Below are 72,089 nucleotides of genomic sequence, written 5' to 3'. Positions count from 1 at the left end.
TCTACTGGACAATAAGCCTCACACAAAATATGAACATGTTATATTACTTAAAGTAAAATAAAATTTGGAAAGGAGATCTAAAAAAACATTTTCACGCAATTAAATATTCCGTAACTTTGCAGTTACTATATTTGGTAGATCACAAAGCATCTTGTTACTCTGCAGCAACAGCCAGATAATCTGCTTTGAATTCTGCCGACATTTGTTTTTCTTTCAAGGTAAATGAAAGATTCACTCTTAATGTGTAAGCGCTCTGTTAATCCACTGCTGGATGAAGCCAACCCCCCCCCAACCCCCCACGATGCTGCAAGGACTGGCTCAGAAATCACTCACCACCGATGAAAATTTTCATCATGGTCAGGAATCGTGATTATACTTTGTGCCAGTGCAGCTTTGCTTTTGCTCATAAGCCAATCAGAGTCGTTGCATAGATGTATGTCTGTCCTGAAAACTCGCCTCTTTAAATTGACATTCACTCACTAGTTCTGGCCGTCTGTCATGGTTCTGTTTATGTCCTGCTTTACACACGTGGCGCATTGGGAGTTGCAGATGAAATGCGCCTTAGAAATGTAAATTATTATTATTATGAGTGGGCTCATCCCACAGTTTTCTAACCGATGCAAAAATCCTCCTAAAGTTTACAGTTTGCAGCTTATACATTTGGAATGTTAAACGTGTCGACTATGCTCGATGCCTTGAGCCTCTTCTGCATTGAATTCCTGACTTTGAAAAAACATCACTCCTTTACCCTTTTCATTAGCTCATCGGTCCAACTGCACGTTTAAAGATATTATCACCAATGTAAGCCACCACCTGCACTATTTGCCTAATCAAAAGCATTGTGCATGCGACACCGCAAAATATTACTTTCAACTTTACGGTATATAGATATCATAACAGTTTATACTTACGATTTTGTAGTCAAATTCAGGTTTCCTAGCAGCAAGCGTACACTCTGTTCGTGTTAAATAGAATGGGATCAATATAAAATGTTATCGTCCACATCGTGTGAAATTTCTGCGTTCACCTTTTGTTGTGTCGATGCAGTGGCTTCAGATGAAACCAGCGCATTGAAATACAAAACAGCATTGAAATACAAAACAGCATCTCAGGGTGCTTCACGACCCCAGCAGTAAATAGGAAATGGGGAAAAATCTGGATAGCATTAAGGGACAACCATGAATCAAAAGACATTTGAATTCAGGACAATTCAGTATTGAATACCGAAACAACAATGAACCCGCACACACACACAAAACGTTACACAATAGCCGCCAAAGTCCATAGTAATAGTAATAATTATGCAATCATCACTGATGATACAAGTGCGATAAGAAGTACCTCTTAAGGGGGTGGCTTACATAATGAATAAAACAATATAGGTTGCTCATAAAAGCATAGCAACCTTTCAATACGTTCAGTCTAGCCTTAATTTACAACAAAATAAATGACCAGTTCATGGCATTGTTAGTGAAAAACAAAAACAAGATGTTTCATACATTATCTATATATATAAAAGGGAAATTTGTGAATATGTGTCTGTTCGAAGTGTTTAGCATACTTCCCGACATGCAACAAACTTGAAATTTGGCATGTGGGTAGTTTCCAGACTGTACACCATGTATCAAAATAGACTTTATTTTATTTGGGGGGGGGGGGGGAGCGCAATAATGGATATATTTTGCACTGCAAGTGAGCTGTGACGTCACATCTGTAATGTCACCCGCATGCGGAAGCGTTACGCAGTGTGCTCACGGCCACCACCGGTGACGATTACAGGTAGTCCCCGACTTACGATGTTCCGACTTACGATATTTCGATCTTACGATGGCGATAGCGATACGACAAAATTGTAAAATATTTTATATTTCGCGCGGCAGGCAAGCGCAGCAGCGTACGAGGTATGATATTGTACGTTGGGACGCTGCCGGGATGTTCTGTACGCATCTGCTGCCTTGTGTGATGCCTCTCACTCTGACCAGCGGTCGACGGAGTTAAGTTGTCACGGTGTTAGTGCGTGTATTTGTTTCTGTGTATTTTGTGTTTCAAAGCCCAATTTTAGTAAAAAAAGCATGTCTTCCAAACGCTTTATCATCACCATCCTCCTCTTCCGACAACTAAGTTAATGTGGCCATCAACAACCTAACATCGTTCAAGTATGCAGTACACTATGATACGATACGTTCAATGCATGTATGATACGTAGCTTTAGCGAATTCATTTTAGAATTACCACGATACGATACATACGTTCAATGCATGTTAAACGTTTTTATAACAGATAGGATTGTTTCCTGAAAAAACTTTCTATGAAATTGCAGTTCATATAGGTAGGCTAAGAATTTACCTTGTTTTTTTACTTTACATGTTACTGTGCAATACAGTATTGTAATTAATACATACCTACAGTATATCGTTAATACAGCACGGTACTGTAAATTGCTCTGTTTTGCTAAATTATCACAATTTTTTAAGACGCCTGGGTAGGTTAGGCCATCTTCGACTTACGATATTTTCAACTTACGATGGGGTCGTCGTAACGCATCTCCATCGTAAGTCGGGGACTACCTGTATTTGAAACGGTCCTGTGCCTCCCCTAGGTCGACTCAACCTCAAACGAGTAACTAGTGTGGTGTGAACATCGCCACTGGGGAGACAAAGGCGGCCGGCGTGGTGAATCTAAGTCCCGGGCGAAGCCAGGTAGTAAAGCTAGTATGTCTATAAAACGAGCATTTATTCCAAGAAAATAATTCAGCAATGAATCACAAAATTACTTAAAAAACCCCCATCATGATTCAATCCACATTCTGTTAACATAAGTAATGTTTTTGGCTCATTGGCATAATATGTTTAAAAATATGAGTGAGCAAACAGGAGGAGCACACATAACGAGTGGAAATTGCAATGACAAAGTGAAGAACATTTTATGGGCTTCTATTCAGAAGTCCCATTCCAAAGTGCTACCTTTGAAACAAAAGTGCTAAACGTGGTGCCAGCGAGTACATTAAGCTCATTCGCCTTCCAAACAACCAATCAATCCGCTATGGAATGTCAACTCTGTCCATGGCTTCACTTGGCACTTTCATCATCAGCAGCAGCAGCAGCAGGCATCCCGCGTATTGCTTATCGGTGAGTAGGCTCAGAATAATTAACATGACCCACTAAACAGTAGATTACGCCTTAACTACAACAGGTATTATTTCTAATGCGTGTTTTTTTTACGCACTTGCGCTATGAAACTGACAACCTGAGTTTGGTTTCCCTGACATGGCTGGATGACATCAGTGGTGCGTGATGATGCTATTTGAACCAGTTCTGCTGCACTGGACAGCATGGTGAAATATGGTAAAAACAACCCCCGTGGCATCCAACAATGGATCGACAAAACGATTGTACATTTAGTACCATTATTGTTTTAGTTGCAAAGGAGTATGTTCCACGTTCTTAAAAAAAACGGGAACAAAGGTGAATGAACGCGTGCTTATTAATGGCATGAATGCGTTGGAAAGAAAAGGTGAAATATCTGGGAATGTAATTGCACTCACTGAATCATTATATGCTATAGTCTAAAATGAATTAAAAAAAAAACTTAAATAACCAAAAATTCCACTTTTGTCTCATCTCATCACTGGCAGGAAATGAATGCTTTGATGTTTCAGTCAAATGGCCACCTTCGTGAAGTTTCAAATATTTGGCCTTCAGGAAGACTTCAATCCGTGCTGGGGTTTGGAACAGAATGTCCCTTTGCGATCAGTGCCAGTAGGCGCAGACGACCGTGAGAAGAGAGCACATTGTGCAAAATCTGACCGTACTACCATTCCTCTCAGGCTGCAGAGAACGCTTGTCACTAGACATTGTCAGCATACAATGGTGCTGTTATCATCCATGGGGGGGGGAAGGGTGAGAAAATCGATGTAGGTTATGCCCCAATGGTCCCAAAACGCAGTGGAAATCACTCCGCCGGCCTAAAGCGGTACCCCTAAACGGACACTTACGCACATTTCCACCGCAATGGCTTCATTCCGATGACAAACAGCAACACAATATCTGCACAATGACACCCAGCCATATTTGCACTATGTTACCCTATTTGCATTTTTGTAATTTTATATTGTATATTATAGCTATTGTATATTTTAGATTTTATTTTATTCAATTTTTACATACTTTAGCTCCTTAGTATTAGTTAGACTTGTACCTTTAGTATAGTTAGACTTGTAAACCACTTATTTAAGATTTAAGATTCCTATATGTTGAATGTATGCACCTTGCGGCCAAAGTAAATTTCTTGTTTGTGCGAACTTTCCTGGCGAATAAAACCCTTTCTGATATGCAGTGTCACACTTTACTACATTTAGCCGGAAAGTAAATGAATACATACATAGTTATAAATATATTGGTTTCAGAAATAAATACATCTAACAAAGAGTCAATGGAATGTATTGCCAAGTCACAATTGAGGATATGCCTCGGTTTGAGATCGAGTGACTTTATACAACTGATCTTTTCAGGTGCTTTTCAAAACTCGAAGGCCTGCACGGTGGAATATTTCCACAGAGCTGACACTTAGCGTTTTCAATCTCACCACACAGCCAATGCGCTAGCCTTCCAAAATCATCCCCTTCGCATGGCGCATGTTGCATTCCGTCGCGGGTGTGTCACCCGCCATCTCGTGGCGTGCATCGTTGCACACACCTCGCCCGCCTCTCTCTCGAATTGACTGGACCGTTCAAAGCACAATTGAATGCGACAAACAGCAATCGCAGAAAAAAAAACCACGCCCGCAACCGTTCATAAATGTCACAGGCGTTAGTCGATTTCTTTGAACGTAAAAAAAATGTACCAATGTATGTCCGTACGTACGTATGTTGTGCCGAACTTTTTTCGCGCCATACGTGGCCAAGCGTGCTAACCGGGAGGTGCGAAAATGCACATCACAAGATGGTATTTCAATTTAGCACGTGCTTATTGTTTGTTTGACACGTTGTTGAGCACAGGCCCTTAGGTAAAAAAAAACCAAGTGGCCAGTAACAAACGGCACCATCAAAGCCGTTACGCCGTCCTTGTTGATTTTTCGCAACGTGATATTAGTTTGGAGAAAAGGAACGACGGGAGGGAATTCCAAAGTGCAGCAGCGCGAGGGAAGGATCAGAGAACGGAGAAGCGCTGCGACATGCAGCTGAACACAGCGTGGATGGGATGAAAGAGTCGGTGTTGGTAGTCATCACGTGTGTGGAGGGTTCGTCGGATGAAGTTAACAGGAACAGTTAACGTGGTTATATAGCAATGATAAGGAGGCAACTGGTGGCAGGTTTAGCAGTGAATGGACTCGATTCATGAGTTCTGGATCAACAATAAAACCTGGCCGCTTTGCTTTAAACTATATCAAGTATGGCCGGTTCGTTTCATCCATGAGCGGATGGAGAAACACAACATGCTGTGAATATTGGAGAGTGGCTTTATAATGTGGTACGTTAAAAACAATTTAATTGGATTTGCTCATCCATAATATAGTTTTTTGGGGGGTTAGATCGCGTAAGTATATAAATGTGTCGTTAAAACCCGCCACCACCCGACACAGCCAACTAGTAAGGGTTCTCACGTAAACAGAACGTGCCAATTCGTCACTAGTACAGCACTAACCGGTGTGTTGGAGAGCCAAGCCACAACATTTACAATTTGAGTACGACGTTTCGCCAGTAATGACAACTAGCTTCATCAGGCTACAGCCAGATTCGTGGAGAAGTCTAACTGTTTCGTTTCTCATATGAAACCCTCTATTATGGGTGATATTGGTCGCGAAAGCCTCCGTGTTAAACTGGATTTGCTCAACAAGGCAACTTTTTTTGCGCTCTCCATTTACCGGGGACTTTGAATTCATACTTTTTTGGCATAATGTTTTGAAAAAAACAAAGCAGTGGACTGCTATGTACCATGAATTGTAAATGAAGAGAATCCACCGGGCTTAAAGATGATATCTGGCTACAGATAATCCTGCACCCACCAAGCAGACCACTCGGGTCCACGAATCAAGCGCACGTTGACCACGTAGGAGCCGAAAATGTGTTGAACAAACTGATGTCACCCTTTTCTGTTGATGCTTTTAAACTCACTGATGCACTACACTCGACACTTGTTCAGCTCTTCCAACTTTGCTCTTTTATTCCGAGTACCGCAAGCAATTGTTCGTACAAAAATGCACATGCTGGTACCTCTGCGAGCGTCAAGGACTTACTCAGAATCACCGTTCCCTCTCATCCGTGCTGCTGTGCTTCACCACACTAGGGCTGCCAACATTTCACCTTTACCTTATTGTGTTGCACGGCTCAACCGCATGTCGTCTTTCTCATTTCGCAACTTCTTGTACCATGCAAACTGCAAATATACAGCGGGTGTCAGGGTCGGGATCGAACCCACGACCTCCTGTATATCAGGCGAGGGAGTTAACATCTCCTAGCCACCACGGCACCCCAGGATAGGCACCTCGATGCCAATAGAAAGAGTCTTCCATAGCAATCGTGCGATCTACCGACCCTCGCCCTCACAGTGCTGGATTACAAATGTGTGGCACCGCCTTGGTCCTGCAAACTTGCTCAATTAAAGAAAGGGAAAATGTCAAAACTGGGTGGTTTTTAACTTTTGCCGACAAAACTGGATCCCAAATGTCAAAACTGGGTGGTCTTGGAAAACGACAGGCAAAACAGGGTGGTGCTTTTTTATATGACAAAACTGGGTGATGTTCAATGTGGACAAATGTCAAAACTGGGTGAAGAAGGTGTACGATTTAATGTATCATTTTGTACACGTTTAGGTCCTTGCGTTATTCATCCATATGTCGCCACAGATTTAGAGCGTTCCAAATGATGTTTCTCGTGGCTCATGTTCCATACCTTGCACCACAACTTCCCGTTTGCATACTGGCACAGTGTGCCAGCTCGCTACTACAGTAACACTTACTTGCCATATGTATACTGGCACAGTGTGCCAGCTTGCAACTACAGTAACACTTTCAGCTCGCGAACATACACGTACTTGCCATTTGTATACTGGCACAGTGTGCCAGCTCGCTTACTTGCCGTTTGTATACTGGCACAGTGTGCCAGCTCGCTACTACAGTAACACTTACTTGCCATATGTATACTGGCACAGTGTGCCAGCTTGCAACTACAGTAACACTTACAGCTCGCGAACATACCCTAACTTGCCATTTGTATACTGGCACAGTGTGCCAGCTCGCTTACTTGCCGTTTGTATACTGGCACAGTGTGCCAGCTCGCTACTACAGTAACACTTACTTGCCATATGTATACTGGCACAGTGTGCCAGTATACAAATACCAAGTGTTTGGATGAATGGGGTGCTGGCACACTGTGCTAGTATACAATTATCAAGTGTATTTGACAAATGTTAAAACTGGGTGCACCCTGAGTGTCCAAAACTCAAGTTTTTGGCCACCCAGGGTGCACCCAGTTTTGACATTTGGGATCCAGTTTTGTCGGCAAAAGTTAAAAACCACCCAGTTTTGACATTTTCCCATTAAAGAAATGTGTTTAATTCGTATAACTACTATAAGACCTAGATTTCGATTTAAAGCTTTCGTGACTTGCAGGGATTCATCTTCTTGGTTCTTTCGGTAAAGTCAAGTAGAATGGAAATAATAAAATAAAAATAAACAAAATAATTCTCACGACGTTTCGGCCACAACGCAAGCAACCGTCCTCAGGTGGAGAAGAGGTCTGTCGAGAAGACAGAGTCTGAATGACACACCCCAGGCTTGGAGCGTCTATTTAAGCTGGGATGGAAGGGGGAAGAGCGCCTTGACAAATGAATTTGCATACTATAAGACCATTAGCACCAAGCGTTGTTGGGGTAATGGTATATGGGCCTTTGGACTACGATGAGTGTGAAAACGGTGATCTACACTGCTCGCTCTCATCCTTGTGCTGCACAGCGAAATCAATGCTGTGGAAATGCCCAGACCTCGGATTGCCACCTCTCATGGGGGTGTTTCTCCCTTTCCAGCACCGTCTCTCTTGTGGAGGAGCTGTCTTGGGAAATCCATAAAAATGCAGCACTCAAGGCAACGCATTTACATGGAGTCGTCTCCTCTTCGGGTATAGTGAGATATTCTTCTTTCCATGATACGTCCCGGTTTTTTTTGTTGCCGAGGAGTTAGCGCAACCCTTACCCAGATCACACCCCCCAGCTCCAGCCTGTCTGCTCATTGATGCGCAGCCTGGCACTATTTATCCCCACCTCAAGCAGCGATTTTTTTGACATTTGCTCAAAACACTCTCACCTAAAACCCTCAGTGACTGCAAATCTCATCCGTGCTCAGCACAAGCCCTTCGTGCTTGCAACGCAGCAGCAATATTTCACGAGAATAATGCAAACGATGTATTCATGAAAGCCCCACTGAGCCTCAAGAGACTTTTTCACGAGGGTCCTGCATTGGACTATTTTACCAAAACCATGATCGAGTAGTATTTGACATATCGGAGAAAACCCTCACGTATACGAGAGGGTTGACAATCGGCACTGTCGTATGCTAGTCACCTCGCAGATCCACACCTACAACACCTGGCAGAGCCCTGGTGGTCAACCCATCCGAGTATTGGCCGGGCTCCAAGCTGCTTAGCTTCCGAGATCCGATGAGATCGGGCACATTCAGGGTGATGTGGTCAAGCACGGGTGCATGCGTTTGCAGAGACTGGTACCAGGTGTTGGCCAAACAGGCTAGGCAGACTCCAGTTCATTGGCAGATGCAGTGAACAGACGAATAGGTCAGTGATCAAATGTGCAAGAAGCAAGCGAGTTCGAGACAAAGGAGTGAATATCAATCGCGGCAGACACGAGCCAATGTTTATACAGCAATGTAATTTACTGCACAATGTTAATATCGAACTTAATGTTTGATTTTTTTTATAATTGAAATAAGTATAAGAGAAAGTGACAACAATATCGATTTTCTTTAATATGGCAAGATAATCAAAGATTAAAAATCTCGTGAAAACAAACGGAATAAGTTACAGTACAAATGTAATGTCAACAGGCCGTTTTGAACTCAAGTTATATAAATGTGTATGTATGTTGAACTTCTTTTGCACCATACGTAGCCAACTATGCTAATCGGAGGAGTGGGAAATGTGTGTAATCCAGGAGTTATCCAAATGTGCGGAAGCATTCACCGGTGTGATATGTGAGTGTGTGGGTAGGAGTATTGTCATCCGCTGCAGAAATGGCATGCTATAATGTATCAACTAGGAGGCTGTCAAGGTTAGGGGAGGACACTCTATAACGTTTAAGGAGCAATAAAAACCTGCTATTTGACACAGAATATAAATGCTGTGGCAAATGAAAAAATAAACGCTGTTGAATTGGCATTCATTGTGAAACTTAAGAAATGTTGGTTGTTGTTGTTTTTACCCTTGTTGCTGCTGCTGCTCCTGCGATCAATACTTTTCTCTGATAGAGAACGACATTAAATGATGAGTTGTATCTTTTAGAGACTCGTAGTGAATCACACCCATCACAGACGGAGCACAGCTTGATCAATACATTGTCGCCTGCGCTCAAATTGAAACAATAGATTTAAATTAAATTATAAGTAAATCACGTGAATACAAAAAAATATTATAAATAAGGCATCTGTGTGAAACTGATTACGAAGTGAGAAACACTCTTGGCATAAACTGCAACTCAATAATAGTCGTGAAACAAGAAATGTCAAGTGCAAATTGTATGTGAAGCTAATATAGTTCATGGAGAAGTTGACATTACAATGGTGAGATTGTTATGGTTATTATTATTTATATTTGATTATTTTAACGAAGTAAAACTAAAAAGAGCTTCACATGTGAATACCAGCGTAAGGATAATTCTGCAAATATAGTGTATCAATAAAAAGCTGTCAAATTGACTCTATTATTTAGAAGATAAATGAGTCTGTTTCCATTGAGGCTTCTCTCTTCTCTGGTAGACTATTCCAGCAGAGAACTGCTGGTTACATAGTGCAGCGTTCAGTCTCGTGAAATTGAAGAACTTTTGACCAAATGGTTGGCCAACTTGCGGATTATTTTCTTTTATTGTCTTCCAATGTCACTTTCCATTAACTTGCTCGATCGAGAATGATTTACCGGACATGTTTGGCCAATTGCTTCACTGCATACTCCTCCTTGCTATAAAGCATTGTTGGAGTTCATCAAGTTGCATCCAACTGGCAAAAATTAGATGTGTTGAATATTTGTTTTAATGCCATAATCTGGCACCACAGATTGGGGCTCCTTTAACAAGGTGGGGAGGGCGAGCATGGCAGCCACAGGTTTATCCGATGGAGGAGACCATCCAGAGTGCACTATGGCATGCAAGCAGCTGCATGGAAAGTTGCTCACTACGTTGAGTCAGCTTGACAGGTCCTAAGATCTTCCGACTCACATACATAATGTACGAGGGTATGTGCACATGTAGCATTTCCCAGTCAGTTCTTAGCAACGCCAGAATTACTTTTTTGCTGCATTATTGTTTTTTTTTGTTATAGACATTTGTAATAAAATTTACACAGATAATTTGATAATATAGCGGGCTTCATTTGTCACCAGGATAAATGTAAGGTTTGATTGCAGCAAATGTAAAATGCACACTAACAAACACATACACGTAAACATGGAAAAATCTCACGTTAACATACAGCAGCATTTGACTTCCCCAAAATTACGCATATTATTACTGAAATGGCCAAAATAAATGTAGCCAACAAACAAATCAACTCTCATGTCATATTTAATGTACGTGGAAATAAGCATTTACATGCAAATATAATCATTATATTTTGCTTACAATAAATAGTGAATTACTGCTTAAAAACATTGCAGAAATATTTTGTAATTAGCCAAACTAAGACAAAAAAACGTGCACTCCAAACGGGTGTAATAAATCAATCTGACAATGTACCACTCTCCGAAATTAAAATTATTAAAAGCCAGATATTGCTAGCGGAGTTTGCTAGCAAGACAATTACCTACAACGGTGAAAAATTGTCTCCGGACTTGAACTTAATTAAAAGCTGGCCTTTGCATCATGTTTCAGCTCACTAAATAACTGGTGCCTTTCCCAACAGCAGGGCTCTGGGGACAAGCCACAGTTACGGAGCCCCCCAGCTGCGCACACAACAAAGATGTTCGGGCAAAAACCTATTTGAATGGGATTTGGTTCAGTGCTCCCGCGATGCTGTGTGTGTGTGTGTTGCTCAGATGCTCCTGCCCTCCTTTTATGAAAACGCTGAGACTTTCTTGAAAGCATTTGCGCACACGAATCATCCCACTGTTTCATGTAACAGTTTTCGATGCAACATAGTGGCCCATTAGGCATAACATGACACAACATCTTACCGTTTTCTTTATTTGTACACTGCCCCATCTCAGTAGATGTAATGGCGGCAATGCGCAACACTTTACGCATATTTTTCAAAATTGCTTTGCGTGATTATATTAGTGGTCGGTGGTTAATAATAGTAATTTACAGCCCCCTTTTTCAATCCACTTATGGGTGAAGGCTCGTCCATACTTCACTGCGCTAATCAGTGCACGTTGGTGTAGGGCGGGGGATATTGCCCAGAGATGGTTGTACGTGTGTACGCTTGTTGAATTTCTTTGGCATCATTCGCGATTAGCCAACCGTGCTCATCGGCGGTGGCTCACATAAAGCTTTCCACTTATGACAGCTGTGCCCTGGAATCGAACTCGGGTGGCCAGATTCATAGCATGGTGTACTGACAACTACACCACTGCACCACTGGTTACTGGTTAAAGCCCGGCATTGGCAGTATCTATGTAAATACTAATGTCTCGATATATTATGTATGCAAAGCACAAGAATATGCTTATAATGCCTGCAATATAGATGCAATTCGTGTAGGTGTGTTTCTGGAAATATCTGGGTACTAAAGTGCAGGTGGGACATTCCCAGGGGGGCTTTGGACTCACTTATACATGAGTATGACACATGGCCATATAAAAATGCTGATTCAACGAAGCACACCATTTCTGAAAATTGCAACTCTCTAAACATAAATGTTATATTTCCCAAAAGCGTGTAAATTTTATTTATTTATATATATGAAAGGTACACAAACTGAAACGCATTTCATTAATCCACATGGCAATTACCCTAAAATGCGTACATTAAGAAACATGTTTTAGAATTAAGCCACACACGATTCCTCGAGGCAATGAATAAACATGGGACTTCCACCTTGCCGTTTTATGCATTTCTCGTATTCGTGTTGAATCCATAGAGCTCCTTGCAGGTCCATTTAACCCACTTTGCTTCCATTCAAAATCATCAATTCAACCCATCCGGCATGCATACTCTCTCCCTCCATGATTCCATCCAATAACCCATAGGTCCACCACCTCCTCCTTCCCCCAGTGCCATCCCTCCACGTCTATTCAAAACCCCATTTGTGTCCATACATCCTACAGCCAGCATTAATTCTACTAGTTTCTTCTACTTCCATCCCATCTCAACCCCCTTCCCTCATCATCCATCCAGGACCCACCCCCTCTAACTGTCCCCATATCCGACCCACCACTGTGTCAATCCCAAACACTGCCGGGTCCATTTCAGGTCACGCAGATCCATCCACTCGCCCATAACTGACCACATTCATCCACTGCCCTCCCGCCCTCCTACTAACATCCATCCACCCATTTCTCCTCTTCCTCATCCTCATCTCTCCATCACCTAACCAAAGCCAGCCCCACACACTTCTGACCTCCTCCCCTACCATTCATCCACGCAATGGCTCCACCCACCGTGATATCCATCCACCCTGCCACCACCCTACCTTCTGCTCAGAACCATCAGAACGCGAGGCATTCCACTAGGCCGCTCAAATCCATCCACCTTCACTGCCCGTCCACCCACCCACCCACACACCATATATACACGTCCCAAAGCGCCCATCTGTCAGCCATCTCGCCCCTCTCACACCAACGCCCCCTTCACGAATCTTGTACTACATAGCATGTAGCATGATGCAGCTCTCACTTCCTTCATTGAGCTCATCCCGTGATTTTAAGGTGGCAACCACAGGGGAGGGCAGAGAGTAGTGTGGGGGAGGGGTGGGCTATCGTTCCCTCCCGTGGCAGACCTCTGTGGAGGTGAGCAAACAACCCTGTATCGGTGACCTTGCTTAAAGGGGAGTATATAAACCCTCAGGTGGGTGTTATGATAGTCACTGAAGAACAACTCTCAAACAAATGTTCAACGCTAAACAGGACAGCTAACAACACCGTCCGCTTTGTCTACCGGGCATGCTGCTGTATTCATACGACTGATGCCACGATGCCCATCGCTTATATTAAGAATTTTGTCCAGCAACCCACTCTCCAGCTATTGCTGGGCTTGTTGACGAACGGGAGCGACCAACAACAGGGCTGGTGGTGGTGAACACAATTAGCTTCCTGGATTTTTGTTTCAGATTTACCTGGGGAAGGTACAGCAGGGTCCGGTCAGATGGAGTTGTGTGGTGATTGAACGCGAGGCGCAGAGCGTAATGGAACAACGCCAACGAGCGAGTCGGGGCATCAAACACAGCGGGGATGAAAGTTTGTGTTGTTGTTATTTTTAAAAGTGAAAGAAATGTAGTATATTCATGTGTACTTTTTAAAGTAAAAAAACTAGACAGAGAATTGCGCTTTAACATGTAATGTTAGTAGAGATTAATGTCACAATCTTGCCGCAGACTTGAGACGTCAGGGGGCAATGCTTGACATTTGAAGGACGCGATTAAAAACGCGATTTTGTAACCGATGCTCATTCCACGTAAATAAGCAGCATTTATGAGACGTGAAACATATCTGTTTAGGCCTCATGTATTCACATGAAAAGGCGCCCATGCCCTGCACATGTTAAGCCCAGTATCCCATCAGTTAGAACCCTATATTTTTCTCACTCGAAGTTTACGGGATGGTCACCATGCTGCCTCAACCGCACACTGAAACTGTCAGCTAGCCACCCACTTGTAAAATGCTGGCAGTTGCCTACGACTATGCGCTTCTGAATATGGATGCACATCTTGAGAAAAATTCGAGGCCAAGGTCATCGTTAAATATTTATTTAAATATCAATACAGGTTCCTTCTCTCCGGCCGTCTGGAACGTCTGGAACGTTCTTCCTTACGATATCTGGAAGCTATCGGCGCTATGCACTTTTAAATCTGGATAAAAAACTCGTTTATTCAGAATTGATTTTTGTGTTCAGTTTGTTGCCCTAACCCCACCCCACCCCCCGTGCCTCCGATTAGCACGGTTGGCTATGTACGGTGCAAAAGAAGTTCAACATCTGAAGCCAAATCATTTTAGTTTTTATTTTAGTTTTTTATGTAATTTTTTTTCTTTCTCTGTGGGCCCCAGGGGTTCTTCAATGTCTGCCAGAGATTTAATTTGCAACCACAATGCGAGTGCTTTTTCATAGCTGTATTCTATTTTGCCAGCAAGGTGGGCGGCACTGCACTTGCTTTAATTTTGTTTTGTCAGGTTGTGGTTTTTGTTGTCGTCTTGTGCTGTCAAGTTTCGGCTATTTGAGCCCAAGACGTATTAGGGAACTGGGAAAGAAGGGAAAATCGGCCACCGCTGATGGCATCACTTTCGGCATCAACTCACCTGACAGAAATAGTTTCATGACGGTAATCTTTAAGCTATCAAATCACTGGAACGTATTGATCATTCGATGTCCAACGTTTTGACAATTTCCTGCGTTTAGTGTCAAGTTGAAATATTTAGACTTTAACAAAAAAAATTGTATCTGTGAAACTTCAAACTTTTATTCCAAAATATACATCCATTCATGTCACTATATAACGGGGATATCCTGTTAATCGAATCTAGCAGCGATCCACCGAAAGTGACTTCTTAATGTATTGCACTGCGTTATGCACACTTGAAGGGTTTTTAAAAAAAGCTTGTGACGTCTCAAACGAATTGTATGGATTGCAGAGAGTGCATGTAAATGTATTCATCCAATGCTTTGGCAATGCTAATGAATTTCACAATTATCTCGTAAAATAACTGTATCTGCCAATTCTAAGCACAGGTAAAAAAACTATTGTACCTCAAAATTCAGACTATGCATACCGGATTGCTAAACGGTCTGACGTGAAATGTGTCAACATGCACCAGCCAATAGATATATGTCCTTATTCAATTTAAATAATGTAAATTAAATAATTTAAATTGACATTTGAAGGACGCGATTAAAAACGCGATTTTGAATAAGGACTTCAAAGTAATGTGATCCGTTGTACTTACGTTAAATAAGGATTTTATAAAATATATATATATATATAAAACGGCATATCTTTTTACCAATCGACATATATTTGGAAACTTAGCGAATACATTTAATCAGTTATGACATCTTGGAAATTGCACAGTTCCTGGCACAGCATTAACCACTTAGGACTGTATCCACAAACAAAGAATAAATATCTCCCATATAACCTTCACAGCCTGTTGAAGCAAGTGCTGTTAGCAAGCACCTATTAAGGCCAGCATGGAACAAGAGGGGGTGGGTGACCAGCATAACGCCTGGCTGCCTTTCTCTCCCCGGTAGCGATGTTTACACATCGCACCAAGGTACTCATTTGAAATTGAGTTGACCTAGGGGAGGCCCATTTCAGACAATCGCCACTGGTGTTGGTGGCTATGAGCGAGAATCGGACTCTGGTCACCGGGTTTGTCCCAGAGCGTTTAAACCACTACACTACCACTCCCCGTGCAGATCCACACACACACGCAGGCACACGCTCAAATGCCAGTGCAACACACGCACGCAAACACTTCTCAAGCGCGAGAACACTCAATGTCCTTGGAACTTAAATTCATGGTTGTCTCCAACATTCATTGCAGGTTTGCAACAACAACAAAAACACACGAAACTTTACTTACAGTTGTCGTACGTATGATGTATGTTTGTTGAACTTATTTCGCACCGTACGAAGCCAACTTTGCTCAAATCCGTAGTTGTCACTACATATTTGCCAGCAATTGTAAAGAAGCGGTAGGGAAGGGGGAGAAGAAAATGCCTCACTTAAAGACGAGTTCACTTTCAATGAGCCCCTTGCCTCACTGCTCAATACCGCAGGCATGCAGGAAGAGACAGCGCAGGTTTAATCGGCCAAACGGTGAATGTTTCCACGCGCAAGGAAACTGGAGTGCCTCGGGAAACAAACAAACACACACACGTGCGAGGGGGTAACACTCGATCCCATGCCGATGGAACAAGTGGAGTCCATATTTGCCGCCTGCCAAGGCATGGCACCTCGACACCCTGCGAGAAGGGCACTTTCCACAGCGTTTGTGAGATCCACCAACACTGACTGCATGTGCGTGCCCACCACTTGTACAGCTTAAGTGATACATAAACAAGAAAGGAAAGAATCAAGTGCGCGCCTGGACTTTGTAACGATTTCCTATGCAAGTGTTGACCTCGCACACTACCTCGCTGTGACATACAGCGAGGTAGTGTGGGGGCCTGTAGCATATGTTATAAAGGAGCCTTAAATTAACAAAAAGCACGTAAATAATAAAGCACAAATGTTTCACTTACATAGTAAAGTTATTGTATTTTTTCATTTGCTATAGAGCCAGATAATACAAAAAAATCGCTAACCTTAAACACCCAGTCGTTAATAAAAGTTGAAGGTAGTATAGTACTATAGTAATAGAGCAAGTGCAGAATCACTGAACCGGAATTGATAGCTTCAAAGCGTTTAACGCGGGGCCCTTTAAAGTGCGGGGCCCGTAGCATTTGTAGCTACTTTTGCTACTAGGATAATCCGGCACTGGTGACATACGGACGGTAAACATGAACGTTCACGACAACGGTGAAAGAAAGACAAGCCGCACCTTATCATAATAAAGGCTCAGTCCTTTGTTATGTAGACTAGCCGTAGTCTCAAGCCGCACCTTACCATAATAATAAAAAAGTGTGCCGTTCCTGGCCCATCCCCCCCCTCAACCAGTATATATACAGGTAGTATCTCTTGTAATCTCTCATTTACTTGATACAGCTATCGTGCTGTGACGGTTCCACCTGAAGACGGAAGCTTGTGTTTGCGTCCGAAACGTCGTGATTTCTATTTTATTTTACTTTTATTAATTTTAACTTTTTACCTACGTGACTATACCAAAAACCTAAGAATATGAATACTTGCAGTCACGAAAGCTTCAAATCTAGAAAGAAAGACAACTTCAGAGTGTGCAAACAAGCGCGTAGAGGTGTACGCCGACTTATTTTGAGAGACAGAAAGTGAAACGAGTGGATTAGAAAACATACTCAAGTTATAAATAACATCCGGAATGCTTAGCAAAGTAAGTGGGCTTTGGCAGGATATGTCTCAAGAAGGATGATAATGGCCTTGGCTGCCACTTGCGTACCGACAGTGGCAGCCAAGGGAAGCAAATGTCCCCCAGAGAGGACAAACAAGCCACGGACACGGAGCGATGCACTCAGCTCGGAGGCATCTGCTGGGTGGATTGTTACGTTACGGTCGCAGCTTTGGGTGTGGGAAGCTTCCCTTTCAGCAGTCGAACAGTCGTCGCCGGTGATGAATAACATTCGTTTGTGAGACGGATAACGAGATGGCATTGCACGCCACGTGATGTTGCAAGATGACGCCACGTGCAAAAACGTTAACGAACGCATTGGCGTGCAATCTCATCACATTGACACAAGAAGGCTTTACCCGTTATCACTGTCGGCAAGTTTTGGGTGAGAACTTTGCTTATTCTCGCTAAGTTTTCACCACGGTAAGTTTCTAATAGCAACACAACCTCTAATCTTAAATTCCATTCATATAGGATCATCGTTACGAGCGTTATCGTAACCCCCGTGTTGTCGACAGACAGACAAAGCTAATCCATTCGTGCTTTAGGAGAAAAGCATCAAAACAATAGTTCTAACCAACAACCAAACTATCTTGACATTAGCTTCGTTGTACATTCAGAATCTAAATTTCGATTTAAAGCTTTCGTGACTGCAGGGATTCATCTTCTTGGTTCTTTCGGTAAAGTCACGTAGAATGGAAATAATAAAATAATAAAAATAAAACATAATAAAATAATTCTCACGACGTTTCGGCCACAACGCAAGCAGCCGTCCTCAGGTGGAGAAGACAGAGTCTTCTCGACAGAGTCTTCTCGACAGACCTCTTCTCCACCTGAGGACGGCTGCTTGCGTTGTGGCCGAAACGTTGTGAAAATTATTTTATTATGTTTTATTTTTATTCTTTTATTATTTCCATTCTACGTGACTTTACCGAAAGAACCAAGAAGATTCAGAATCTACTTTCATTCTTCCCAAAAAAGCTGTCAAATAAAACGCAATAAACCTGGCCCATCAAGTGGAACAAATAGTTCAAACGAGCGTCAACCATGATCTCTCTCCGTTGCTGCGTGAAGGCCTCCACATGTTATTGTAATCCCGCGTCGTCCTGCAATGCCACGATTAATGTAATCCCTGCGTATAAGCCGAGCTCATCGCTCCACCTTGACAATGGCTGTCCCCTTCTGGAGTGTCGCCTCCTTGGGTTACCATCTCTCCACCCAGTCTCACCCATCGGCTGTCTCAAACCCTTCCTGCAATGTATGTCTTGCCCAGACCCACTTGCTTTTACTCTTTGTTTTTTTCGGTAAAGTCACGTAGGTAAAAAAATAAAATACGTACAAATGAAAACAAATTAAATCACGACGTTTCGGAAGCAACACAAGCAACCATCATCAGGTGTTGAATGCTCCAGCAAAAAATACTGGGGCGTAAAAATTACAGGGGCGTAATTTTGCTGGAGCAGTCAACAGTTGCTGACGGTTGCTTTTGTTGCTTTCGAAACGTCGTGATTTAATTTATTTGTTTTCATTTGAATTCATAAATTTTTTTACCTACGCGACTTTACCGAAACAAAACCAAAGAGTATGGATCCTTGCAGCACGAAAACTTCAAATCTAGAACCACTTGCTTTTCTTCGCAGTCAACAAGATGCCTCTTCACTCGTGTTTGTCCTCTGAGCAATTTCCCTCCTCGCCCCGCCTCTCATTGTAATCCACAACATGGGTCGAATCCACAGGTAACGTGAAATGTGGATTGTCTGTAATTATATGGTGTGTTGCGTTTCACTTTAAAAATTTCAAAAGGCACTCCATCCTGCTCCCACGTGACTTGTACGTCATTGCTTTGTTGCTGGTCCACCTTCAGTAATTGGCCCATACACGCATATTGTTGTGGATTTTCTATTCGCTTTTGTGCCTTTCCCCTACTTTCGATGTTCTTACATTATTTAAAGCAGTGATGTACATTTAATTAACTTCTCGAGACGTGTATGTTATTGCTCCGAGTTAGTTGAAATGCTGCTACCCCATGACCTCGATTTGTTTCTAGTTAACAATATTGTTTCTGCTCGTAATTGGTTTGGCCTTCTCTTTTGCCGACGCTGAAGTGCCACTTGCATTTCTAAAGCACCGTGATCACTTCCTGTGTTGTGTTCGTTGAGGCCCAGAGAGATCTCCGAGTTGAGAGGATCAATATGACAAAGATGATAAAGAGAATATTACATACACAGAACTTCGTTCAATTATAGAAGAATGAAAAACGAAATCAGAGAGCACAACAATTAAATAAATGAGGACGTCATGACCAGAGGTCGCAACCGGGTACCCGATACCCGTACCCTACCCGATACCCGGCTACCCGTACCCGGCCGCACCAGAGTTGCAAACGGGTACCCGTATGGGTACGGGTAGGCCGTGAGTCACTGGTGAGTAACTGTTTGTCACTCATTTCCCAACGTCTTGTCTCTTCTCACAATTCACGTTCCTAGAATCAACCCACCCACGCCTGCAACATGGCTTCATCCCAGAGGTCGCAATCAGGTACCTGATACCCGTACCCTACCCGTACCCGGCCGGGTACGGGTAGGGTATGGGTACGGTCGGGTATGGGTACGGATGGATACCCGTTTGCGACCCTGGTGCGGCCGGGTACGGGTAAAGAATCAAAACCCGTTTACGACCTCTGGTCATGACTGGCAAGTAGAGCATGAAGGCAGCAGAAATAAAAAGAGGTTGACAATTGTAAATTCGCAAATGGGAGCCCTTAAGGAGAACAACGGAACCCCAGCTCGTGACGGGGACAGAATATTGATTGACATTCGTGGACAAGTCTTTTTTACAGCTCTTTCTCGAAAAAAATCATGAATTCCAGGTTCAACCCGTTTGTTGAACCTGGAAGAGGAACGTTCCAGATGTCATCACTGAATAAGTAAAGAATGGCATTCACAATATTAAAGAGGGGACGCTTTTGGAACATATATGTTGATTGTGGACATCATCAAAGAAGTGGGACCAGTTTGGCAGACCTATTGACTAAATGTTCACATCGAAATGAATTACCTCAATTGTGGAATTGTGCCTGGATCACTCTTCTCTCCAAAAGTGTGACAAAATTACTGACTTTTTAACATCTTATCACACGTAGACAGTTTAAATTGTTACTAAATTTACTTAGATTGAACACCAAGCTGACTTCGAGAAGCTATTTCTCTACCATCGACCACATACAAACTAAGAGTTCAAATTCTGGGAAATATCAGTGAACGTCAAATACAGAGATGCCTGGGATTAAGTGTATCGCCGTGCAAATAGAGATGCAACTACATTGAAAATGTGTACATAGACTAAATACATCATTTAAGCAGACCAGGCCTCACCTTGGTTGGATAGATATGCCCCGTTTCATTCTACACGCTTGTGTGCAGAGGAAGTATCTTCTTGGTTCTTTCGGTAAAGTCACGTAGAAGGGAAGTAATACAATAATAAAAATAGAACATAATAAGCAGCTGCTTGCGTTGTAGCCGAAACGTCGTGAGAATTATTTTATTATGTTTTATTTTTATTATTTTATTACTTCCCTTCTACGTGACTTTACCGAAAGAACCAAGAAGATGAATCCCTGTAGTCACGAAAGCTTTAAATCAGAGGAAGTATGTTTAACTTCGATGCCGCAGCGATGTACCGACCTGTGTTGCAGTTCGTCTTTGGGTTCTGGGTGTAAAGATGCTTCAGCAGATGCACCGACTCGTCTGAGCAACTTTTGTCACCCTTGTCTGCAGCAGCTGGAAAATCAGTCAGGCTTTAAGAGAATGCTTGAGTGACCATAAGTGCATCATTAGCAAGAACGAGTTGCGTGTGTAATGTGTCTGTAAGGTCAACGCATAAAACTAGCAAAAAATAAGTTGGGTGTTGTATCATTAACATCTAACGGGAACAGAATTTTCTCATGTCCTAGGGCTTGAAGTATAGCCTTTTTGTGGATGATCAATGAGTTCAGGCCACCTACCGATGGTGTCTATGTGCTAAATGTTCTTTGATTTCCTTCCTGCCCCCGGCCCCGATAAAACAAATTCTACTTTATCTTTTGTGGTACATATTAAATTACAAACAATTCATTACTTTATGCCATGAAATCAAAATGAAAAAAAAACTATCCTATTTTTAAAATTGTACTGATTTGCAAAATGTAGCTGACAATGGTAATATTTGTTTAGCCTTAAAAGATTTATTGCGTCCATATATTTGTAAAATACAGAAATAAAAGCAGTTTGTGTTAAGATTTTAAAATCATCAGGGCTGGGATGCATTTATGTAAAGCAAACATACCCTGGCTTGCAGTTATAGGGAAAACATGAAGTGTCAAATTAATGTTCCATATTTATTAACTATTCCACAACTAATGTTTCTAAATAATAAAATAACTAAATAAATACATACGTGAAAAAAAAACTGCATGTATCTGTTAGTCTATAACACACTGCCCGGTACAATTATTTTTTTAAATATTTATAATCTATTTTTTTTATTTGCCATTTTCGCATGTCCGGCACTCACAGAAGAATGCGTGCATGGAGGGTACATGCGAGGGTTGGGTGCTTTGGGTTGACAGTGACCCTTATCAGCCTTATCAGGGGAGAGTCTATACTCTATACGGAGGGGTGGCGGGCACATTTTGCCTGGTACAATTTTAAAAATACATAAATGAGCTGCCATTCAATATTATATCAGCCTATGAAAACCCTCAAGAAAATATAATTGGAATGTTAACATTTGACAAATGAGAACATTTCTGGCCTCGTTGTGTTCTTTAATTTAGTTTCATTTTTACTGTGGGTCAGTGACACTCCATTCCATGTCATTCATGATCTTGACACCTACAGCTGGTGCCATGGGGAGGGCGGGGGGGGTGAGGCAATGACGCTTCACCCTCTCCGACTCAGCAGACGAAAATGTTGAACAAGTCACTTGAGCCCCCACTAAAAACGCTGTGCACTGGCGATTAGCAAAACGTGCAATGCGGTAAATTGCACACGAACACGAACTTTCCTACTGCATTCATCGCACACTGAGAACGAATTTAGCCAACAGTATTTCTACTTATTTCAGGATGGGTTAAATAAATGCACGGCTCTTTGAGCCAGACATTCAAAAGCCACGTCCTTCACATGTTTTATACAGTAAGCTGCCACGTGTAATTTTTCCTCGGCATATTTAGCTCCTCTGTCATACGGAATGGCTCATTTCCCCCCACTTACATTCTGTGGCGACGTCACCCTTCAGCCTTGCCCCCCCACCCCCCCCATGCTTTGCGGTGAAGTAGAATGCCCCCCCCCCTCACGATTTGTAAAATTCTGGCACCACCCATGATAACCTCCAAATAGCATGGTTTGGCTACACACGGTCCGAAAGAAGTTCAGCATGCATACATAACGCCCACGGAGTGCCAAGCAGTGGCTGCAGAATGTGCACAATGGTCCTTTGCTATTTGCTGTCGTGTAACGTTGCAAGAAAACACTCCTTGAGATTACGGGGAATAGCCGTAGCATCAGCCTTGTCTTTACATCAGGCTGCAGCTTAAAAGCAGGCGAATGCGAGATGCTACCTGGGAAAACACCATTTGTGAAATCCATTCTTGGCATGTGCAACCTTTCAAACTCATGTTCAGCTCCATCAATAATAATGCAATACCACTTTAATATTGTGCAATGTAATACACATTCGGAGAAATATAGACCTGTGGAAAGTCAATAATTGCATGCGAATTATTTTTCCTGCACAAAACGAACCAAAAATAGAAAGCAGTTTCATAACTTCCAATTAAAATGTAATAATGAACTCGTATGAGAGGCAAACATTTTGCGAAATGCCACGATTTTTTTTTTTTGGCGCAAAACTCCCGGGTGGAAACAGCATCGTAATCCAACGCAGTTGCGTGGCTCGCCGCGTTGCTTATCAGTCAGAACCTGTGTTAATATTACCGCACACTTTCTTCCAAGACGCGTGGGGGGGGGGGGTCCCACGGCTCCTTTGCAGCAGCCTTGAAAGTTTCCATCCCCTCCATAACTCATTGCTGACAGCTTAAGCAGGGCATTTGCCACTCAACAGATGGCGGAAGAAATCCTTTTAATGTCCTCTGACAATCCTCGCACCGAGGCGAGAGTTGCCTTTGTTGCCCGCCGTCCCTTGTGCGCTATTATCAGTGACAAAACGCAATTAGAAGGACGCGAAAGACTTGCGCACGAAAGCCTCTGATGGCTTTTTAATTTCCAAAATTGAAATTAATCTTACAGGCTTTTATTTTTATAAAAAAAGCCTTTCCTCCAAAGAAACATCCCACACGCGTTATTTGCATCTTTCCTGGCAATTAAAGTACTGACAGTACGCACGGCATCCATTATTTTAATTCGCATTTCCTGAACCTTGCTGAGCAATTGTTAGTAAAGCCACGGGGCAATTAACATGATGCTGGGAAACCAAAATGTGCACAAGTCGGCGTTTTTGTTAAGAGGCCTAAACTAGGAATGAGCAATGCGTTTGATAAATGAAATTACAACAAACATTGTGATTTGTGTATAAATTCCCATAAGAGATTCCTGGAAAGTTATACGCTTAGAATCTAAGTGAGCTCAAGAGTACCGTAGATTGATTAAATTGAATTGAGCAAGCCAGATACGTAAAGTTGTTTGGTACAACAAACCTCTTTTTACAAATCTGCCTCTGTGGATTAACATTTAATTCACTGCATAGTACGCTATCTATAAATATAACAAATATGATACACGTGAAAATATAACCAGCTCCATCATATTTTCCGATTGCATAACGTAATGTTATAATTTGTATGATGTAATTAGAATTTAGTGTATATGTGGATTGCTGCATGTATGCGTTAAGGCTTACAAAATCATTACCAGAGTGTGCGATGTAAATACAAATCAACGCACATCTGTGTTGTCTTGATAGCCCTGCGTTCAGCACGCTTGCTTCTGGGCGAGTTTGTTACAGGGTCAACAATCTTATTCCCACAACCACCTGGCAATGCATGCTATATTAAGCCATAAGCAAGACAAGTTTCTATAAAGTGGACAATAAAAACCCAGTGATCATCATTTACACAAGGAAACTCACAACATGTTGGCATCATAGGCAAAATGCCAAATTAGAAAAATGTTCACTGCTAGTGGAAATTACTATGTCATAAAAAATGACAATGACATAATAATGTTAAATAAATAATTGGGGGCAGTTTCTCGGTCCACTTCTAGATGAAGGTCATGGGGATGATGTTTGACGAGACTTCACCAAACTGGTCAGTGCAGTTCGTTGAAGAGGGGAGCTTGAGCAACAGCGATATCGCTCGCCACTGATGTGAGCCATAGTGGGGAATCAAACTGAAATTCACCCATTTATATTTGTTTTATATGTATACCATCGCTAAAGTGTAGTAATTCAAATTTTCGTTTCGTTCGTTTTTGTTCGTTTCTCAACCTGCTTGTCCTGGTGAGGGTCGCGGCGGCAGCATGTTGAGTAGCGTGGTCCAGACCTCCCTTTCTCTGGCGACGGACTCCAGCAATATAACTATACACTACAACACTACACACTACTATACAATACACTATACTTTACACAGACTATAGCTCTTCCTGGAGAATTCCCAGGTGTTCCCAGGCCAGCTGAGTGACACAGTCCCGTCAGCGATGCAGCCATTAGATCTTTGGTTTACAATCCACTCCATCAGTTCATGTATAACACAAATATGAATATGCATGTAGCAATAGAATGATTATAGTGTAACAATTTTTTTTCCTGGGGAGTAAGTGTTATTTCCTAATTGCTTATGCCTCAAAAGTACAAAAAATCGGTATTATTTTCCACAAACTTTGCTTTTGTGACCAGGACAATGACATTGAAATGTACCTATTTTCCAGAACATTCCAGATAGATTCAGTGCTGAGTAAACTTGGAGTAACTTCTAGAACATTCGAGAACTTTTCAGTAATATAAATAGTAGTATAAATACAGGGGCCTTAAGCCCACTAGTTCAGTTTCGTTCCAGCTGCCTAAGTGGATACATGTCTGCATTTTTCTGAGATGGCATCAAAAGGCTGCAAGCATCCGGCTGACGCATATTGCTATGTCTGTGGCCAATTTATCAAGACAAGAGCGAATAAGTATTCTGTGGAAGCATCTGCTACGATGTGTGAGGCCTGCAAGGCATATTTCGGCATGCCTGTCGGAGATCAAGACAAACCCTGGGCACCTCATCTCACCTGCGAGCAATGCAAAAAAACCTCTGTAAGGTAAGATGGACAAGCTACTCGGAATTTTATGTTATACAATTTGTAAGAAAAATTGTAAAAGTTTTACATTTTAAAATGTTTTACAATTTTCAATGTTATTGAAAAAATATATCATATATGAAAAATGTTGCGAGAATCTCTTACACATTAGTCATGGGTGAAATAAATGTATTTTTGTAGGATGGTACAGAGGGAAAAAAAGAGCCATGAAGTTTGCTATCCCAAGAATTTGGTGGGAACCCACTGACCACTCAAGCAACTGCTACTTCTGCATGGTGGACCCTTCCAAACGTCGGACTGGCAAGAATGTCCCTGCTATCATGTATTCGGTCCTTCTTTCATCCATCGCCCCGGTGCCACACTGCCATGAGCTCCCCGTACCAACTCCTCCAGAGAGAGAGCAGCCTTCTTTAGAAGAGAGCAGAAAGTCAAAGAGCGAGGAAGACGTTGTAGATCCAGATGACAATTTCAAAGGTGGAGCTGAGAAGAGAAGCCCATATTACCCCAACCAAAAATACCTCAATGACTTGATCAGATATCTTGGTCTCACTAAGTCCAATGCCGAGCTTTTGACGTCTAGGCTCAAGCAGTGGAACGTGTTGGTTGAAAGTGTGCAAGTCACAGATCAGAGGAAGCGTCACCAACCTTTTTACAGCATCTTCACCCGTCAAGATGGGCTCTGCTTCTGCCACAATGTGACCAGTCTGTTTGAGGCAATCGGAATCGCCTGTAACCAGAATGAGTGGCGTCTCTTCATTGACAGCTCATCTAGGAGCCTGAAAGCCGTGCTGCTCCATAATGGTAACAAGTACCCGTCTCTTCCCCTGGCTCACTCGGTGCACCTCAAAGAAGATTACAACAGCATCAAGACCTTGCTGGACGCCTTGAAGTATGATGGCTGGGAGGTCATCGGAGACTTCAAAATGGTGGCATTCCTGATGGGTCTCCAAGGCGGTTTTACCAAGTTTCCCTGCTCTCTTTGCCTTTGGGACAGCAGGAACACCAAGGCGCGCTACCACAGGCGGGACTGGCCACAGTGGACCGAGTTCTGTGTGGGGAGGAATAACGTCAAGTGGGAGCCACTGGTGGACCCCCGGAAGGTGCTGATGCCACCACTGCACGTAAAATTGGGCCTTATGAAACAATTTGTCAGAGCTGCAGATAAGGAGTCGGCAGCCTTCAAGTACCTTCAAGACTTCTTCCCTAAGCTGTGTGAGGCAAAGGTCAAAGCCGGTGTCTTCGTCGGACCACAGATAAAGAAGATCCTGGAGTGCAATGGATTCCCCAAGAAGCTCACTAGTAAGGAGAAAGTGGCTTGGAACAGCTTTGTCGCAGTGGTTTCTGGCTTCCTACGCAATCACAATGTCGAAAACTACGTGGAGCTGGTTGAGACTGGTGAAGAACTACGGCACAATAGGCTGTAGGATGTCCCTCAAAGTTAATATCCTTGATGCTCATCTTGATAAATTCAAGGAGAACATGGGAGCGTACTCGGAGGAGCAAGGTGAGCGCTTCCACCAGGATATACTGGACTTCGAACGCCACTACCAAGGACAGCATAACGAGAACATGATGGGAGACTACATTTGGGGGCTGATTCGTGAAAGTGATTTACAGTTGAATCGTAAATCTCGAAAAACTACTCACTTCTAAATCTTTTGTAGTAATTTTTGTATTACTTTAGTATAAATACATGTTCATTTTGATTCATATGTTGTTTTTTCTGACTCTATGTGAACCGAAAAGACACAAATTCGCCAATTTCTCATTGAAAATAGGTACATTTCAAAATATCACTGTCCTGGTCACAAAAGCAAAGTTTGTGGAGAATAATAGCCATTGTCTATACTTTTTAGGCATAAGCAATTACGAAATAACACTTACTACCCAGGAACAACAATTGTGTTACATCGTGTTATCTGTGTTTCCAGGAACTTGGCCTGTCAATTACAACTTTTCGTTAACAACTGTTATACTGTGCATGCTTCGAGAGATGAAAGCATTCTGTCAGGTCCCGACCAACCCATTTACTTGTCGAACTTAGGTGATACGAAAAAATGTATTTGCGATGCACTTTGGGCAACAGAAGCCAACCACCCACTGGCATGGTACATCGCTTTGTTAATGGGGATCATTACTGTTCATTGCTGTGTAATGGAATACCAGATCCTCGAGCTTGGGGTGTGCATTAGGGAATTTTCATATTAAAACGATATACCAGACTGTAGCTGAAATCCATAATAGAGGGGTTTTTTTGTTCGCGAAAGCCTACGTGTTAAACTATAGCTGAAATGCATATATATGCATTAATGCTTCTGCACTAATTGATATGAATAAAGCGTTTTAGTGAACTGTTTAATTTTTCACTTTTCAGCATTACTTTATCGTTCAAATAAGTGCAACACCCTATTATTATTATAATATTTAAACCAATAATGAAACATTGAACGAAATACCCATTACAACAGGTAATCGAGCTAAAGTGTCCCAGTGCTCACACGAGTTATGAACAGTTTGCATCTTTACCCACGCTCAAAAGCTAGTGGTGGAAATTCCACGGACCTACGTAGAAAGTGTGGCAGTGGTTAGTGCACTGTGTTATGAACCTGATGAACGTAATTGTATAGTGAATATACAGCAGTGTGGTATACAGTAGGGTGGGTAGAATAATACATAGTTAAATATTACAATGTATAGTCTATAAGCATATTAGTTGCTGCAGCTCCATACTATTAACATTCCTTCCCTTTATTAATGCTAAGCTTACTCCCTCCCTTTGATGCTGCTAATCCTGCATAATGCACGGGCATAATATGACTTTGAAACCCCCCGCCCACCTCCTACGCATTCCACAAGTAGTACTAATCCCATATCTGCATTTCTCATAGATATGCTAAATTCTTCTTGATATGCAAATGATTTTGTCAAGGCGCTTATCCCCCTCCAACCCAGCTTAAATATACGCTCCAAGCCTGGTGGTGTTTCATTCAGACGCTGTCTTTCCGACAGACCCGTTCTTCACCTGAGGACGGCTGCTTGCGTTGTGGCCGAAACGTCGTGAGAATGATTTTATTATGTTTCATTTTTATTATTTTATTATTTCCCTTCTACGTGACTTTACCGAAAGAACCAAGATCAGTGGCCTTTGATACGTGCTCCGATCCTGGGCCCCATCCCATCTTCACCAACGAGCAGTGCACTGTTGTTTGGCCGTGCGTCAGCACTGCATGTTGAAGTACGGCCAAACAACCTCCAATGATCAACTTAGAATGGGGAGGGCTTCACCCACATCCATTGGACGGACAATTGGCTTAACTTTCCATTATAGAATACATCATAATAGGCATGTAACAACACAGAGAATACAGTATAAACTGTGCATTATAGTTATTTCAACTAGTATAGATCCAGTTGCTCTGCGACGAAATATAAAAGATAGCTGTTATTTTCATACTCTTCTCACAATCCTCTTGTACCCATAGCACTTGAAGTAGTCCGCTTTTTTACGTTATAAAATGCCAAAATAACACGACGAGAGGGCTTCAGCAGAGAGAGAGAGTTCGTGTCGTGTCGCCCTTCCTCCTCCTGCTGCTGCTGCTGCGTTGAAGGCGTGCAGGCCGCAGTGGGGTCACTGCGCGGTTCGTGGTGCGGGTGGCATGGCCACAGTCAGACTGCTGTGTGGCTCGTCTTTAATGGGTCTCTGTGTATCTCTATGTGTCTCTACGGGTCTCTGTGTATCTCTATGAATCTCTGTGTTTCTATGTGTCTCTATGTGTCTCTATGTCTCTCTATGGATCTCTGTGTCTCTATGTGTCTCTATGTGTCTCTATGTGTCTCTATGAATATCTGTGTTTCTATGTGTCTCTATGTGTCTCTATGAATCTCTGTGTTTCTATGTGTCTCTATGTGTCTCTATGTGTCTCTATGTATCTCTATGGATCTTTGTGTCTCTATGTGTCTCTATGTGTCTCTATGAATATCTGTGTTTCTATGTGTCTCTATGTGTCTCTATGTGTCTCTATGAATCTCTGTGTTTCTATGTGTCTCTATGTGTCTCTATGTGTCTCTATGTGTCTCTATGGATCTCTGTGTCTCTGTGTCTCTATGTGTCTCTATGTGTCTCTATGTGTCTCTATGAATATCTGTGTTTCTATGTGTCTCTATGTGTCTCTATGTGTCTCTATGAATCTCTGTGTTTCTATGTGTCTCTATGTGTCTCTATGTGTCTCTATGTATCTCTATGGATCTCTGTGTCTCTGTCTCTATGTGTCTCTATGTGTCTCTATGTGTCTCTATGAATCTCTGTGTTTCTATGTGTCTCTATGTGTCTCTATGTGTCTCTATGTATCTCTATGGATCTCTGTGTCTCTGTGTCTCTATGTGTCTCCACGTGTCACTATGGGTTCACTGCGCGGTCCACGGTGCGGGTGGCATGGCCACAGTCGCTCCCTGCTGTGTGGCTCGTCTTTAATGTGTCTCTATGGGTCTATATGCATATCTATGTATATCTATGGGTTTTTATATTATCTAGGATTCAAGGAATATTCCGGTGAATTAAATACATTAATAGGACCACACATTTAAAACAAAATAGCAATATTAAATTAACCGTGTCACACTTCTGTATTCGTTACTTCCACCCTTTCGGTGTCGCTGTCTATGATTAGTACGTCTTCTGAACTTCTTCCGCTGTTTCAAATGAATTCATCGTTTATTTGTTGCACAGAAAATCCGATTTAGCCAGTTACCCAGCTAGTTTCGATGGCCATAGCCCACAGCCTCTAACAATAGAGTCACTGCCAGGTTGGAGGAATGACCAAACACCAGCCAACCTGAACTCGAGTCATTAATTATTTTAACAGTAGTATGATATATTGGACTATTGAACTAAACGACTGCTATTATTTGTAACTACGTCTGCCAGACATAAACTTGGCGTTCTAGATATTTATATTAGTAAATGAGAGAAGGCTTGGTTAACTCATTATGGAAATCATGTATTTGTCAGGGTTTAGCACGAGACTTCAAGCAATGTATAACTTTAGGTTGACCTTGCCCATTGCAGTAATGCTACTCAACATCCAGGCAACACATACAGCACCTGGGTATACAATACGTATTCGTGCCAAATTTCCATTGTTTCACCTTTCTATAATATCACAATTACTATCACTCACTCACTCGGTGACCATCACATATATATAAGAAACTTTTTTATATACAAACAGAAGATTAACATGCCCTGAAGCTACACTCGCACAGCTGCACACTTGCTGCCCTGTCACATGACGTGTGCTCCTTATCCTTCCGAGGGTCATGATGAATGGATGCCAGTGGAAACATCATGCATATGCAAATCACGTCCAATTACCTGGCCACCAAGGAGTAATTAGCACTACTAAGCGCCACACTTCCTGGCAGAAGGAAGGAGGGCAAACGCAACCTATGGCCATGAGGACGACAGCTGCCAAGGCAATATTCGTTCCAAGTGACATCCGAGAATTGCTCGCAGCATCGGTAATGACCAGCCAGCCAAAGAACTGGCTTCATTTCACTTACTGTCAAGTAGACATCTTTAGCCGTGTTCATGATCACAATTAAATAATAATAATTTGACAACGCTTGTCAATTCACCGCTGTATGAGGGCCTCTCCAATGCTCTGTCAACCTCAGTCATGGGGTTGATTGACCGTGCTTCACCACGGGTAGCCTGCATTCTCGCGGTTGAGTGACAAAAAGGGCTTGAAAATTATGATTATTACTATTTATGTATAATTCTTCAAAACGCGCTCAACTGCACCACTGTCGCCATCGGTCATCGCCCGACATCACCGCCGCCTCACCCGTTTCCGTGACGGAGTTGTAATGTTTCCATTTTGGTCATCGCACCCGGGGTTAACTTTTAATGACCGGTGTAGCATACGCCTGCCGGGAGCTTGTGGGTTACTTGTTTTTTTTGTGCAGCAATCGCTGTTTGAGTTGACCATACTTCACCGCACTGGTCGGTGAGGCTTGGTAAAAAGGGGGGGAGGGGTGGGGGCAGGATCAGATCGCGCGTCGCTCGCCACGGACATTGACTGTGGCTGGGAATCAAGGTGAGTTCGTTGGGTTTGTGGTGAAGCGCACGAACCTCTGCGGTAATGTTCCCAACTGCCGCCTTGTTAAGGTTCATAGAATTTTTTTAGCAGCTAAAACTTTTAAAAATTAATACTTTTTGTTGATGCATAACAAATATTGTTATGTGCGGCACATTTAAAACCAGCGTAGCGTTTGTTCGATTCAAAACTCTTGCGTTAATTTATTTTGTGAGATACATTCAGCCTAAATATTGACGATTTCAAATATGACAAAGGATCGATGGGTGCACGTATATTTCCGTATTGTTCAAAAAAAGAATTGTCATCAAGGTTTAGTTAAAAATTGAAAACCGATAATGAAATACATTCGTTTGCACAAAGACATTTCAGGCACCTGATTATCATGCGATTCTGTTGACCAACACGATGATGAAGCTTCTGTATTAGCAATCCGGCCATGCCTAGCCCCCCATGAACACCCCCATCTCCTGTCACTTCCCTTTTGCCCCTCCCATCGCCATCAATCCCCAACTGCCAGTCCCGGTCCATGTACAAAGGAAAGCGAACCGAGCCAATTGGACCTCGTGTGGGAAATGCATTCAGAAATGTTCGTATCAAAAGTAAAAAAAAATCTTTTTTACACACGTTTAAGGAATATGTGTGCTCCAGTGTAAAATGATAAGGTACATCTTCTTGGTTCTTTCGGTAAAGTCACGTAGAAGGGAAATAATAAAATAATAAAAATAAAACATAATAAAATACAATTCTCACGACGTTTCAGCCACAACGCAAGCGGCCGTCCTCAGGTGAAAAACAGGGCTGTCAGAAAGACAGCATCCAAATGAACACCACCAAGCTTGGCAGCGTATATATTTGAGCTGGGTTAGAGGAGGAGAGCGCCTTGACAAAGGCATTTACATATCAACAGAGGAATTTAGCATATTTATGGAAAATGCAGATATTGGATTAGTAAATAAGGTAAATCCCGACAATGTCTTGCTCACACCACTGCTGCCAGAAGACTCTCCACTTAAGGAAGCTCTAGAGAGTCCCACTGGATAGCAATTTTGGCCGACCCTTCAACGAACGGGCGGACTTCTTGCAAAAGGTTGAAGCACCCACATTTTACCCCATAACACGTGACTCACTATGGAATTATCTATGTATACTGCTGGGTGGAGACAGAGATGGCGGAATTAATATAAAATAGAAACTTACAGTTCTAGATTTGAAGCTTTCGTGACTGCAAGGATTCATATTCTTAATAAAATAAAAATTAAATCACGACGTTTCGGAGGCAGCAGTCGTACTGTGACGGTTCCACCTGAAGACGGGAGCTTGTGTTGCCTCCGAAACGTCGTGATTTTTATTTTATTTTTATTTTACTTTCATTAATTTAAATTTTTTACCTACGTGACTTTACCGAAAAAACCTAAGAATAGAAACCTACAGCATTGTTTCGACGAGTGCCTGGTGGAGTGAAGCGACGACTTATGAAATTGCAGTCCAGGTTGAGCTAACCAATACAACGATGGCGACAGCAGCATTTCTAGGGTCCAGCGTTCAGAGACATTCTAAAATCATTGCAAAATGATGATCAACGCGGTGATAGATTCACAACAATTGACGTTGTCATCTGTGCCCCTAGCGAAGCTAAGCACAATGCGCATCCCCACAATTATTTAACCTTGCTTGCTGCCACTGCGATCCATCTTCTGCAGCATTCATCAAGTCAAATCCATCCCACAATTAAAATTGATTAAATGCAGATTGAAAGTTGAAGATGAAAAAGTAATTACTTTGCAGCTACTGCCGAAGTATTACTTACCGTCGTAGCAAAAGAGTGTACAAGGAATGTCATTAAAAGAGTGGTCTGTTTTTATTCTAAATGAATGATTCTTTAATTAGGACAGAGACACTATGTTTTTTTGTGAAAGAATACGTATGTAAAAATGTAAAAAATTCAGAACACCGGTCAATAAGACTGCACTAAAATGGAGAAGATTTTTAATCGGCAAAGTTGGAGAAATTGACCTCCTGCATACTCTTATTCTTGGGTTTTTTCTCTTGCATACTCTTTATCATATGGTTTTCCTCTTTGGGGCAGTGTCGTTGATGCATGTGTTGGGTTTTTGCTATTTGTGTTCATGGATTATTTCCATCTCAGAATTTTGAAAAATGTGTGTTCCAAATACGAATCTCACCCCCTCTTCCCCCCCCCCCCCCCCACTGAGAACTTTCCATTTTAAAAATGGAATAACTACATTTCTAAAATTCGAATTGTGAATTTGAAATGTTGTTGTGACATTGTGTAGCATTAGCAATAGTATTTGAAGGTGTGAAAGTAATGTTAATGCGTTACTAATACAGCAGCTACACTTAATATGAGTATTATTTCACAACGTGTTGGATTATGCAGCAGCAGATAAACAATAACACCCTTTGTTCTCTTCCAAAATTCTAAACACAGCAACGAAATATTTTGCAACGTGCAAACATTAAATGAAATGCAACATTAACAAATGAAAGTAATGAAGAAAAATGCATTGTTAAAACAAAGGGCTGACGATTCAGTTACTTCTGAAAATGTAACCAAGGTAAGCAGCCAACAAGATGCATTCAAATGCATGCTTATTCATGGTATCTATCAGTAATAAAAAAATAAAATTTATATTTTCAAACAATTCATCAAACAATAAACAACCCAAGTCTGATCCAAGCATTGTTTTAAAATAGTTTAATAACCCCTCACCCTCCTCTTTCCCCACTAATCGCATGTCATCCCATATATTTTTAAATCCTTTACATTAAGTTCACTTGCTTGCTTGCTTGCGTGCTTACGACCGTGCAAATCTTTCGGTCGTTTTTTAACACACTTCCCGTGATCCAATCGAGCTGACATTTTGCACACAGACTCGTTGTGCGTGACAATTAATTTCCGTGCAAAAATTGTTTCCAAAATTTTACACTGTTTAGGGAAAAAAAAATGTAATTACCAATTGCTTAATGGTGGCAGGCAATCATCTGACCCATAGGTGGCAGCCATCTCAAGCCAGAGGACGAGAGGACTCTAGCCGCCCCGATGCCACGCATATAAAGGATTTATAGTGAAAAACTTTGTTTTTACGGGTTAATTTTTTTAAAAGCTTTGCTTGCTGGGCGCCCGGCTGGCTGGCTGGCTTACGGTGGTGACGTCACTGCGCCACATCTGCGTGATGACGTCGACCGCATGATCGGGGTTCTCGCGCAGTGACGTCACACTCCCCCTGCGCCAACGCTAATGCGTAGGGCAGTGCTCTACAGGTAGTCCCCGACTTACGATGTTCCGACTTACGATGTTCCGACTTACGATATTTCGATCTTACGATGGCGATAGCGATACGACAAAATTGTTAAATATTTTATATTTCGCGCGGCACGCAAACGCAGCAGCTTACGAGGTACGATACTGTACTTTTTTTTTTATAGCAGATAGGATTGTTTACTGAAAAACTTTCTATTAAATTGCAGTTCATATAGGTAGGCTCAGACTTTACCTTGTTTTTTTTACTTTACATTTTACCGTGCAATTCAGTATTGTAATTAATTAATAAATACATACAGTATATAGTTTATACAGTACGGTACTGTAAATTACTCTGTTTTGCTAAATTATCACCTGGGTAGGCTTGGAGGCCATTTTCGACCTATGGGGTCGTTGTAACGCATCTCCATCGTATGTCGGGGACTACCTGTATTTTAACTTATTCAAACAAAGTTCAGAGCAGACCCAGTAAAATCCCGATCTGTAGCGCAGGACACAGCGTAGCGTATCGCTGGAATGGACCGTGCGTCGGACATGTGGATTTAAAAAAAAAAATGGGTTCGATTATAATAGACCCGACTTAATTATGAATGAGTCTCGAACAAACGAAGCAGGAGGGGGGGGGGCACTCGTGAGGATGACTTGTGCCCTCCCGTTTTTATTGCCTTTTCTTTCAAAGACCCCCGATGCGTATTGCATGCACTTGCCGAGGTGTTCTTGGGGCGTCAGTTGAAGCAGAGTTGTCTTTTTCACACTGCACTAACAAGCGGACCCCTCGGAATGTGGGCTTAGAGTTGAAATGCATTTTATTTGTTGCCGTGGCATATGCCGCACGCGTTGTTCAACCAAGAGAATACGCGGCGAGACATTTTCACGATGCACTTATCCCCGGCTTATTTCCACCGCACGGCAATATTATTACCGTAACTATTTTCCTCAGGCGTCATATCTGTGATAGTTTAACCTACCAAGATATCTAAAGGTGCTCTAACTCGACAGCTGTGCACGAACAAAGCCACAGCAGCTGAGCAGCGGTGATGTGCCAATGGATTTTGTCACAATGGGCAAGAGGCTAAGCCAATGGAACACAATGTAAGAACACACTTGTAGCGAACTGACCATAATGGGTTCATTCATGTTAGGACGTTAACACACATAGAAATGAATAATTATGCAATGTTGGTTAATTAACATGATATACAGAAGGGGTGTGTTCCTTATTTTCGGTTTATTCTAACATATTCAAAATCGGGCCTAGATATGTGAAAGTTGAATGACACGATAACAATGTTTTTCAAATTGATGTGAATGTATGATGTAACGGGAAGTGTTTCAGCACCTCCGTGGGGTCATATTCTTCAAATGCCAAAATTGACATCATGTGATGGAACCTTTAACTTATAAAAACCTACTAATGTTGACATAGAGAATACACAGAACTGCAATGTTTTACTGATGGAACCATACGTCAAAAAAGATAAAAATGTGTTATATTCCAAGGATATCAACTTTATTTAATTTTAGTTCATGAACTATGAAAGTTAACACATTTTACAAATCTAAATCCCAAACTAAGAAAACGGAAACAAAAAAATATTTAAATGGACCTAAAATTTTGAGAATACGATTAATGAGAAAAAATATTTAAATGGACCTAAAAATTTTAGAATACGATTAATGAGAAAAACAATATTTGAATAAAAAGTGCAGAATCTGAGAGCCAGCCTCTGGTGGGTGCAGGCACCCACGTCGGCATTAATGATTTATCCTGCAGAAATCCGATGAGCTATGAAGCTCTTTTTTCACATATGTCCAGAAATTTACAGCAAGCAATACAAAAAAACGATACAAATGCAAATTATGGGAACGGTAAGCAAATCACTAAACATAAATAAGTAACGTAGATAAAGTATATGAGTTTCAAAGTGCGTAAGTTTGGGCAAGGCAACAAAACGGATGGCTAATGGCTGTCCGAACAGTCTGCAAATCCCAAGTGACCAGCAAATAAATAATGGTCAATTAAAATGGATTAAAAATTTTACAGATAAATTTATGTTTTTTTCTTATTAATGTTTCTGCTATTTTTTTGGTTTTTCCCAATGTATTCCATTTTGTGCTATCGACATCATGTCATGAGATGAAAAATGTGCTTGGAAATGACACTGAGCAATGCATCATTATGCCCCTCTGATTAGCATGGTTGGCTCTCGCACGGTGCGAAGTAAGTTCAACATACATTCATACATATTTTCTACATCACGTGGCTGTTCCTAAAAGGATCCTTCCAGTTGACTTTATATCCCCATTACACTGCAGGTGACACACTTTCCCACAGACTATGCCAATAAATGAAACAAATTCTCGAACAGCAAAAGCTATGTTCCCGTAGCTGCATTTCAAATCAAGTGAACTAACATTTTCTTTCTATATTAATCGATCACTGGGCTGAGACCGAAAAATCTCTAGACTTGATATCCAGGTTTAATCGCAGGTCGACTGCCCAAAATTCAGATCCAGCATCTCAGTGGTATCAGCTCAGCGCTCTGACATCAAAACCACGGGGGAACACCTCTGACAGAGAGGTTTCTGTACGAAAAATGTATGAATACATTGGATAGGATGCGGTGCACAGGAAGAATAAATGAGTAATTTTTATGCACGATTTAAAGTATTGGCCCAAAGCTTCCGTAGCATCACAAAGTTGTGCGGCATTGATAATGGCAATAAAAATATATACTTGATATTTCTCTATTTTTGTAGACATCATTGTATCGTGGGGTTTGCTCAGGTTTGAAATGCAAGCCACCCATGTTGCCATCTAAACCCGGGGTCGCCAACCTGCGGCTCAAGAGGCACATGCAGCTCTTTAAGTACTGCTTAATGATGTTATTTATTAAAGACCACAGGCTCTTACCAAATTGAGGTTTTATTTTACCGAATAAAAAAACTGGCCTTCTTGTTATTTTTATTGTCGACCTCCTGATCGAAACTCTATAAGGAAAATGCTAGCTGACATTGGCCGGCAACTTGTGTTTCCTCCGGAGATCGCAACCACCACCCTAAGACCTGACGTGGTGCTCTGGTCCCGTTCGCTCAAGAAGGTCTTCATCATTGAGCTCACAGTACCCTGGGAGGACTCAGTAGATGAGGCTTATGAGCGAAAACATCTGCGCTATGCCGATCTAGCTGCCGAAGCACGGCATCATGGCTGGAACACAGAAGTCCGACCAGTGGAGGTCGGCTGCAGAGGTTTTGTGGCAACATCTACAACCAGACTGCTTAGAGACCTGGGAATTAAGGGCCAGAGCCAGCGTTCGGCAATCAAAGCTGTATCGGAGGCGGCAGAAGGCAGCAGTCAGTGGCTCTGGATGAAGAGGAAAGACCCCAGCTGGGCCCCAAAGTGAGAGGGCCAGGAGGTATGCAGTCAACAATGCTTGACTCAGGGAGGAGGACGCCCCTGCCATGCATAGTCCCATGGGATGTTGGCTACCAACAACAAGGCAACTCCTATGACCAATTGGGAATGGGACGCAAGCGTAGGATTGATCACCCTGTCGCTGGCCGCATTTGGGGAGGGTGTATAGTATGAAAGGCCGAAACACCCTAGGAACCAAAGGGTCACTACTGACGATGCGCTCCCCAAATTTCACCAGGCTCACTGTTCATGAACTCTTGGAAGTGCTTGCACAAAGGATAGTAACATCTCATCCTGTGTTCTTTGGAATCTAGTGTGAAGGTGCAACCATGAAATTACTCAACCATGCCACTGCTAGCAGGAGGGCCTCCACTAAAAATGCCTCTCTCTCGAGGGGGTTGGCCTCTTCGTCCACGCTGGCCAGACAGCTTGCAAGGAGTAAGAGTATCCACACTTGATATCACCACACGTGACCCAGCAGAGCAAATAACTGTGATGTACCCTATTCATATGACTCGGTGGACAGATGCGGAAGCTTTTAAGAACTGCCATTGTTTCAATAGCCGCGATCGAATCAAACCGGCGAGCTCTGTATAGCAAGTCGAGTGTGCCAACCACTATGCCCCTCCACAATACAGGGTTGTTTGGGTTAGATCGCGTAAATATAAATGTGTCGTTAAACCCGCCACCACCCGACACAGCCAATTAGTAAGGTTTAAATTTCGATTTAAAGCTTTCGTGACTGCAGGGATCCATCTTCTTGGTTCTTTCGGTATAGTCACGTAGAAAGGGAAGTAATAAAATAATAAAAATAAAACATAATAAAATAAAATAATTCTCACGACGTTTCGGCTACAACGCAAGCAGCCGTCTTCAGGTGCACCTCCAACGCAGCGTATATATAAGCTCCTAGCTTGGTAGTGTCTCATTCTTCACCTGAAGACGGCTGCTTGCGTTGTAGCCGAAACGTCGTGAGAATTATTTTATTTTATTATATTTTATTTTTATTATTTTATTACTTCCCTTCTACGTGACTTTACCAAAAGAACCAAGAAGTTAGTAAGGTTTGTCACGTAAACAAAACATGCCAATTCGTCACGAATACAGCAGATCCAAAACATTTACAATCTGAGTAATCTGAGGACACCATACCCCCTGCAGCATCACCTTTGTCAATTTAAAGAGTAATCATTTGGAACCACAGGCATCCAACTTCGCTGCACATTTTGTCGACCTGCGGAGCGAGTGCAAATGTGGACGTGCCTAATTGAATGATTCACTTTTTGTTCTTTTTTACCAGCACGGCAGGAATCAGACAAATATGTTGTGACGCTAAAGACCTCCTTCACAGAGCAAAATGCAGCAGATGGACCTCTCACTATCCGGAGCCAAGATATCTTTTGACTTTGATGTATCATGGCAGAGTTTTAATCTATTTATGACCGTGCCATGTCATCTCACGGGGTGCTCAGTATGAGGCTCATTGCCATGAGTGTTTGATGTCCTGTCAAGCTGTCACAAGAACAACTGCCCCATGCCCATCACCACCAAGCTTACATGTGCACTTTTAAATTCATAATCGTTGTTTTAGTTCAACATTCATTCACACAGCGTACACAATAAAATGTGGGAAGCTGCAATGATCATGACGTGGCCATAAATATGTTCGAATTGTATACCAAATGTAATGGTAATGTTGCATCTTTTTGAAGAGTGACCATTACGAGAAAAAAAAAACATGCTATAAGGTATGACCAAATCGGACACATACTGATGATATCACGGCATGTGTGTATGATGGATTGCTGCTGCACAAACAACAGGCCAGTAATCAGCAGCAAGTAAAACCCTTCATCCAACGGTGGAGTAGAAATGGATTTTGATGATGATTGATGTTAGTTTCTGCGCAAACACCCGACACCACAATGATTGTGTCACCGCGCAGTGTTGCGATGAAATGTATGCGATATTAAAAATGAGAACATTTGTCAACGTGAAAATTGCAAGGGGATAAGAATTGAATTAACACATCACAGCGGGCATGCAGAGAGCCGGAAGCAACCTCAGGACACACGCTTTGAGCAAGAACTACGCACACCCCAACAAGTGTGGCCGCGCATGCGGTCGCAAGCACTGAGCGCGTAGAGCGTTTCCTGAATTTCCTGTTTCCTGCAGAGTTTCTCGGTTCGAGCCTAGCGGCCGCCCTGGCTAATATTGTGGATGCAGTTAACCACGTAAATATGCATTGTATTCTTCACAGTGGACTTTAATGATCCTGTGACGTGATTAGAGAGAACAGTAAGCCCTATGTGCCAGCATAATGGCCCATATACTAACTCATGGGTCCAGCAATCTCTCTCCTGCACATGAACATCATTCTCGTCGCTCTATTTCCAGATCGGCCGTCCTCTTGGGTGCTTTCTTCCGCTTTGGCTGTCTTTCCATCACCAGACTCGTCCATCAGCCATGATCTGTGCGAGTGATGTGGACTGCCCAAGCCCACTTCCCTTTCTTTAGAGTCAATGGTGACCGCTTTACGCGTGTTCCCTAACCCATTGTATCCTCTTTTTGACATGCAGTATAATTTCCCAGCATGCATCCTCTATACTTCTTTGAATAGTGTTCAGCTTTTGTTCCATATTTGTTGTCAGAGAACATGTTTGTGATCCAGTGTGCTTTATGATTAGCTCCGGTTTGACAGCAGAGGTCTCACTCCGAATCAGTCGAGCGGCATTATCTGTTCATCGGCTGCGTAACGGTGTGTGGAAGCTACCTGGTCCGTCAATCCACACGAAGCTTTGGGTCTTCTCGGCCACAGTCACGCCCTCCCCTCTCTATACTTGCTAAACATGGACCCCACTAAAGGAACATCTGCACCGGTTAGAAACATTCAGGATGGCCTGCCTACGATCCATCCTGGCTTTAACCAGGCTGGATGTTGTGAGGAGCTCACAAATCCTTGAATGATCTGGACATAGTCCAATCCGTGAACTCCTCTGGTCGAGTAATTCATGATAATCCTCATGAAACAGGAAGGGGACAGCATAAGATGAATGTGTGACCTTGAATCTCATCAACAGTATTTAAGGTAATAGTCAATATAACAATTAATAGGTGAGTGTGAACGATATGTTCATAATATTTTTCGGAATGTGTCAATAGAAAATAAGCCAATACCTGAGTAATTAACACCGTTAAACGTAACAATGAACAAAACTTACATTTCCTGCAAACGGTCTGATTTCTTTGGGGGTTTATTGTTTAAAGGCTTCCTGCAGGTTTGATGTGAATATCATGAATGAGACACTGGGCTCTGTGATAAATCAATGCTGAAACCACTTAGTGTAATAATTCTGCAATAACAACTCCTTTGGGTTGGCAATGTCTCCAAAATGCCAGGCTGGATGATCTCCAAGGTCATGTTGCTCAGAAAACCATAAGGAGGAAGAAAAATGTGGTAGACCGCATTGAGGATTGTAATATTGTGTTACGACGCATTGGAAAAATGTGAGTTTGTCGAGAGTAACTGAGAAAATCCACAAATAGGAATGAGTGACAGCACGATATGCAACATTGTCTGCAATGTTACATTCAATTATGGTGAAAATTACTCGTAGCAACACCGCAAAGTATGGTTCATGGTTAAGACACACAACCCTATTTTTATAAATATGCCAGATAAATAGCAATCAACTGACATTTTCCGTGATTATGGGCATATAATAACGAATGTGTATTCACAAGTCTTCATGCATTCCATTAGTGGTGCTCAGTGGTTGTCACATTTTGAAGTTCATAAAATACACACCAGACATGATTTAAAACGTGTATTTTCTTTCTAGGACTGGATTAGAAATAAACTGCCTCTCATTAACGGTAACAAACATGACTTTTTGCTTTCTAAAATCTCAGAGAGGTGACCTTTATCATAATTGGCATTGAGATTTTGAAAACCCAGTTTTTGAATGCCTCAATATCCCCATAAGGCAAATAAGAGCGGAGATGGCTGTGCACGTGACAAAGCCAAGTACACCTCCCAGTGACATAAAAATCCCTGTTTGGTGGCTGCCAATGGAATGTAATTATTATGCTAATTTCTATTCTCATTCCTTAACAGATATAATCGTGTTGACTGTAGGCTGCCAAGGAAAATTATACTTGTATGACCCGTCGTTGGCTCGTGCCACCAGTAATACCTTTTACACAAGCCAGTCCCACCCCCCCCCTCCTCCCATAGCTCATTGGGAATCCATTTTTCAGCCAATACCAGATTTTATTTAAGCTTCGTGGACAGGAGGATATTATATGTAAACACACCCACACATATGCATATACATACGTACACACACACACACATGCACATGCATATACATACGTACACACACATATATGCACATGCATATACATACGTACACACACACACATGTGCACATGCATATACATACGTACACACACACGCATGCACATGCATATACATACGTACACACACACATATATGCATATACATACGTACACACACACGCATGCACAATGAGCATTGCGATGATAAATTTTGCTGACAATCGAGGCCTTGTAACATTCTCATACAAATTTGACAACAACAACAACAAGCCCGCATTGTATTCCCTTTGGCCAGCAGTGGTGCGTACTGCGTGCTCTGTGAGACTGGAACGATTTTGGTTTTTTTTGAACGGAACTACACTGACACGGATAATTAATCATCCATTGTCTACACACACACACAAATGTGCATGGTGCAATCAAGACGTTTCGAGAACGCATCTTTCCACCACATTTTAACTTTCGGCCAAAGGATGCTTCCTACCGTTGTGTATCGGTTAGGACGCCGTGCAAGTGCCGGCTTGATCTCCGAGTGTGCCAGTTGAAACGATGGTGACATTTTCTTAAATCCACCCGCCCCTATCCGTCGAGCAGTATTAATGGATTCACCACGTCTAGTTAATCGGCAGGACGTGCATGTGGTAGACTAACTGTTTGGGTAACTCCAACCTCGTGTGCGGAGGTGTGGCCGTCGTTGTTGAGTCGCTGAGAGTATCCAGAGGGAATCTCTGGAGCTCCCTCCAGTGGAGGCCCATCTGCCAGCAATGGCGTAACCAAGCGATTGCAGGGCTGCACCGTCATCTTTACCTTTTGACACTGGACCTGTTTGGTGAAGCGCGTTACGTTAATTCGCATACGCTTGTATGAAAAAAACAATCACATATCAAGAGTTGCACTATTTGAACAGCAAAGCAATAACAGTAAATATGAATATTCCCGATTTAATCATTTGCGGAGAATTTTCCACATTTGAACAATGACAACCAGCACACAATGGTCTGCTCGTTTCGAATGACACCAGGGGATATTTACCGTCCACTGTGAAGAAGCCAGCACGTCAATGCACGGTCCATACGCCCGCAGTACTGACACTGAGTGGCCTGTGGGATTTGAACAGCGAACTTCCGCAAAAAAAACAGCGTCTAAAATGCTCCTGCTCAGCTATGGCACCGCCCGAGTGCTGGTGACCACTGATCATCAACGGAGGCGCAGCCTCACCGTGTGGACTGGTTGCCAACGGTCATGCGTAGGTCACAGAGGTCGCAAATGGGTTTTGATTCCTTACCCGTACCCGTACCCGGCCACACCAGGATCGCAAATGGGTACCCGTACCCGTACCCGACCGGGTACGGGTACCCGTTCCCTACCCGTACCCTACCCGAAATGAGTGACAAACGGTTACTCACCAGTGACTCACGGCCTACCCGTACCGGTACCTGGCCGCACCAGGGTCGCAAACAGGTACCCATACCCGTACCTGGCCGGGTACGGGTAGCCGGGTATCGGGTAAGGTACGGGTATCGGGTACCCGGTTGCGACCTCTGGCGTAGGATTAGAGACGCACGGCGACCCTTTGCGGTGGAGGCGAGTCGAGCGTCGTGCTTGTGTCAAATTGTTTCCGTAACGCGCGCACGTGTCCCACGGCAAGGGCTGCACCCACGGTGGCGATACGTTGACCACCTCGCCTGGTGGACAAGAAGACGCGGGTCCGACCCTTGCTGTGTATTCGGAGTTTGCGCGTCTCTCTCCCCGTGGTCGCGTGGATTTTTTTTCTCCGGGTCCTCCGGGTTTTCGCCTACACATTTAGAATCGCGCTCGCTTGGAGAATTTGGCAGCTATGCATTTCCACGCGATGAGGCGCTTTGTTGAGCTATCAATTGTGGCCAGGTCGCTTCTGAAAAATACCTATATGGCTCAGTAGGCCTTACCTGGTAAATTAAAAAAAAATAGTTTAGTTTATGAACTGATACATGATTGGAGTAATGGGCGGATGAATGCTGTACATAAAACCATGACTGAATGCATTAATTAATGCATTAATTAATGCATTCATTAATGCATTAATTAATGCATTCATTAATGCATTAATTAATGAATGAATCAATCAATCGTTGAATGATGCACACAAGCGTGGGCAGATGAATGGATCAATGATTTCATGCATGAATGCCGAACGCATCAACGCCTTCTAAATAGTGGGTGTCTCTAAGCAGACGTGTACCCATGGGCACCCATGCCGGACAGAGCACTGGTGAAGTCAATAACCATAACCACTCGACTCAGACCCTCATTCCACCTTCGCGCGTCACCAGAAACCCGTAAAGCCTTGGGGTGGTTAGCTGGTAGTTTCTCCAATATTGGAGCTGTGAGCCCACTGCTCTGTGGTCCGCACTGTTATTATCACCTAACGTGAAGCCACGTGGGAAAACAACTGAGCATTGAGTACAATCGCTGCCAGACTTCCCACATTGGTGGCAGCATGTACAGGGGACGTAACCAAGACTCCCATCATGTATCTGTTGCTGTATGTCAGGATGGCATCATCATGCTTGCGCATAGTTTACACAAAACCAAGTTGACAGCCACCAGCTCTCAAAAAAGAGGTTGCGAAATAACTAAGAATAGCGACTGCAGTTTTACGACCCAGCAGGCACTGGTCAATCCCAGTCACTCGCTGAATGGGACTCAGTCGCCTGCTTGCATGTTCAAGTTCAAGTTAATTTCTTTGGTATAACCCTGTGAGCCATTCGGCTCTTGAATCGGGTGCAACCGCAAAAAAAATATGAACAAGAAAACATCTTAAAGTGAATATGTGACTAAGTGCAAACAGACAAGAAAAGACAGCAAAATATTGCAGAAAAAACACCGTACACCAACGCTGTGTGCAAAAATCCTAGTGGGATGCAAGTCAAACAACAACAACAACCACAAGACAACTTAGATTAAGGCCATCAGTCTTAATCCGTACTACAACAAACAAACGTGGCCAAACCAGTAAACTTTTCGAAATCACCAAAATAAAGCAATGAAACAGTGATAATAGGAACTGTGACGGAATTTTCACAATAAACGACAAACAACATGTACTACCAAAACCCTGCAGCCATAGCTGGCTGCATGAGTCACTCCACAACAGCAGGAGCATCAGTCGGAGTCCCTTCGTCCGTGTAAGTTGAACGTCTTTCGCACCGCGCGTGGCCAGCTGCGCTAATCGGAGTTGCGAGGTCAAGACAACAAACTGAACACTAAAAGTACTTAGAAAGAAATTAGTTTTCAATCCCGATTAAAAAGTGCATAGCTCCGGTGGGCTTCCATATTAGATCGGACTTCGCTCATCGATTCCTTCACCAATGCTGAGGACTGGAACAGAATAGCTGTTCTATCTCATCCATAATGTGTTCAAGCGCTACCTTGCGGGTCAAGGCACGTTCTGCTTTTTCCCCACACTGCTCAACAACTGTGGAACGCCCTTCCCAGCGGCTCTTTTTCCTAAGCGATTATAACATTGCTCAATTGCAGCAACGTATCATCTGTTAACACCTCAAAGTCGTGCTGTTTGTTGCCGACTGCCAAACACTTCGGTGCTGTGCTCAGCAACCACGTTTTATATAGTGCACTTCGAAATAAAGTAGTTTTCGATCTAGATTTCAAGGTGCATAGCTCCGTTGGCTTCCTAATATTCCAGGATAGATTACGGTGATAGAATTACGTACTGTGTAGGCCAGAAAGTCCCGGTACTCCATCCCTTGACAAATGCGGTGCCCTTTTACGAGGGCAGCTCTGGCGCATAGGCAGTATCAGTGGAAGATAATGTGGAAGTGGTGCAAAGTGGTGATTAACGTCACCATCATTTATTATCCCAGCACTCAAAACGGCACCGCCCTGTATAACGGCACGCTCTCGCGAGTGGCAATGATAATGGAGCAATCATCACAGAGACTATTCAAATGTCCTTAATGCCTCCTGGATGCGTTAACAGTTCAAGTAGGATTCACGGTACCACTGAGGTTTCATATTAAAGTACTGCAGATCTTGACTTAAAGCTTTCGTGACGGCAGGACGTTTCGATCGCAACACAAGCAATCGTCATCAGGTGAAAACATATAGCGAGCGAGAAAGCTGCTGAAATTTATAAAAATATGGAAATATATATTTTCTGCCTCAGCAGCTCTCTCGCTTATATTTTCACCTGATGACGATTGCTTGTGTTGCGATCGAAACGTCGTGATATATTTTTTTCTATGTGGCTTTACCGAAAGACCCAAAGAATACAGTACTGTAAGTTTAACGCTTTAGGCTTTCACGGACCAATATTATCCATAATAGAGGGGAAGGTGATTGGGTTAGATAAAATATAAATATGTCGCTAAACCCGCCATCACCCGACACAGACAATTAGTAAGGTTCGCCGCGTAAACAAAACATGCCAATGAGTTACTAGGAGAGGAAACCCACAACATTTACAATTCGAGTAGGACGTTTCACCGGTAATTATACAGTGCTGTAATATAGCCTTTTTTATACGGCCGGTGACATTCAATGGGAAAATCGTCGCCAGGGTACATCGCCTTGTGTTGCTTCTCTTCCCGACCATTATTTTGTTCCCTTAAAACGCCAACAATTGACACTTCGTAATTTCGCACTGCTGTACTAAAGCACAGGACGTTGACTTATTGTGAGAAAGAACCTGTGAAAAGTACGTCTTCATTTAGTCGGCCTTTACAAGCGTAACGATCTTCTTGTCCTTTCCTGGACTGCAGCACGGCATTTTAAAGTTGAAATGCGCAAAGGCTGTAGAGTTAATGCACGCACGTCAGAAACCTTAACAGTGCTGGTAAAACAGTGATACATGCATCCACTTGATGCCACTGCTGCTATCAGTTCCTGACAATCGGTGGCTTCGGGTGTGGTAAAAGCGTGCTCCTTCTTTTCCGCCTATTTACGTGACTGTATTTCTTTTTGGAGGCTTCTGCCCGGCAAGGCTGGCTTGCTTCAAGCAATTTGGCGTGGAAATTGAAGCTCACTTATAACCGTTTCGCCATCTGTACTTTGTAGCTATTGAATTCGTAAATTAAAAATAAAATAAAAACTCCGTTCACTTGTCTAGTGCCCAGCAGCTGGCAAACTCCAATTAAATGGTTGTAACGTGATTCCCCAAGCAGCCTCATTAACCTTAACATCATAATCAACATATTACGGTATCTGTGTGACTTCTTACGGCAGGAAAGGCATTTAAAATGCATTAAAAACATAGGGAGAGAAATGAATGAAAATAACAACACGTTCCCGTCGTTTTTAGACGCAACTTTTTGTTTTAAATGTGATCCCTTGCCTATTAATTAAGCGTAGTTACCAATAGCACTTTGAATTACTAATAATACACACGAACATATCTGGGGTTACCCTACACCCCGTAAGATATTCCAAGTGCACACACATGCAACAAGATGGCTACATTTGTATTGTTATTATTTTGATTAAAATGCAATGGCTCCATCAAGCCGATAGGTCTAAAGAGGTAAAAGGATAAAAAGGGTTCTGATGCTATTAGTGGCTGGACTTGTGCCTTCAGCAGATGGTATAACCTGATCAAAGTCACTTTCTTACCCTCTCACATCCTCCATCATGCAGCCAACTGAATGTTTTTAAATCTTGCCTGCCGCATTGGATTACGCCTGAAAAGAGTTCTCTTATAGGAAAGCTGAACTTTAGTTTTGCTATAATTCTTTGGAAGATTCCCCCAGTTAACCTTTAAATCAGTGCTGCCACGTGCACTTGAAAGTAAGAGCATCTCAATGAAAACTATTTAAAATCCATTGAAATATATACATTTGTGTAAGAAAAATACCCCGACCTAAATATGCAAATTTGTCCGAATAATTACGAGTGATTTTATTTATTATTTATTTCTCTTTTCTCAACTCATGCATTGTCACATATGCCATCAGATGCCAGTCAATTAATTCCATATCATGGAACTAAATCTACAAGGTGCATTGCATTAAATTATTTATATGCGATATCTTTCATTTCACCTGCAACATTTCATTGACAGATGTTTTTGTGTTGTTGCTTTTGTCATTGGTCCCGTGCCCCCACACTCTGTTGTGGAGCATGGGAGGTGGGTTGGTGGGTGGGTGGGGGGTGGAATTGGAGGTCGAGGAGTTGGAGGTTCGGAGGCCCTGAAAAATATTACATGAGAAATTAAGCCTTGCTGCAATATATTAATTGCCCAGACGAAGCTTGGACAATTGTCATTGATGGATGCTCACGGTGCTATTAACTGATTATTCACCATCTATTATTTTAACAAGAGCAGAACATTGGGGGGGGGGGGGGGCGGGGGGAGGAATTGGTTTCTTATATTTCTCCCCCTTGCTTAATGACCGCCTTACAAGTACAGAGAATGATATCCTGAGCGGGAAGCGCGAAGACTTCTAGCACAGCAGGGGCGCAAGGATGGGGAGCTTTTAAACTAACGAGGCAGTCGGTCATCGGGTTGGCGAGAGGTCAAGGAGTACCCTGCAGGCCCCAGCAGGTGTCCTGAGTTCAGAGCTGGCCCTGCTCACAGCACTGTTTCATATTTTGATGTTAACAGTTGTCCTTTAGAGGCATCCAGCAGAATCATTGCTTGCGTATTTATTGATTAATTCGTTGCACAGCTTGCCGACTGAAATATTAATTTTGATGATTATAATATGTATTTTTTTAAATAATTTGGCAAAATCACAGTACGAAAACATGGTAAATTGAAAAAAGGAATGCGATTCATTAATTTTATTTTAACATGAAGGCTCAATTTAACACGTAGGCTTTCGCGACCAATATTATTCATAATATAGGTTTTTGGGTCAGATCGCGTTATTTATAAATGTGTCGTAACCCTCCACCACCCGACACGGCCAATCAATAAAAAAAAATGCGTCACGTTTTTGTGAAATAAATCTTCTTCGTCGTTCTTCTCGCAGGAATGTTTCTCGCTTGTTGGGTTATTTCTATTTTTCCCACTCTGAACTACCTCATTCTAGGCCGGTCTTTCAGTAATCTCCCTGATGCTGTCACGTTCATAACCTTTCTAGCAATGCATGTCGTCCTTTATTATAATATGCCCTCGCCATATGAGTCGACTTGCATTCTGCTTGTCTGAAGAGATGAGGCAAACTCTTGCCCCTTTCCTAACTTCTTCACGTCTCAAACGATCTAGTTTTGTGATATATGAGAGCTAATATTTCAATACTGGTGTGGTGGCTTTATTTCTTGATTTTATCAAGGTCTGAAGGTTTCTAAAACATCTCAGTAGTCACGATAAAAGAGCGATACGGAAGCCAATGAACCATAATGAGAGAGTGATGAGAGAATTGGTGGATGCAGGATGGTTTTTAGGCCATAATAAAAGTGCAATTTCTAATTTAATACAATATATCAGAATTTAATTTAACCAATGTTGAAAAACTTGCATTCCAAAAATCAACACGCATGAAATGTCAATGTAGTTTAAACGACAATGCATGGTTTATCATGCTTATGCCGACATATGTGTGTTTTTGAATTGACAGACATTTTGCTCCATGTGCTGGGAGCTTATTCGGCAGCTTTCATCCCTTCCTTGTACCCCTAAAATGTAGAATTCTCTCCAATTGTCTCTTTCCGATAACCTTGTTGAGTTAAGAAATGGTATATTAGTTTAGTCGCCGTCTTCGCATTAATTCAATTCCTGAAGAATTCGACAAAAACGTGGAGCAAAATTTTTGACATCATGCTGATCAATGTGTGGATACAACCCGATCACACATAGGAAAGCTGCGTCGCAAAAAATCTGATAAGAAATTGAAAAAAACATACGTATACAAAATATGTCTCAACTTGGCCAAGTACTGCCAAGTTTATTATTATTATCTTGCTGCGGCATTTAATGCTGATACGGTAACTCTTAGGAGCAGCCCATGGTGACAACAGAAGTGATAGCTTCACTTTGTAGACACCAGCTTCATCCAACGGGTCATCAAATCCCTCTGCAAGATAATTAAAGTTTATGCCATTTCGATGTATAATTATGCATCGATTACTCACGATAAACGTGTGGAGCGCCACGTGTGAGAATGGACCCGTTTCGCTTCATGCATTTGATTTGTAATGGAGTTCACAGAATCCGTGCAGCCAATCGTGGTCACTACAATTCACCAATGTAAAAAAAGGACGTTTTTATCGAATCCCTGAATTGTGACAATGAAATTGCCAGATTGGGGGCAAAGTGGGGAGGGTGTCAGTGGGGAGGTGGGGGGGGGGGTAAATCGTTATACCTCTAATGTTAGAAACTACAAAACAACCCTCAAGCTTATTATTTTTAATTTGTAAAGTGTGAAAACGTCTCACCATTGTAGCTCACGTTCAAGACGACACAGTGGGTATACACAAAGCATGCAGTGGAATTGGGGGCTTCCATAGAAATGTCAATGGGGACACAAAATGTGCCATCACCGTCCCATTATCGTAATTTCATATGCCACATATTATGACTTTGTTGGACCTGCATTGTCGTTCCAAAGGCCACCCATTGTACCTCCGTGCCCCCCTTTAAAGGTTTCAAGGGTCTATTCTCATACAGCCTAGGACATGGAATGAGTGTGTCAATCCATCACGCTCCTTAATGCTTCTGCCTGGCTCTCTCAATGCTGTGGATACGTATGTCCTTGGAGCATGATTCAGCACACACGCTGTGAGATGCGACACATATTGTTCAGAAACACAACTCAGCAAAAATTAATATTAAATAACTAAACTAATTGTGTTATTCACTCTAATGTAGTCTAATTTTAAATGTAATCAACTATTTTGTGTACTTATGATGGCGTGAGCTACGTTCGTGTGTAATTATAGTTGGCACTTTATGTCACCATAATTACAGCGTTATGGACACAGATGGTTAGACAGATTGATGAATGGATGTGTGGACAGGCAACATATGGACAACTACCCACAGAAACGTGTGCAAACAAATCACTAATTTTTTAATAATCATCATCATTATCATCTCCTTTATTTCTCCAGGTGAATCGCCATGGATACGTCGAGTCTATCTTCATAATTTACTGTGAAAAAAGCTGAACAGTTCATCGGCTTCCTCCAGTAAAAATAATTATTCATATTCTGATCTGCGATAAATACTGTGACAGCCATACACAGTGTAGTACAAACCTAACGTATACAACTCAGATGGACCAAGAACAATTAAATCACGTAACGGGAGTCAAGTATATCTTATCGAGTATGAACAAATTAAAATAACATGCTGTCAAAAAACTAAAGGGCAAGTTAAATTAAAAAGTGATTAATATACTTTAAAAAAACAACGGCACTTGAGTTTTTCGAAACAAAGTTTACAGTTTATGATAGAAGACTGATTTTTATTGGAAGAGGCAAATGTTAACCGCGGTAAGAATGGCAGGTGTGGTCCAATGTACGTGCAGCGTGGCTAATGAATGAGCGCCTTTATTCCATGGGTGTCATATTTAAATGCTCAACCGGTCACAGTTTTTGTTGCGATTGCACTGTCGGGCACTGCTTTGTTTTACAATACTGGCGACGAGTCCTTTTTCTAAGTGATTTAACGGACTGTCTTGGAGTAATAGTAATAAACAATCACAATTATAATGGACAATCACCATTAACAATGAGTACATTTGGTGTTTGTACAATTCCTATCGCCGTGTGTGATCGTCAAAGCTATAATGACGGTGCTATATTTCACAGGATTGGTATAGTCTGCTAGCTGAAGGCGATGATGCTCAGTGGTTTTACCCAACGAGAATAATTTGCAGGCACATTTGCAAATTTGGCAACTGTGCACCGTGACGCAGGTACGTGTGGCCTATTCTTTCTTTGCTTTTTTTTTTCTTACGAATAATATCTAGGAGCATATGGCATGCGTACGTCAGTGATACATCGGCGGTATTAACCTGGGTGACTGTCAGTCTTGAACTGCGAACCTCTGCAACAAGCGGCAGAGGTCCTACCGCTGGGCCACGTCACCGACCGTGACGTCATGTGGCTTCTTTATTATTGGTCAATTATAAAGTTCAGTAATTGGAGAGCCTCGTTTAAAATGTAACCACACTGCAGCCAAAATGACCAATTCGAGTCTGCCTAATCGTCATAATTGCTTTACGAGCAAAATGTGAAATTTAATTAATTATTTCGTTCAATTATTTGTGTGTACTTTGGGTAATATTTAAATGGCACTTCCTGGGATATAAATCACCAGGATTTGTAGATGGAAAATGAGTTATTGATTCTAGGTATTTTTTCATATTTGAAAAAGCAGGGCACTCAATGATCAATAGGTGACAGAGATTCAAACATTTAAACCAGGATTAATCAGTCGAAGGGTTTTACCAGCCATTTTTCAGCTGGCTGATATTTATGTGAAACTGTATATCGTATATAAATATGCATATGGTAGATTTCTCGGCAAAAGGTTTATAAGGATATTATACAAGTTAATCCATTATAAAAATGCGTGCTTTGTTCATCAAACCAAACTCCTGTATAAGCACACCTAGAAACGTCAAAATATTGTTTTATGACGTTTATGATACTTTAGTAATTACCAGGGTGTTGTCATGGTGTGGTGGTTAGCACCCTGGACTTGCAATCCAGAGCTCACCGGTTCAGTTTCCAAGTATAGCAGTTGAAACAATGGTGCAAGTTTCTTAAATCTCCCTGGCCCTGTCTACCCAGCAATATAAACAGATACACCGCAGTTAGTCCACAAGCAGGTCCCATGTCACCTCTTCTAAGAAGTCTGGCTATCATGGAAAGAGTAGGCCAAACACTCTGTAACTCTTTTCCCGAAGAATAAACAACACCGCTTTCACGTGAAGCCACGGTGCAAGGTGGATGCTTTCTTGTTGTGGAACAAATATACTAAATTCATTAAAAAATACATACATGAAAGCAAATACTGTTTGCACTGTAATATATATATATAATTTGCCTGACAGCATACGATTGCTTGCCACTAACTTGTGACTCCACTTGCGTAGGTTTTCGCGGATTTTTCGTGCGGCTTTCTGATGTGTTTTCAGGCTGCACCGCTGCTGCCTTGCTCAGCGTGATGTCTGATGTTTGGCGGCACATCCCTGGGAGTGAAATGTCAGACATCGCTGCCAAACAAAAACATGGCACAACCCAAAAAACACATCGGAGCGTGCGTGACCTGTGTGGCCAGCGTAAATAAAACCATATTTTGAACGAAACACTTTTAAATATCAGAACGGATTAAACGATGTGCAACTAACATGTGCCTCCTACCTGAGAATATTACAAAAGAAAAGCAAAAGTGCATTTTCATTTTTTTTAAGTACCATATAATTCCAAATGAGTGGCATGCACACTGCGGGCACCTTGTGTGAACCCAGCAAAACAAGCAAGCATTCCAAAGAGATGAGGATTAATGTATAATACCAGTTGTTAAAATATGCCACAAGATGTGCACGCGTTTATCGATTGCCCTTTGATTAAGTTTACGTGGAAGGCTTGTCGTCAGCATGCAAAATTACTCCGTCGCCAAACATACATGTTCTTTAAGAACTGTACCATATTAGCGAAATAATGAGCACTGTCGTTTTCGAGCAGAGCATTTTGCTGCTGCTGCTGTTGCTGCTGTTGCTGCTGTTGCTGCTGTTGCTGCTGGCCTCAATGATAACTCCACAATGCGGAGGAGCTGAATGAGTCAAGGCAGGGGGTTTCCATGGTGCGAGCATCAACTGCGTCATTCCCTCAAGTTGAATGGCTTCTCTTCTCCTGACCATTCACATTGAAAGTGTGTGGCCTCACCTCGCCCAGACGCACACGACAAAATGGAAATGCATTACGGACAGGATGTTTTGCTTTGGCATCGCTTATACATGGCTCGTAATCTCAAGGTGCCAATTAACGAATCACAAATGTCAGTGTAATACGGAGAGGTCACCTGATTCAGCTCAAAGGCTGATATAAGTCATGAGTACAGCATCTAGATTAATTTTTACATGCAGTTTACAGCCCATTGTCAATCCACTACCGGATGAAGGCCTCTCCGTGCCGTTTTCAATCGTGGGGGTTGTTAGGTCATACTTCACACTGCAAGTGAGGGTGGGTTGATTCAAGTTGTGGACGGAATTGAACCCAGGTTGGCGAGTTCATAGCGCGGCGTACTCACCACTGCGCCGCCCGCTCCACTCATGCCGTATACGATACCGAGACATAAGGTAACGTCTCGCCAGTGCCACATTAATTTTTTAGGGGGGCCCAGGGCTATTATCGGGTTTTTTTTGGGTGGGGGTCGTCTTTGTTTTTTCAATCCCTTTCACCATCACCCATTCCCAATGCCAAACTTTCCATCGTTATTTACCTTTGGTTAATAGAAATACAAATTAAATATTATAGTGTCATTCATGCAAAACTGCATCTCACAACGCTCTACAGGACGACAACAACAACAAAATGAGATATATTGGCTCTCACAAAAAAAAACATAGCACATCCAAACCAAGGGCAACTCGACAAAAGGCCGTAGTCAACCAAATATATATATATTTTTTAAATGGGACTTGAATAGAGGAAGCTGCTAAAGATGAAGAATACAGAGTGGGAGTGCTGTCCACTCAGTGGGAGCCGCAGATACGAAGGCACCCCACCCACTATCTTCCGTTTCATTCTCAGCTGAGTGAGCAGCTCCACACTGGATGCATGAAGTGCCCTGGATGGGGATGTGTGTTTGTTTCAGTTCTAGTTTTTAAATTGGCTACACGAATTGCGATGAGAAGTCGCAGTTAAAATGAACAACACTTAAATATGTCCAATACACAAACGTAGTCGAGTCCGTTCCATATCTATATGTATGTTGAACTTCTTTCGCGCCGTACGCAGTCCTCCGTGTTCATCGGAGGTGCGGCAATATTTGTCTTTGGGTTCCGCCACAGTGGGAGGATTATTCCAAAGTTATTGTCATCAACCCTCCACCACCTGACAAGATTAAATGTTCACAAAGATCTTCTTCTATCGCACCGTACGTAGCCAACCGTGCCAATCGGAGGAAAGATGTCATTCATGTATTCGTTCAATTCTGAACAATAAAGCACTCGTGAATAAAGAATGTTCTTCACTGAATTTCGCAAAAACATATTACTTTTTCTCGTGGAGTGTATGGCATAACGAGATAAATAGAATATATATTATTATTGCATTGGTTGATTGCCTTTACTCATAGAGTAGGGTGGGCCTAAGCTTCTAATTTGCTTCAAGGCTCATGCTACACACTTAAAATATACAATCCCCTGTAATCAGTGAACCATGTAATTGACCTCTTGTTGAGTGTGATAAAAAAAAGCCGAAAGCAATTGCGTGAAGCCCACTACCGGTTCATGAGCAGCAGCAGCAGCAGTGAATACATTTCCATTGCTAGATGAAGACCTCCTCTCACTGATAGCATCCCTCGATGTCTTCCAATACCAGAAATACTAATGCCACGGACACGAATAAAATTGCGTCTAAATATCAGCTTGATGAATTACTGAGATTTAATTTTCATGGAAATGGCCGTTTTATCTTAAACAAGAGACTGACTGCATATCATGTAGAGATGGCACGTGCTGAAATTAATGTCACATGGTAGCACAATTCCACAAAATATCTGCCAATGTGTACTATTCTTTTTTTATGTGTCAGCTGTTAAGAGGCATCGACTCAATTGCAGGGTCTGGCAGGTGTGTCATCATGCCATCTGCTGCTTCTTTTAATGCTCTGCGTTCATCATCTTCTTCATCAACATCATCATCATCGAACACAATATTGGATGTAACATTAAATGCTAAGCGACATAGCCAAGTCTGCAATAACAAGACGAAGATCCCCTGTATAGCCTTCAACAGACTGTTAGCGAGCACCTGTGAAAACCGGCGTGGCAGACGAAGGGGTGGGTGGCCACCAAAAAAGCCCGACCGCCTTTGTCTCCCCAGTGCTGATGTTTACATACCGCACCAGGATCGACCAGTTCAAATATTTACCACTGTTATTGGTCGAGAGCAAGAGTCGAACTCAAGTGAGCAGGTTCATAGCGCAGTGCGCTAACGACTGCACTACCGCTACCCACATGTAAACACACACACACCATTCTGGAGCACACTATTTACGTGTACATTTACTGAAGTATTAACAAGGAAATAGACCCAGCGAGATGGAAAAAGAGCATTTTCTTAGGACTGTGAGATCGGTAGAGTTGGCAGCACAGCAGCAAATGCTGATTTCACATGTCTTACTTTTTTTCACACGACTTACAGAATTATCTGGCAGATATTCATCATCATCTGTTTACTACTGGATGAATGCCTCCCTATGCCGTTGCAATCACCCATAGGGAAAAACTATTGTAAAGCAACTTTATTTTCCCTTTATAAAAAGCCGAGTAAAACTAAAAAAAAGGTAAACAAAAAGGCCATCAAAACCTTACAGATGGATCAAGATAAACTAGTGGACACCACGTAATTTAAAGATATGTGCATGCATGTCTAGGTACATGTTCTGAAAATTGGAAAGCTTCAAAGTAGAAAAAGGTTATTTAATGGTGTACCTTCCCTGGGTAACGTTCACGAGTAGTGAATGTATGTGACTCGTCTTTTACCAGGATTCAAAAAAGTGCGAGTAAGAAAAAACTCTGCGTGGTTTATCGTGATTTATTGTCAGATTGATTTTCGCACTCTTGACAAAAGGACAAGAGAGTTTTCTCACTAAATCTGCAGCTGGGTCAGTTTTTTCGTCCTTGATTCTTGTCTGTGATCTCTTTTTTCCTTCCACACAACAATCGATATAAAAGTGACGGAACAATGTTAGTTGTGTGTTTTTTATGGCATTGATTTTTTTAAGAGAAATAAAAAAAAATAAGGGTCAGATAGTAATGTTCATATCTAATCATAAAGATATACCTTAGCGTTCTGTCAGTTTTAAAACATTCACTTGACCTTTGGGGGTCAACAAATTGATTTTTCTCATTGCATTTGATTGCAGCGTTATTTATTAGATTGCCGATTTGTTTATGGTTTTATTTGTTTACGCAATGAAAATGTACTCCGGTTAAATTCGTTTACCGAAGGTCACATTTAATGTCACAAAACTGCTGTTTGTCAGATTTTGGCTCAAAAAAAATTTGTTTGACATCAGGGAGCAGCAGTTGTAGTTTACAAAACTGTGGAGAGAAAAAAAAACTGTCATCGAAAATAAATCTTAGAGGTCATATTATTTCCATTACATTGTTCAGAGATGCTCTTTTATTCGACCTTGTCTGCAAAACAGTTTTTATTATAAAAAAATATATATGTCCTTAACGAAAATGTACACTTTGTACATGAGCAAAAAACTTGAGCATTTGGTAAAATGTTACACATAAGTTGCACAAGACAACAAACGGGCACTTCTCAACAATAGTTATGTCTCTGTGGTGGGGGGGGGAGGGAAGCGGTTATTTTCTCATTTTACACACATAAAGATTGGGTGCCACTGTGGTGGGATGTTAACTCTCTCGCCTGGCATGCAGGAGGTCGTGAGTTGGATCCTGACATCGACCCTGAGTTTGCACGTTCTCCCTGCGGTCGCCTGTATTTGGTTGTTTTAAGTGTCCACACGACAATCCACTTCGTCGAACGATCATTTGTGGCCAGGTGGCTTCTGACTTTAACGCTCAAACTGGATTTAACACAATATCTGCACAATGACACCCAGCCATGTTTGCACTATGTTACCCTATTTGCATTTTTGTAATTTTATATTGTATATTATAGCTATTGTATATTTTAGATTTTGTTTTATTCAATTTTTACATACTTTAGCTCCTTAGTATTAGTTAGTCTTGTACCTTTAGTATAGTTAGACTTGTAAACCACTTATTTAAGATATAAGATTCCTAAATGTTGAATGTATGCACCTTCCGGCCAAAGTAAATTCCTTGTCTGTGCAAACTTTCATGGCGAATAAAACCCTTTCTGATTCTGATTCTGTATAGCTCAGTGGGACTTACCTGGTAAAACATTAATTCTAGATTTGAAGCTTTCGTGACTGCAATGATTCATATTCTTAGGTTTTTTCGGTAAAGTCACGTAGGTAAAAAATTAAAATTAACAGCATTTGTTATGGAGGCTATGCGTAGTCACAAACCGCACCTCTCCATAACAAAGGCTCAGTCATTTGTTATGCAGTCTATTCTTAGTCTTAATCCTCACCTTACCATATAATTAAAAAATGTGCCGTCCCTGGCCCTTCCCCCCTCAACCATTATATATACGGAGTGGTATCTCTTGTAATCTCTCATTTACTTGATACAGCTGTCGGGCTGTGACGGTTCCACCAGTTGACGGAAGCTTGTGTTGCCTCCGAAACGTCGTGATTTTTTATTTTTATTTTACTTTTATTAATTTTAATTTTTTACCTACGTGACTTTACCGAAAAAACCTAAGAATATGGTAAAACATTGTTTAGTTTTAAATAGATTCGTTTATTTTGGTACAGATATATCAAAGTAAATGTTCTGTAAACCAACACTTTGAAGAGACGAAGTAAGACTGATTATATTACAGACGCAGCAGAACTAGCAGTGTGTGTATTTGTTTTGCATTGCCACATTACTTGTTCTCAACATGCGATAAAATATGACATTTGTTTTCATAACGAATATTGGTTTCGATTGTCGGTTAATAAATGCAACCTCAAAAATTAACACCGTAATTGCGTGGCTTGAATTCTGTGTATGATCGCCACCTACTGTTTCTTTTATAGAAGTGTGTTCCAATTCTGTTCTTGTCACAACCTTCGACATTTTTCTAATATTATTTTTTAAATATCATTTTAAAGCCACATGTTACATCGCTACATACATCCGCACTAACAAAATGGTATTTTCGATTTAAAGCGTTCGTGACTGCAGGGATTCATCTTCTTGGTAGAAGGTAAATAATAAAATAATAAAAATAAAACATAATAAAATACAATTCTCACGACGTTTCGGCCACAACGCAAGCAGCCGTCCTCAGGTGCAGAACATGGCTGTCGGAAAGACAGCGTCTGAATGAACACCACCAAGCTTAGCAGCGTATATTTAAGCTGTTCTTCACCTGAGGACGGCTGCTTGCATTGTGGCCGAAACGTCGTGAGAATTGTATTTTATTATGTTTTATTTGTATTATTTTAATATTTCCCTTCTACCTGACTTTACCGAAAGAACCAAGAAGATAATGTAATTTATTAAACATGTACGATACCACTTATGTTTGTGTAGCAGTAACCAGCAGCAGATAGTTTAGGAGATTTAGCAAATTATTTGCTTCACTGTTGATGCAGCTCCTATAATTGTAAGTGGTTACGTAGACGTTTAGGCTGACTCTGCCCTATGAGGGAAACCAATCAAAACTCTGGACCAAACAATTATAGGATCCAATAGAAAAATATTGTGTCAGGATTCGTCCAGTAAGGACCATAAAATATACTATACATGTACAAAATTGCACCTTCATTCATCTGAAGAATAAAACCTTACTGAATTGGAGACATTATTTAAATAAATATATAAATAGACAGCGACGTAACTGGCATCAGCGAGATGAGAACATAAGGGGAGAACCTCCTTACTTCTGACGAATGGGAAACCTTTACAGCCAATATAGGACATTGATATCGGTCTCTCAGACACAAATCGCCCTCATGTGTTAGATGAGGCCTCTGTAACATGCCTGGAATTACGAAGCATCCCAGCTCCACTGAGAGACACGCAGCGAGGAAGGATCACTGGTCACTTCACTCCTCACTGACATGTCATGCACATAGCATCAATCCCATCATCATCCCATGCATTGAAAATCATTGCAAACTTTTTAGCTTCCGAGACCTTTCTACCAATTTTGCACCTATTGACATGCAGTATTTATCTTAAATATGCTGCCAGTTTGTAATGCAATCATTACCCAGTGGAATAAATATTGAAGAAAACGGTAACAAATATATAACACACGTGTTGATGTAGTCTAATACACCTTTTTCCCAAACAAGTTAAAGGATTGTTCCAAGTTTCATATCAGACACAATGTCATAACAGGTTGGCTGCCATCATGTCACGATTCGCACACTGAACTTGCAATCCAGAGGTCATCGGTTCCATCTCCCAGTGTGACGATTGAAACACCAGGCAAGTGTATAATATCTCTTCATTTCTGTCCACAAGTGGATAAACCACAGTTAGTCAATCGGCAGGTGGTGCATAGTGTGATAAAGTGTAGCTACCCCCACCTGTCCCAAGATGTCCGGCTAGCGTGGAAGATTAGGCAAACTCATCTCTGGAGGGGCTCTCTAGATCTCCCTCGCTCGAATGGAGACTATTCCCAGCAGCAATGCCGTGAGCAAAACGAATTGCATCGCTGCAGCTTTGTCTTTACCTGCGATGTCATACGGTGAGTGCTACATTCGAAAGGTTGGCCCTGTGCTTTCGCCGAGCCCTAGCTGTCGGCTGGCCCCTAATGCAGAGATGCCTCGCGTAGGAACGCATTGGGGAAATCCGAGGGTGGCTTTCGCGTGCGAAGCCACAATGCAACGCGTCTTTCTGCTCCTCGACAAACTCCCTGGCATCCTTCTGCCAAGGCTTGGCAAGCACTGGCAATGTGCATTCCCCATTGTGCTGCGTCCATAATCTCACCAGCATCGTGAAATTGGCCATTCATTACGAATGAAATCAGTTTACACGTGTAACCCAATGGATTGGATCGTCCTGGAGTTTCAATTTGTATTTTTGTGAGTTTAAATTAGGGTTAACATAAGTGGTGAGTGATATCTAAACTGGTCTGGCACCCCTCCACCAATGTGCACTGACCAGCGTGGTCAAGTATGGCCAAATTGCCCACATCACCGATATGGCATGGCATGGAGAGGCCTTCATTAAGCAGTGGATTGACAAAGGGCTGTAAATTATATACAGTATGCAAATGTGCATGGATACATTGTTACTATGTTTTATGTTACATTTAAATAATGGCATTTAAATTTGTCTCCTAATTATTTGCTTCAACGTTGTGCAATGTACATGCATCTCAAAAACATTTCCAATGGCCCTGTAATCATATTTTTTTATTAAACTAAATGGTTTATGTGCTTCAGAATTACATCACAAAGCAACTTGAATCATTAAAAGCAGTGCGAGAAAAACATCTATTGATCACTCGTCACATTCTGAAATCCGGTCCTCTTTCAAATAGATCAAGACCCTTTCAGTGTTCCAACAAGTTTTGAAACGGCTGGAGTTTCATTTTTAATACTTTCGAAGCAAATAAGAGTAGGAATAATGAGGTCAATTTAATTGGTACAAACTGACATGAGTTTAGCTGTAAAGAGCAGCGTAAGCACTCATCGGAGGTTGTTAGAATTTCAGCAACTGCTGATGCCATGAGTTGCTACATTGGATTAACCAACATTAGCCTTTCTTATGAAGCACACGCAATGAGACGTTTCACAAAGTACAACGTTACCAAATGCACGTGAGAAAAAAACTCGAGATGACAAAGCAAACTAAATATTGTGCCAATCACAGGCTGCCCCTTTATCTGGAAAGGACGAACAGATCATTACGCTGATGCACATTAAACAAGTCAAACGAAGGTCCTTCAGGACTGAACATGTAAAGGCAACACGAGCGTTTTCTGCTTGCCTAAGCACAGTGCGTTATATATTAATATATTTTTACAAATATTTAAAATATCTCTGTCTCACCCACTGCTTATTCCTGCATACCACTTCTTACCTGTGGTGGTACTGGCCCAGAAATTATTTTGCACCCCCCCTCTCTCCCCAGTAGCCCCCACCCTCCCGCCACGCCCCCCTCCCCTGCACCCCCCCATCCCCTGCACAACCTCTTCCCTGCACCCCCTCCGCTGCACCCCCTCCGCTGCACCCCCCGCCTCCCCGCCATGCCCCACCCACCCCCAACCTTTCAATTTCTAAAACCCGAGCGAGACGGCAGAAGAGACCTCGGCAAGCGATGGAGATGCAGCAAGATGAGAGAGGTGTGAACAATAGATGAAGACGTAATGCGATGGGAGAAGAGAGATGTGGAACAGACACGAAATGTGGTCAAATGAGAGAGATGGACACAAGGGACGGAGATGTTGTGGGACGACAGGAGCGAGATGCCGATAGGTTGGAGATGATAATTGTTATTTTTATTGTAATTTTAATTGAGCTGTTTGTATTTATTGGGTCATATCTGGTACATCCATATTTTTGGTGAATCCAGGGGGGGGGGGGGGGGGGGTTCAGCTATATGAGGCCCTTACCCTTTTGCTAGGTTAACTGATGCCTCGTGCCACCACTGCTCATTACATCTCAACGTCTCTTGAAGCCTTGGTGTCCTGGCCAGACACTTGCAAGTTCGGTTTAACCTTTTTTTAAATACTAAAAAAAACATTCGAAGCAGCTCTTCAATGCTTTTCCGGGTCGTATCGGCGTATTGTTTGGCAGAATGCCCAACGTTTCTCTCCACGTGCTGGAAGCTTCTCCGGAAATGGAATTGTTCCTAAAGCAGCTGGCAGCTTGCTCGTGGTAAAAACCAACAAAACACACTGCAGAGCTATACAGGCACAACATAAAAAAAAACGCACGATAGTACAATTTTTATATGTATTTTACTGCAATTAATTTGTTGATTTGAATTTTTTTTATTACAGAATTTACTCATTATAATTTAGCATTGGCAAATTAGCGTGCATCACACTGTTTGGAACGACATGTGCATTTTCCTAATCATATTATTTTTTTAAAGCAGCTGCAGCTTTAACTGCAATTTTAAAATAGAATTCCTAAAGTAATTTTTGAACTCATTGCATGCCTGACACACGCCACTGCAACGTGATAGTATTTTTGTCTCCTCTCTCTCACCCTTCTTTTTATTTAGCAGTCGTCAGATTGACACAGTTTCACACAGGGTGACGTGCCGAGACTCATCTTCACCTTCCAACGGGTCTGTATTCATAAAGGGACCTTCATGCGTCTGATGGTGCACGGTGCTAATAGGCGGGCGCGCGGAAGGAGCGGTTTGACTTTGCCCTGCGTCTCCCTGCGTCTCCCTGTGTCTCCCTGCGTCTCCCTGCGTCTCCCTGCGTCTCCCTGTGTCTCCCTGCGTCTCCCTGCGTCTCCCTGCGTCTCCCTGTGTCTCCCTGCGTCTCCCTGTGTCTCCCTGCGTCTCCCCGGGTCTCCCTGTGTCTCCCTGCGTCTCCCTGTGTCTCCCCGCGTCTCCCTGCGTCTCCCTGTGTCTCCCTGTGTCTCCCTGCGTCTCCCTGTGTCTCCCTGCGTCTCCCTGTGTCTCCCTGCGTCTCCCTGCGTCTCCCTGTGTCTCCCTGCGTCTCCCTGTGTCTCCCTGCGTCTCCCTGTGTCTCCCTGCGTCTCCCTGCGTCTCCCTGTGTCTCCTTGTGTCTCCCTGCGTCTCCCTGTGTCTCCCTGCGTCTCCCTGTGTCTCCCTGCGTCTCCCTGTGTCTCCCTGTGTCTCCCTGCGTCTCCCTGTGTCTCCCTGTGTCTCCCTAGTGTCTCCCTGCGTCTCCCTGCGGCGTCAACGTTGAAGTCTCGGCGAGACGACCGCGTTCACACCGCCACATTTCCAAAACCGCCGAGGAGCACGAATCAAATAATTAGCGGTTGTTTTTTTTTTGCTGCATCAATACAGAGACCGTAGTTCGATTTGCTTTATTTGGCACGGGACATTAATGCAAACAAAAAAAACGCACGCATTTTTCGCATGAATTGCAAACTAGAGCTGTGGGGTTTTGTTTTTTTACGCATACGGTGCAATCGAACGGCCCAGTGGCTGTCTTAGTGTGTAAACGGCAGCTGTTATTTTGCTTCGGAAATTATGACCGGACGTAAAAAAAGAAAACAAGCCGTGAAATTCGAGGGCATAATATGATTGCCTTGTAAAAAGTAATAACCAAAAAAACATTCCTGCCATTCTCAACCCACCAATTGACGAAGGCTTCCACACACCGCGTTGGTCATCGAGTTGTTCCTGACATACTTCACCACAACTGGTCAGTGCAGATCGGTGTATTTAACGAGAACGTGCAATGGTATGCGCCACGATCTCCGTTGGTGGAGAAACGGCGTCAGTGATAATTATCGGGGCTGCTCTTTGAACCCCAGGCGACATGGAGTTCAATTCCCAGCCGCGGTTAATATCGGTGGCGAGTCAGACTAGAACCGGTTCGTCAATTCCCCTCCCCACCAATCCGCACTGACCAGCGTGGCGAAGTACTACTACTCGCCGTTAAAACAATTACCATAGCCGACATAGCAGACGGGAGGTTTTCATACAAGTGATAGAAGACACTGACCCTTTGCTTTATGCACAAGGCAAGGTCTTTATACCACGTCACGTGGTCCACACCGTCATTCTCACTCTTTCGCTCTCTTCTTTTTTACGATGAGAGGAAACAAGAAGATGCTCGGTGTAGTCGGCACTTTGCTTCGTTTATCATTTAGTTTTTTTTTATGCTTTGATTTATGTAAACACCCCCCTCCCCCCCTTTTAAATGAAAGATTTCACAAAAGATTTCACGTTCTGCTTTCCTTACCCCTTCCCTCTCTCTCTCTACCCCCCTCTCTGCCCCCCCCCCCCTCTCTCTACCCCCTCTCTCCCTACTCCATGCCGCTCTCTCTCTCTTTTGTTTGCTGGTGACTGTGTATTTGATATTGAAATCGCCTCCAGTGCTTTTGCTGCTGGCGGCAAAAAAAGTTGTTTAAAAGTCAAAGTCTCTTTTTTTTTAAACTACGACAAGTGCTGCATCTGCACCCAGCCTTTCTAGCAGTATAACGGCATCCGATGGGTCTCTCTCTTGCTCTCTCTCCCGCAACTCCCCGAAATCCGCCTCCCCGCTCCCTCTTTTAACCTCTCCCTGGCTCCGCACCTGGACGCACTCCGTCTCCGCCACTCACCGTCCTCTCTACACCTCACCTGGGCGAACCGTCCCCACCTGACGCTCACGCAGCCCCTCTCCAGCTCCTTTCCATTTTCAGGGTTCCGGCAAATCCTGTTGCTCCCCGTGCCCCCTGGCCAATCGGAACGAGCGGTGTTTGCTCCACAGCCTTCATACTCTTAGGTTTTTTCGGTAAAGTCACGTAGGGAAAAAAATTAATTAAATAATAAAAGTTGTATTATTTCTTCTATTATTTTTATTATTTCTCTTTAATATTTATTTAAAAAATTTACCTACGTGACTTTACCGAAAAAACCTTAGAGTATGAATCTTTCAGTCACGAAAGCTTCAAATCTAGAATCTCCACAGCCTTCTTGATAACTCTCTCCCCGGGGATCGTGTGGGACAATCGCTGCACAAGCAATGGATTGAAAATAGACTTTAAATTCGCACCTCCGATGAGCAATGTTGGCTTGGTACGGTGCGAAATAAGTTCAACATACATACACATTGTATTATTATTGTTGTTGTTATTTATTTTCTCAAAAGTTAGATGAACTGAAATGGACACTGATATATGCATGATGGTGCACACCAAATAAAGAGTTTATTTTGACAACTGTGCTTGAAGTACCAACAAATAGAACAATGTTTAACATATTCTTGGTTCTTTCGGTAAAGTCACGTGGAAGGGAAATAATAAAATAATATAATTATGAAACAATAAAAATTCTCACGACGTTTCGACTGCAACACAAGCAATCATCATCAGGTGATGATGATTGCTGGTGTTGCAGTCGAAACGTCGTGAGAATTTGTATTGTTTTATATTTATATTATTTTATTATTTTCCTTCTACATGACTTTACCGAAAGAACCAAGAATATGAATCCCTGCAGTCACGAAAGCTTTAAATCAAAATGTTTAACATCTTGCATGAAGCGCGCATATTTGTTTTCAAATGACAACTTTTCTTTTTAATCGGTACAACTGCATAATTATTATGAATGCGAAGCAATGTGTCAGACATCGTACAATCACAATGACAGTCAAATCCTCGATGGCACTTCTCCGTTCGTCTGTGGAAGCCTTGGGTGAATGAATCATTTATTTCAAATAAAATCGCACAGCCTGTTATCTCGATTTTTTTTCTTCCGGTCCATGCACTCTCTCGTAATTTACGTTGAATCTTAAAACAATAATAGCATTTGAATGTCTGGAAATAATCTGTCAGTTATGCAAACACTGCTCGACAATTGTTTTAATTAGGTGCATATCAAATACTCCACTTCTGAAAATCTTACATGTAGAATCGTTAAAGTTCCATCAGTAAAATGTCTGCACGAACGTTGTAACACGCATGTGATAAAAAAAAAGTTTTGCATTATTTTTCCTGCATCCAAAATTGAAACATCAAAGGCAAATACAAATATTTTTCCCAAAAGACATTTCGAATTCAACCCACACATCCTGTACAGTTTCAGCAATAAACACGCTGCCTCTTTGCGTTGTCTATCAGGCCAGATATTTCCCAGGAGCTGAGGGCACCCAGGGATTTGTGTTGGCTACTGTCAAGATCATTACGGGGACATGTTCGTCCGAGCCTGTACACATGTGCAAACCGAAGAGTCACAAACCATTGGGATTCCACCGCTATGCAAGGTCATGCCAGTGAGGGCCTGTCATGCCTTATTCCCCAAATGCCTTTGATTCGGCCATAAACACACATCCCAAGCTGCAAAACGGAGCACTCTGGATAGTTTAGATGTTCCAGCCACTTACACACAGCTGGTGTCTATATTTCACTCAGTCATGCATCCATCCAGAACTGAAACACAATGCACCTGAGGGGTAACGTGACGTAATTCAAATAATTGCTGATCATTTACTCAGCAAAAGTATTGCCGAGTGTCAAGAAGACATTTAAGGAGGATTCTCCTGCGTTGGTACATTTAGCCAATTATTTCATTTCAGTGTTTGACCTCGGGTTGGAGTACCCAGGAGAGAACCCAGCACGCGTGGATACGTACGTGCATACTATTTAAAAACATCTGGCCAGCATGGGAGATACGGCTATATACCCACTGGAGGGAACTCCCTTAGGATCTCTTTAGGGGAGGTCTTTACTCCAGCAGTAACCGCGAGTAAGCAATCGCAGGGCTCCACCTTTTGCTTCGCTTATAAGTCCACATTGTGCCGGGTTGTTTGGTGGTAGGTCAGGCTGCGGTGGGATAGAAGGCCAAGCCTGCGAGCCTGGTACTTAGCACTGCTATCTCCTGGCCACCTCACGGTCCAGCCACTACAACTTAACGAAACTAAAACTAAAATATCAACTGTTTGTTATTGTACCAAGTAAGGCCCACTGAGATACGTGGGGGGTTTTTTTCAGCAAAGACCTGGCCACAAATATTATAAGCCCAATTATGTGGCTTATCACGTGGACATGTATCACAGCCAAATACTCTGTTTCTGAATGCGGAGGGAGAAAAATCCAAACGACCGCCAGGAAAACATGCAAACTCCAAATATACAGGCGTCAGGGTCAGGATCGGATACACAACCTCCTGTGCACCAGGCGAGGTAGTAAACATCTTGCCAAACCACCTGGCAAGGCCCTGGTGGTCACTGATACAAGCACTGACAAGGCTCAACACAGCACAGTGTCTGAGATCTGACGATATGGGGCAAGGCCGTAGCCATGGAGTCAACATTGGGGGGGACCAAATCTTCAAGGGGGTCTAGGGGTCCCCCTCCCAGAAAAAAATTCTAAATTTGAAAACGAATTTCCTGCCTAAAATTTAAAAAAATTATATAACACGCAGGATGGACTTTTTTTTTTACAATAATGTCTAATAGTGTATTGTTCATAATCAACGTTTTTATGTATTGTATTACATTGCTCTGTTTTTTTATTTTTTCCTTTTCTTGCTTCATTGTATGTAATGGCAGAGATTAGAGATTAATAAAGTACAACCATAATCAAAATCATATAAACAGAAATATATTTTATAGCAATATATTGGGGGGGGGGGGCATTTTGAGCATATTTGAATATTGGGGAGGATGTTGGGGGGGGGGATGTGTCCCCCCCAATATATATTATAATTACGGCCTTGTTATGGGGCACATTCAGGGTGAATTGGTTGTCGGTCAAATTCAATCTTAGTATTATGATATCACGATACGAAAAAAATGAGACGGGGAATAAGTTACGCCTTTAAAAGAAAAATGTACAGATAATAATCTACAATTAACTTAAATAATATGTTGGCCATTGTAAAATAATATGTATTCTTTTTTTAGGTGCAGATCATATCGGGTTATCAATGCATAGATACCCCACTAATATAAGAGGGGATACATTATGGAGGTTACAGCACTTCACAATGCGAGAAGCCTCAACTGTACATGTCTTCCACCGATTTGAATACCTCCATTAGATCCTTGTAACGCTTTCCTGATACACTCTGTCCCGATGTAGCCAGTGTGTGATTTTGCCCCGCAACATTCAAATGACACAGAAGCCGAAGTCATTGATATTCCCTGCTTTTGTCAAGTGCACGTTAAGGTCTTTGATGTAACACCCCACAAGACACAAAAAATCCAGCTGGGGTTATGTCAGGCGAAGGAGGAAGAGAAGCACACAATCGTAAGAGTTATGGAGCCATCGCTTTCAAAATATTCAATGACCTGTTCAGAAGATAGTGGAGAGGATCATTATAAATCAGTGAAGTATCTGTAAATGGATCGCCTCTCCCATTAAAAAGTCAACGCAGGACAACTTGGTTACGTGGAAAGGCCCGAAGCACATCGCCCGCACAGGTGAGCGAATTTCATTGGGCTAAGGGAAGAGACAACGAACACCCCCTTTAGATTTCGATTTAAAGCTTTCGTGACTGTAGGGATTCATCTTCTTGGTTCTTTCGGTAAAGTCACGTAGAAGGAAAATAATAAAATAATAAAAAGAAAACATAATACATTTCTATTATGTTTTATTTACTATTTTCCTTCTACGTGACTTTACCGAAAGAACAAAGAAGATGAATCCCTACAGTCACGAAAGCTTTAAATCGAAATCTAAAGGGGGTGTTCGTTGTCTCTTCCCTTTGCCCAATCAATCGCAAATCAGCAAAAACAACACTGCACGCTACACCGTACCTGCTGTAACCGATCAACATCGGCACTGCGTGCATTCTGGAGAGCCACGGTCTGTCCCACGGCAGGCGAGTTTCTCCCATTAATACTGCGAGGAGCCCCCCATGTAAGCTGCTGTAACCGAGCTGGGTTTAATGTGAAACGTCTTGGAGATACATGGCCCAGGCGGTCATAGTTTTGCATCCATGTCTGTCTGTTGAACTTCATTCGCACCGTACGTAGCCAAACTGTGGTCATTATCGGGTGAAAGACAACAGACTAAACGCAAAAAAGCAGTTTTAGAGAAATTAGTTTTCAATCTAGATTTTAAAGATGGAATACTGTGCTGGTCTATACAGAATACAATCCCGGGAGAAAACTTTTTTTTTAAAGGGCCTCATGAGAAGGCAACCTTCACTCTCTATGAATACAACTAATTTGGGCAGAGGATGTCGAGGATTTACTTTTACTCACGAGAATCCTAACTAGGTGCACTTAGTTAAGTGGAATGGAGATGCATTAATTAAACACAAAAAATTGCATGTATTTCATTGCTAAGCATGCAAAGAATAATTTGCTCCTACATATTTATAGCCGTGACCTTATTTTCTAACGAAAATTTTAAGAGAAATGTTAATTGCGCTTAAAATATCCGAGCTGATGGGGATAAAAAGTCTCATTACTTTATTAGATTAGCTCATTGCTTTAAGACTTAATTTCAAAGCCAACCGTGTCATATACATACATATCTAGTCGCGTCGTGTAGCAATCTAAAAATAAGTGGCTTTAAAAGCTTACAATTATTTTCTCGACGACACGGGCTATGTCTCGTTGACCCTCTAGCATCGCATCCATAACCCAGTTTGATCATACTTGGCCTTGGCTTGAGATTGTCCTGACTTGTGTGCCAGGATTGTATTTTGGGCTCTGTCCCATGACTTTGTACCTGTCAACATGCACACTCTTCTGAACCTTACAAGCCCTTGTGAACCTTGGGCTCTGCCTGCAGAGGAACTGAGCTGTCACATCAGAGGGCATTGCCGGGGCTTTTCTCTAGGCCAGGGATTATCTGGATTATTGCTGTCATCTTTGCCGTCGTCGTCATACTCATCGTCCGTCCAGGTCTGGTCAAGATCGTTGATCTCAGGGAATTATAAACAAGCCCTCCGTTTTGTGTGAAACAGCCACAAAAGGCCACATGCATATTGAAACAAAAACATATAAATAATGTATTTGTATTTCGATTTAAAGCTTTCGTGAGTGCAGGGATTCATCTTCTTGGTTCTTTCGGTAAAGTCACGTAGAAGGGAAATAATAAAATAATAAAAATAAAACATAAACTAATTCTCACGACGTTTCGGCCACAACGCAAGCAGCCGTCCTCAAGTGAAGACCAGGTCTGTCGGTGAGACAGCGTCTGAATGCTAAACATTTCTACGTGTCTCCCCGACAGACCTGGTCTCCACCTGAGGACGGCTGCTTGCGTTGTGGCCGAAACGTCGTGATAATTATTTTATTATGTTTTATTTTTATTATTTTATTACTTCCCTTCTACGTGACTTTACCGAAAGAACCAAGAAAATGTATTTGCATTGAAGGCCATCATTTTCTATACCTATGTACCATAACTTCCCGACAGGACAGGTGCCCCGCAAAACACATGTTTTAATCGAGACACATTCTTAGTTATTGCTATTTACATTTTATATTACACATTGCCAACTGAAAGGTGAAATGCATTTATTAAATCGTGTTCGGTCGATGAACTGTTGCTTATAATATTAAATATCATTTAAATGTTTTGGTTATTCGAAGGGAGACCTTAACCACACTGTTGTTCCCACTTGTAGAAAAGGAATAAAACAACATTAAGTCGTAGAATGCACACTGCAAGGGCCCAATGTATGTTGTGCTGTGAGGGGTAGGACGTAATTGCTTCGTTGCTTTCACTCAATAGCCGCAATTTACCTTAGTCCTTAATTACCCTTCCAGACCACATTAGAGCTCAGAGGTTATTGGTTGGTGCCAGCTGAAAAACACTCTTCCACATTAAAGCCAAACAGCTTGGACCACCTGCAAACATACAGTAACTAAACCCAATTCAAATCAGTTTACATTTAAGATGTTAACTATCTCGCCAAGGTGAAGAGATGTAAACTATCTCACCC

General features: G+C 42.2%; 1 protein-coding gene and 1 long non-coding RNA gene across 2 annotated transcripts; one reads left to right on the top strand and one right to left on the bottom strand.

The window, feature by feature from the left end:
• Positions 1-21,094: 21,094 nt before the first annotated feature.
• Positions 21,095-43,988, bottom strand: LOC133344050 (uncharacterized). The gene is made up of 3 exons (XR_009755303.1): positions 43,853-43,988; positions 43,490-43,642; positions 21,095-21,165 (listed from the first exon to the last, which is right to left on the bottom strand). It is a non-coding gene; the product is annotated as an uncharacterized LOC133344050 (long non-coding RNA).
• On the top strand, positions 25,435-39,883 carry LOC133344070 (uncharacterized). Its single transcript, XM_061554013.1, has 3 exons — positions 25,435-25,683; positions 25,864-27,078; positions 39,780-39,883. Exons 2-3 carry the CDS (start codon positions 25,890-25,892, stop codon positions 39,881-39,883), a joined length of 1,293 nt encoding a protein of 430 aa, XP_061409997.1. The 5' UTR covers positions 25,435-25,683; positions 25,864-25,889.
• Positions 43,989-72,089: the final 28,101 nt, after the last annotated feature.

The sequence above is a fragment of the Lethenteron reissneri genome, chromosome 19 (genome assembly GCF_015708825.2).
Source record: "Lethenteron reissneri isolate LAM-NWPU_2019-01 chromosome 19, ASM1570882v1, whole genome shotgun sequence".
NCBI lineage: Eukaryota > Metazoa > Chordata > Hyperoartia > Petromyzontiformes > Petromyzontidae > Lethenteron > Lethenteron reissneri.
This window is presented reverse-complemented; position numbering and strand designations above follow the sequence as displayed.

Bases quoted from the DNA above. Each gene is read 5' to 3' on its own strand.
- LOC133344070 (XM_061554013.1), top strand. From the start codon at position 25,890: ATGAAGTTTGCTATCCCAAGAATTTGGTGGGAACCCACTGACCACTCA. The intron at 27,079-39,779 runs GTGAAGAACTAC...CTTTTTTACCAG, and splicing joins CGTGGAGCTGGTTGAGACTG to CACGGCAGGAATCAGACAAA.